The 72089-nt window shown below is 37.2% G+C and overlaps 1 protein-coding gene and 1 pseudogene across 6 annotated transcripts; one reads left to right on the top strand and one right to left on the bottom strand.

Moving 5' to 3' along the window:
• The first annotated feature begins 27779 nt into the window (after nucleotides 1-27779).
• Nucleotides 27780-29354, top strand: LOC149211160 (toMV resistance protein Tm-2(GCR236)-like; annotated as a pseudogene).
• Nucleotides 29355-45452: 16098 nt separating this feature from the next.
• LOC149211161 (putative serine/threonine-protein kinase PBL9) lies at nucleotides 45453-53877 on the bottom strand. 6 transcript variants are annotated; one of them, XM_089394552.1, is made up of 8 exons: nucleotides 53638-53877; nucleotides 53262-53327; nucleotides 52795-52895; nucleotides 52432-52610; nucleotides 52040-52108; nucleotides 46172-46249; nucleotides 45922-46054; nucleotides 45453-45833 (listed from the first exon to the last, which is right to left on the bottom strand). In XM_089394552.1, exons 6-8 carry the CDS (start codon nucleotides 46240-46242, stop codon nucleotides 45582-45584), a joined length of 456 nt encoding a protein of 151 aa, XP_089250678.1. In that variant the 5' UTR covers nucleotides 46243-46249; nucleotides 52040-52108; nucleotides 52432-52610; nucleotides 52795-52895; nucleotides 53262-53327; nucleotides 53638-53877; the 3' UTR covers nucleotides 45453-45581. The 6 variants fall into 6 exon arrangements, with proteins under 6 accessions (XP_089250678.1, XP_089250679.1, XP_089250676.1 ...); XM_089394553.1 differs by lacking the exon at nucleotides 53262-53327 and having other exon boundaries at nucleotides 52795-52887; XM_089394550.1 differs by lacking the exon at nucleotides 53262-53327.
• Between the last annotated feature and the right edge of the window lie 18212 nt (nucleotides 53878-72089).

Below are 72089 nucleotides of genomic sequence, written 5' to 3' on the forward strand. Positions count from 1 at the left end.
CTCTCGATTTAGCCAAATATATTTTATTTTGTGAAATCCTCAACTCTTTGTTAAAATTTAAACAACTTAATACACATTTAAATTTTATAATTTAACTATTATAAAAACATATAGCATTAGAAAATTACATATCAGTTTCATCTCATATGTCTTTTATTAAGAAACTATGGCTCACCTAAAATTCATACTTACCAGTCAGACTGGTATCGTTCATAACTACTAGTCAGACTGGTATCATTCATAGGTACTGTTAGCACTCCAGGAAGCTCTCTTAGGTTGTAGCTCGGAGATGCCTGGAAACATATAAATCTTCAATATCATTCTCTGAACTATTGGAATGGATTGAGGTTTGGATCAAGTCAGATGACTGTTTCAACTTTATTTTCACTCAAAACATGCATAAACACCCTCAGCTTGACAAGGCTTTCAAACACAAATGCTCAATAGTTTATAGATTCAATGAATAGATGGAGAATCCTAACTGTACTAGTAGATACATACATAAACACATATGAATGGCTAGCTATAGAAAGTAAATGAAGGTTACAAATCTAATTTGTCAATGTAGAGATAAGATGATAGTTATATGGCATTCAACAGAGAAGAAAACATGAATAACCCATTCAAGTGCAAGCTTAGAATAGAGGGAAAGATGGTGATTGAACATATAACAACAAAAGAAGCTTGTATTACTGGAATGAAGATGAGATGCTGAGAGGAGCAGAGTCTCCACAGTCTCTAAAAGTTGAACCCCTGATACTTCTAACTTTTAGCCATTTATAGGCTTTTTACAATGCTCTCGAGCTCTGTGAGGCTTGAGGTGTTTTAATCTATCCCCTCTGGCTTCTAATTGCTTGATTCCATAATTAGACAGACAGAGCTAGAGGTCTCTTTCTAACAACCCAGTAACCAAATTCTGGTAATTTTGCCACGCTATCAGGTAGCTCGCTTGTGCCAGCGATGCTCCATGATCACTTCTGTTGGTTCGGCTGCATCTTGCTGTGTCTTTTTCTCCTTTCGGCCATCTGTCTCGCAGCCTCTGTCTCCCAACCTCTATAATGTAATGGAATGGGCCTTCGGGCCTTTGAAATCCTTTCAAATACCGAAAACGACTGTTTTTTGTTTTACATAGAGAAACGCTGCAACACTGTGAAACTCTGCCAAAACTATGTTCATTTCAGACTTCAAAAGTCCTTAAATATGGTCTATTCCTCTATCAGGTCCGTCCTCATCACTATCGCAAGTCACTTCAGCCTTGCTCCTTTGTATTTCATTAAATATTGAAATATGTGAAAATACATTAAAAAATGCCTTTCAACGGATCTCAAAATCTATGCAGTAATGTTTATATAGCTATCGGGTCCAGCTAATCGCATTGCATACATGTATGTGTATAGGCCCCGCTCCATAATGTTTCTACGATTTTGATATCGCGATGCAATTAGTCACAATCGCATATCGCGATAGCCCGGGCCATTGTAAGCACTCTGTTGTGGTTGCCGATTGTGATTTTCCGATCAGATCTGGACTCTTGATTGGCTAGATCTGATGTCTACTAGGCCTTCACTTGTTTATGCCTCTGATACTTTGTTTTTCACTGTTTTTATGTGTTTTGGGCCTCCCGATAGTGTTTCTTTCTCATTCTAAGGGCTCTTCTCATGCGATTGTTTTGATCTTTGGCATGATTTTACTAGCTTTTGAAGACTTAGAGATCATATTTGGATCCATTTAGATCAGGACCCAATGCAATTATAGATGCGAGAGTAATATTTTAAAGTCCGGCTTATGGCCAGAGCAGAGCAAGAGGAGATGTGGCCATCGGAGCTAAAACAGGGGACATTTCTGCTAAAAATATTAGCACTACACCTTAGGGGCTAACAGTTACCTGTCATTTTAGTGTTTGTATACTGGTATCATTCATAGGTACCAATCATTTCAGTGATGGTTGATTTTTCTGATAAGTCACTTATGTAAGGCTTGATTCCCGAAGACATGTGGAAATTTGAATACATCAATCTCGTCGAGCATTGACCTTGATTTGACGTGAGCATTTGTGTTTTGGGTGGAGAAAGCTAAGTGATGATGTAACTATTGGCCAACTAATTCATAATATAGTAATATTAATTATTTATTAAATAAATGTATTTTTCAAGTGATTAATTTTTATGATTGAAATATTTTACTGATGATGATGATAGTGATGATTCACTAAGATCAATATGGTCTATCGTACCTTAATAAAGTACCATCCTAGATACATCGAACTCCATATCTATCATGCGTTAAGAAGGATTAAATCCCTCGAGGTGCAAACCTTCTTTTTGGAAGGTAGAATTTGATGAAAAGTTTGTACCTAAAGGAATTTGATCCCTCTCGGTGCATGATAGATCTAGAGTTAGATTGATGTAGGTTGCTTCTAGTTGAGGGAAACATTGTCACATTTTTAGATTACCATTATTATGTATATGTTTGAGATAAACTTCATACTTTGAAATTTCCACTATGTTTCCTTTGCTTGACATGACCATATCATTCGCTTCCTTAATTTAGTCTATATTGCATGCCTTGAATGATTTGTGTTTGGATGCTTTGAGTGTTTTGTGCATTTATGCGTTTGGATTTGGATGGTATAATGTTTGTGAATGTATTGTGTTATATTTCTATATGTGTATGTAATTTTGTATTGGTAATTAGTTGGTGATGAAGGAAGGAGACAATTTTGTCAATAGTTTGCAGGAAGATTGATACTGCACATCTATTTCATTTAATTTTAGGTATCACAACTTTCGAAAACTAATTAATTCTTAATAGTGGCCCTCCAGGTATTACTAAATATATCTTGAAGAGTAGTTTAATTTTAAATTTTCTTAGTTACCTCAATTTGTTGAGATGATAGATATTGTTAATAATTTTAATAATGAAATAAAAAATTTGAATACAAAATGAAAGTGTAATAATGTTGAATGACATAAAATGTGAATAATAAGAATGTAGTCAAATACTAATAGTCTTAATTGTGATTAATCTCAAACTATTTTCTTCTACTATTCTTATTGTCACCCCTGTTAGTTTTGCCATATTTTCATATCGATTATATGAAAAGAAGAGTTGAAATCGTAAATCATTCAAATCTTTAACTCGAGTTATTGTAGTAAACATCATACATTCACTCTCTTACTGTCCAATATTAATAGGTTGAATTACTAAAACACAAAAATCAATACTTATTATCAATACTTTTTTTGTGCTTACACTAAAATCAATACACATTGTTAATCCAGTCACTTTAAAATTAATGTACCATCATACATCTAGTTAGATCAAATACTAAATCAACGTCTACACTGAAATCAATGCATATAACACAAGCCATAAATAGGATTAGAAATGAACATCTACACTGAAATAAATGCATACATTGCAAGAAATAAAAAAGGATTAGAAAACAACATCTACACTAAAATAAATGCATATAATGCAAGCAATAAAATAGGATTAGAAATCAACATCAACACTAAAATCAATGCATCTAGTGCAAGCAATCAAATATAATTAGAAATCAACTTCTACACTGAAATCAATGCATCTAGTCCAAGCAATTAAATAGAATTAGAAAACATCTACACTAAAATCAATGCATTTAGTGCAAGCAATCAAATAGGATTAGAAATCACTACATTGAAATTAATGCATCTAGTTCAATCAATCAAATATTATTAGAAATCAACATCTAAACTAAAATCAATGCATCTAGTGCAAGCAATAAAATAGGATTAGAAATCACCATCTACATTGAAATCAATGCATCTAGTGTAGGAAATATTATTCTCTCTCTCTTTCTCTTCCCCATATATCTATATCTCCCTCCACATCTCCTTCTGTGTCCCTCTATCTCACCCTCAAACATACACAGTCTCTCTGCATCTCTCCCTTTTCACTCCCTCTCTCTCTCCACTTTTCTCTTTCCATGTATTTCTTCTTCCCTCCCTCTCTCCCCTTTCAACTCCATCTATTTTTCCCTCCCTCTCTCCTCTTCTCTCTCCCTCCTTCTCTCTCATCCTTCATCTCTCTCTCTCTCTCTCTCTCTCTCTCTCTCTCTCTCTCTTCATTCCTCCTCTCCCCTCTCCTTCAGTTTATATTGTTCAGGGCAAGCAATCAAATATGATTAAAAATCACCATCTACAATAAAATAAAATCTTCTAGTTCAAGAAATCAAATATATTAGATATTTTTGGGATTCAACTGCGTTAAGTAAGTCATTCACGTATGACCATTTCCATGAGAGGTAGTCATAACTGACTAATTTCTCATGATTTTTGAACAGTCCACTTAGCACTCATTGCATCGGGTGATGCTCACAGGGGTGAAGAAATGGGATTGAAACTAGAGAAATGAATCACATAGCGTCAATCATCACTTCTGGGGCTTGCACCTATTAACCAGGATTTCCTGGGAGGTCACCCATCCCAGATCGCCTCTGGCTCAAGCGCGCTTAACTGTGGAGGTTTCCCCAAAATCAAGCCCACTTAGCTTGCTACCCCATTTGCAAACCCTTAGCAAGTATTGTGCCTCATGAACCATTCAAGTAGAGATCCCTACTTGAATGGTTCATGAGGCACAATACTTGCTAAGGTTTTGCAAATGGGGTAGCAAGCTAAGTGGGCTTGATTGTGGGGAAAACTCCACAGTTAAGCGCGCTTGAGCCAGAGGCGATCTGGGATGGGTGACCTCCCGGGAAATCCTGGTTACCGGGTGCAAGCCCCGGAAGTGATGATTGACGCTATGTGATTCATTTCACTAGTTTCAATCCCATTTCTTCACCCCTATGAGCATCACCCGATGCAATGAGTGCTAAGTGAACTGTTCAAAAATCATGAGAAATTAGTCAGTTATGACTACCTCTCATGGAAATGGTCATACGTGAATGACTTACTTAACGCAGTTGAATCCCAAAAATATCTAATATAATGCACTGCGTAAAACCCCCATACTTAAAATCAAATATAATTAGAAATCAACATCTACACTGAAATCAATGTATCTATTGAAAGCAATCAAATAGACTTAGAAAACTTATACACTAAAATCAATGCATCTAGTGCAAGAAATCAAATAGGATTAGAAATCAACATCTACATTGAAATCAATGCATCTAGTGCAAGCAATCAAATATAATTAGAAATCAACATCCACACTTAAATGCATGCATCTAATGAAAGCAATCAAATAGGATTAAAAATCACCATCTACATTGAAATAAATGCATCTAGTGCAAGAAATATTCTTCCTTCTCCCACCCTTCCATATATATCTATATCTCCCTTTGTCTCTCTATCTCACCCCAACATGCACACACTCTCTCTAGCTCTCCCTTGTCACTCCCTCTCTCTCTCCACTTTTCTCTCTCTATGTATTTCTTCTTCACTTCATATCTCCCCTTCCAACTCCATCTCTTTGACCCTCCATCTCTCCTCCTATCTATCCCTCCATCTCTCCTCCTCTCTCTCAAGTCCTCTCTCATCCTTCCTATCTCTCCCTTTCTCTCCCCCCATCTCTCTCACTCTCTCACTCTCTCTCTCTCTCCTTTTCCTATAACCATTTCACTATCTCCCTCACTCTCTCCACCTCTCTAACCCCCATCTTTGTGTTCCCCCTCTCTCTCTTTCCCTTCTCTCCCTCTCTCACTCCTTTCTTTCTCTCTCTTTATTCCTCCTCTCCCCTCTCCTTCAATTTATCTCCTTTATTGAAAGCAATCAAATAGGATTAGAAATCACTATCTATGCTAAAATCAATACATCTAATGCAAGATATATTCTTCCCTCCCCCCCCGCACCATCTATATCTATTCTCCCTCCATCTCTCCTTCCTTGTCTCCCTATCTCACCCACCAAAACACACACACTCTCTCTCTCCATATCTATTTATCTATCCCTATCTCTATATCTTTCTTCTTCCCTCTCTTCACCTTCTATCTATATTCTCCCTTTGTCTCTCTTTTGTCTCTAATTCTCACCCCCAAAACATATACACTCTCTCTCAATCCCTATTTATCTCTCCCTCCCTCCTCCTCTCCTTCTCTCTCTCTCTTCCCCTTCTCTCCCTCTCCCCCCCTTCTATCTCGCTTCCATCCTACTCTCCTATCTCCCTCTCTCTCCATCTCCCTTATCATTCCCTTTCTCTCCACCTTTCTCTCTTTGTGTCTTTCTCCTTTCCTCCCTCGTTCTCTCCCTCCCCCCTCTTTCTCTCTCTCACGTCATCGCTCTCTTCCTTCCTCTCTCTCCCTTTTTCTCCCACCTCCCTCTCTTTCTCTCTCTCTTTCCACCCTCCAACTTTGTCACTATCTCCCTCCCTCTCTCCTTCTTCCCCCCTTCTCTCCATCTCTCCTTGTTTGTCTCTCTATCTCTCCCCCAAACATACACACTCTCTCTCCATCTATCCCTTGTCACTTCCTCTATGTCTCTCTCCACTTTTCTCTCCCAATTTCTTTCTTCTTCCTTCCCTCTCTCCCCTTCCAACTCCTCTCCCTCCTTCGCTCTCTCCTCCTCTCTCTCAATCCCCCTCTCTCGTCCTTACTCTCTCTCCCTTTCTCTTCTACCTCCCTCTCTCCCCCTTTCTCTCCCTTTCTCTCACTCTCTCTATCTCTCCACCTCTACCACTCTATGTATTTGTTCTTCCCTCCCATATATATATAGAGTTAATATATATCATGATATATTAATATATATTATAAGATAACAAATTTAATATTGTATTAATTCAAAGTTATTAAGTTTCATAATATTAATATTATAATATTATAATATTAATATTAGATTTAATGATGTGTTTTACATGGCATTATGACAAAATTTATAATAAAACTATATCAAATTAATATTTTCAAATATTACAACTTTGACGTGGAAATATTATGTCTCTAAAGATTTTAATGTATCCATAGGATATGGTTTTCCTTTTAAAGATTCATTTTACAAATATTTAATTAAAAGAAAAATTTTGGAGCACGATTTCTTTGTGTTGAATTAACTTTTTTACTTTGGTTTAATAAATGGTATTGCCTTTAGTAAAGAGTAAAGATGTTTAAAATTTTACCTAATTTGGAATTTTAATGTAGTAAAAAAATTTATTTCGAAGGTAAATTTATGATCCATTTGAATTCAAAGTATATGATAAAAGAACTATTAAAGGAATGAGATAATTGTATTATAGTTTTTCTTATCTATATGGTTATTTTCATTTTGTCTAGGGAAGACATTTATTTTTTTATTGTTTTATTGGACAAATATAATTACACATTGCCCTCGGATTAATTGAGATTTTTTAACATATTATTTACATGCTTGAAAAGAGTGGAGAGAATTGTTCCTAGATCATCCTAGTGTTGCTAGCTTAACAAGTCAAGAAGGTCGGTAGTGTGGCAAAGACTTTGAAAATAAGAATGGATGTGACTAATATCTAGAAAATTGAATAGAAAGTTTTTTTCATCTTCAACCCTGTTAGTATCCCAAATATGACTCTTTAGTTACAAGGATTTTTGGGACTTGACCAATGGCCAGTTTCACTTTGAAGATGGCACAAATTAGTTTGTATTTTAACAATGTTCATTTTCTTCTTAGCACTATTCAAGACACAAAACAATATGATCTCCTCCTTATTGAGCATCCTTGTATCATCCTAGCTTGAACCAGAGGTGAAATATTTGGTTAAAATTAAAAGTCATTTTAGAAAACCTCTTGGCTTCCCATATAAATATATATTAACTATCTTTAATAATAATATTTAATTTAATAATAATATTTGGTTCATGTTTTTGTATGAATTGTGAGCCACCCTTGAACAAGGAAGTTGAAATAGTTGTCAAAAACTAATGAAAGAGGTAGCCAAGAATAAAGAAAATCCAAAGTAATAAATGTAGCTCATCGAATAACCCATGTTAGAGATGCAAAGGAGACTGCTATGTAAATCTAGATGTGAAGTATCTCAAAATAATAGACCAGATGATTACGTTGTTAATATCAAAAGCTAGAGAACAACTAAAGATTAAATAGTGAGTTAGAAATGTAAGAGATCCAAAGGAGAGTCCTATGTAAACCTGGATGCTAAGTAAGTAAAAATAATAGACGAGGTGATTATGTTGATTAACTGGAAAGCCAGAGAACAACCAAAGATTGTAAATCGAGTTAGAACAAGTAAAGGTTAAATGGCCTTTTTACATCACTAAGCTTGTAAAGTAAATTACATGTTGTTTTTTTCACTATATTGAATTTTGGTTGAGGTTAGTTGTAATGTTGAATAGAAGAATTAATCATCTATTTATGTTCTCATTAATATTATGCAACTTTCGATTTAGGTAAATATCTTTTAAAACAATTTTTATTTATGCAACTTTAGATTTAGCCAAATATCTTTATTATGCAACTTTCGATTTAGCTAAAGAACTTAAAAAAAAAAAATTATTTATACAATTTTAGATTTAGCCAAATATCTTTAGAACAATTTTTATTTCGTGAAATTCTCAACTCTTCGATTAAAATTTAAACCACCTAATACACATTTAAATTTTATAATTTAACTATTAGAAAAGCACATACCATTAGAAAATTACATATCATTCTCATCTCATATGTTTTCGGTTAAGAAACTATGACTGCACCTAAAATTCATACCTACTATTCAGACTGGTATCGTTCATAGCTACCAGTTATTTCAGTGATGGTGTAACTATTTCCCAGCTGATTCATATTTGCCCCACACATTTTCGTGGTTAATTAGACTATATTAATGTCTAGCTTTAGGCAAGATCACGACATCAAAATCATCGAGAGAAAGTAGAAAGTATGGGAGATCCTCGATTTCTATCTGGATCAATAGCCATTCTTATTGATAGGGCAGTTCAAGTAATAGAGGGGCACATCAAGATTGCTCTTTGTTGCAAAAAAGAGTTGGGGATTTTGGAAAATTTAGTGAAGGAGATTCCGCCTATAAACATGGAAATTCAACAATATGGAATAGCTATTCGGCAGTCTCAGAGTGATTTAGTTAACAAGATTGAACTTGTTACAGTTAACAACTGGCTTCAAACATTGAACAGAATTATGGAAGTTGCAATCAAAATAGTGCATAAATTTCAAGTTCCAGCATATAATATGGTATCTCGATTCTTGTTGAGTAAGAAGATCAGGCAGAGTATTGATAGTCTGCAGAGTCATATGGCAAGGCTGCCTTTGATTGGATTCACTCAACAACTCCTTTTTGAACTGCAAAACATATAGTTACAGAGCCATGAAGCTGCTCAGAGCTAATCTTCAACTGCTCCAACAAGGTAGCCAAGCCTTGCAAGTTACAGGCAGTAGCCAATTCAAGAGGCGTGCATCATGGGACAAGATGAGGTATTCGAAACCCTTAAAAGTCTAGTAACAGATGATAACGAAATCGCAGCCTCTGCGACATCCATAATAGGCGTTGTTGGCATGGGTCGATCTGGAGAAACTCTGCTCCTCAAGAGAGCCTTGAATGACAAGCAAGTGCAACAACACTTTGAGAAAGATTTGATTTTGTGGTTGACAGTTTCCCAAAATTTGTCAATCATAAATCTCTGCAATAACCTTGGGAGACAAATAGACCTCCATTTAAGTGAGGGCTTTGACATGAGATGAAGCCAAGAAGATGTCAAGAGATGGATTTATCAAAAAACTAGTAGCAGGAGGTTCTTGCTATTTTTAGATGATATTTGGGACGATAGTGAAAATCTATTGGAGATATTGGGCGTACTGGATGATTAGATGAATGATAGCTCCAAGATCATTGTATCGACAAGAGATTGAAGATTCCTTTAAAAAATGAGAGTGGGTACCCAAATTTCCATGGATAGTCTGTTTGCAGATGAGAGTTGGAGCCTCTTATGCTTTCATGCGTTTGTAGGTATTCAGCGCACTCCACATATTGGAATCGAAAAGATTCCTGGGATGTCTGTGGGGAGTGTGATCGGCTACCGCTTGCTCTCAAAGTAATAGGAGCAGCCATGGTAGGCATCGCTGCGCCATTAGATTGGAGGTTGACTCTGGAGAAGTTGCAAAATGCAGATAAAGTGGACCCTCACGTAGAGAAGAAACTCTACAATCGGTTTAGATTGTTGGAACTACTACACACTTACATGCGGACTCTTAGTTATAGCATGGGACTACATGAAAGATTCCTTCTGCATGATTTACTCATTGATTTGCTCCTTCTTCAACTTTGCAACTGGTTAGTTCTTCTGCATGATTTACTCCCTAATTTGCTCCTTCTTTAACTCCACAATTGGTTAGTTCCTCTACATGATTTACTCCCTGATTTGCTCCTTCTTTCACTCCGCAACTGGCTAGTTCTCTCTTCAGAACTTGTTGTAGGTGTTGAGTCTTTTCATTGATCACCACTATGGTGCATTACCTTGGGATATTCACCCAGTAATGCTATATCATGAGCATTTTAACCTATTTTCTAATGAATCATTCTTTTGTTCTTTCGATTTTCTTTTAGTGCTTTTTCTCTGCAAAGCTGTGTGTTCAACCTTTACTAGCTAGATTCATCTGTGCAAGTTTTCTAACACATTTACATGGTATCAGAGCCCACAAGTTGCTAAATAAAAGGCGCACCAATACTTTATTTTGCAGGTATTACAGCTTGGAGATCGAAGATCGACAGAAAATTGGAGTTTACCAAAGCATCGATCCTAACACCGTACAACTATCGCGAATGGAAGGACCAAATGGCTCGATACATTCGTCAAAAAGGGTTGTACAGGATTACCATGGCTACAGAAGTGGAACCAACACTACAACAAAACAGGCAATTTACACCAGATTTAGCACCAGATTTTAGTGTATTTTTCTCTCCATTGGGATGATCAACCTGGCGCTAAATCTAGCTCTATTGTACAATTTTTAAAGCATCCTTTTTTGCGCCAAATTTTGCATCTTTTTTTATGCCAAATTTTGCATCATATTTTGCACCAAGATTTGCATTTGGTTTTACAACAGGTTTTGCTTCTAGTTTTGTGCCATTTTTTTCATCTATTTTTGCATCATTTTTTTCTTCCTATTTTGTGCCATTCTTTGCTTCTATTTTTGTCTAGTAATTTGCATAGAGTTTTACACCATATTTTGCATTTGATTTAGTGCATCTTTTTGCATCAAGTTTGTGCCAGTTTTTGCATCTAGTCTTATGCCATTTTTTGCTTCTAATTTTGTACTTATTTTTACATCTATTTTTTCATCAATTTTTCTGCCTTTTTTTACACCATTTTTTGCATCTAATTTTGCACCACATGTTGAATCTGATTTAGTGCCAAAATTTTCATCCATTTTTGCACCATTTTTTTCATCCACTTTTTCGTTTCATTTGTCTCCCTTTTTTGCATCCTATTTTGCACCTAATTTTACATCATTTGTTGCATCCAATTTAACATCATTTTTAACAACATTTCTTGCATCCAATTTTGCATCCTTTTGAGCATATAAATTTTCACCCTATGTTGGACCATGTGTTGTGTCCACCTTTGAATCCCATTTTGTGTCTAATGTTGCGTTCAATTTTGAGCCATTTTTTCGTCTACGTTTGCATTTGTTTTTGCACCAAGTTTTGAATCATTTGTTGCACCTCATTTTGCATCCAATGTTTCATGCAAATTTGAGCCATTTTTATGCCCATTTTCACACCATTTTTTTCTACTTTTATGTCCAAATTTTCACCTTTTTTTATGTCCAATTTTGCATCCTTTTTGGTGTCGAACTTTGCATCCTTTTTGGCATCCAAATTTGCATCCTTTTTTCTGCCACATTTTGTGTCCACATTTGCATCTCATTTTGCACCTAGATTTTAGTCTAAATTTTCATCTAGTTATGCATCATTTTTGGCATCCTTAGCTTCACCCTTTTTTAGTCCCATTTTGCTTTTTGTTTTGTGTCTTTTCTTACATCTTTTTTGCACCCAAATTTTCATCCTAATTTTACACCATTATTTGCATCCTCATTTTGGTGTCCATTTTTACATCCTTGTTTGCGCCCAATTTGGTATCTTTTTGTATGCCCTATTTTTTTCCCTTCTTTGTGTCTAGTTTTACACCCTTTTTTAATTCTACTTTAAAACCCTTTTTGTCTCATTGTTTGCATCTTGTTTTGATGGCTAGTTTAACATCCAATTCTACTCCCAATTTTGCATCGATGGTTACATCCACTTTTGGCTTCTTGTTTAGAGTTTTAATTTTACATCCATTTTACTAATTTTATTACATAGTGAAATATATTACAGTTTCTAAATATCATTTTTCTGTAGGATTTAATGCACAGTTAGATGAACATAAAACCCTCTCAGTTTATCCTAGAAACCTAAGATAGACTGATTAAGAGAAAGGTTATCTTAGCTCAGGATTCTTAGTAGATCAAGATGTAGAGTATAGATTAAGAAAAGAAGAATGAATTCATGTGAGTCCTCCCATGTAGGTATTGTTGGATCTTTTAGTGTGGTAGGGAAGTGCTCTTAGATAGCTCCAAATCTCGGTCCTACACACAAGAGAGAGAACAAAGAAAACTTCAAAACATAATATCTTGATAATTGAAACTATCACAAACATATAAATGTTACCGAATAAATAAATATAAACCAAAATCCCATACATTCATTAGTTAAATAGGATAATTAAAGAATGAATAGTAGCATATGGAAGGAAGAACGGCTAATCTATATTAATAAAGGAGTTGGAGGAAAGTTACAACCATCAGATACAGTTGCAACAACACCTCCCCCAACTCCTAGCTCCAAAACCCTCCCTCTCAAGATAGATCTCAGTAGCATTACAATACATGAATTCCCATCATTTCTTCAATGGCCAAGCCTCCAATATATAGGAAAGTGAAGGCTATGAAGATTTCCCAAATTCCTCATTAGTTCAATTTTGGCAAAACGTTTTGGGTGAATAATGTTTCCTCATATGAAAATGGCATTTTCCACTTTTTGGATGCTTTTGTGCTTAGGAAAAATCTTCCCCATGCTTTATGGCTCTTTCCCACTTTTGTATGCTTTTATTTTTGAGGAAAAATCTAAATATGAGGATAAAGAGATCACATTCCACCATATGAGTTTCCGAAAGTGAACAAGAGTGTCAAACTCTAGCTAACTCGAGCTTTTTTCCTTGCATTAGAGGAATTTTCATCTTAAAATGTTAACATTGAATTTCCATGTCATAATGTGTAAGCCAATCAAAATCCTTTAAAATTTAAAAGACATATAAGTGTGACTAGGCAGTGGATTTTTTTTTAATAATATAATTTACCTAATTTAACTGTGAACGCTGCCCAAGTGACCCAAAACTATATTAAATATTAAAAATAAATATAATATCTTAATCTATAAAAGTTAGAATATCTAGAATATTTTTAATGAAGGGTAAATCATGGTGTGTTAAATAAAGAAATTTAAATATAAAATCCTAAATCCTAAATTTAATTTAAATTTTAAATTTACTTTCTTAATTTAAATTTGATTAAATCTTGTATTGATAAATTAATTTAAATATAAAATATAAGTATATGGTTATTTTGATAAAAGTGCATTTATTTGAGTAACTTAAATTTAAGTTTAACTTAAATGTATATTTTAAATTTTCCTTTTAAATTTAAATTTTCTTAAATTTTGTGTTAATAAATTAATTTCAATATAAAATACATGTAGACGGTTATTTTTTATAAAAGTGACGTTTATTTGGGTAATTTAAATTTAAATTTAAATTTCCTTTAAATTTTGAATTTTCTTTTTTAATTTAAATTTGTTTTTTTAATTTAAATTTTATTAAATCTTGTGCTAATATATTAATTTAAATATAAAATACATATACAATTATTTTGATAAATGTGACATTTATTTGGGTAATTTTGGTAAAAGAATAATAAAAATTATATATTAAAAAATTGTCTACATGGCATTATTTTATTAGTTTCTTAATTTTTTCTTAGGTGGTTATTATTTTGGTAACAAAAGTTAGATGAAGGGGACAACTTGTTATAGACTAGGATATCGTGGTCCTCATGGTACATAAATTGTATTATAGGCTTATATAGTTTAGGAGAAAGGGGTTTTTCAACCAACAACATAGTATTCTCTTCCAAGATGATGGGGAGGTATTTTCATGTATAACACATTTAAGAATATATCACAATTCAAATTCATAACTTAGTATTTGTAAACAAATTTAAGGGTAATTGACAACATTCATAAAAAATATAGTAGTATCCTCATATATAACAATTCTCCATCAAAAAATCATTGACAATTTTCAATATACATATATTACTACTAAATCAACATTTATCACAGATATCATTATTCCAAGGTAAATTCACAACATTACATCCAAAAATAGTAATGTCATCATACATAATAATTCTCCATAAAAAAGCATTGACCGATTTCAACACATATATAAAGTGACAAGATAATACTAATAATATCCTCATCATCCTTAATCAATCAACTAAGATTCAAATGTGTGATTATAATATCAAAATATTTCATGAACACCATTATTCTAAGGTAAATTCACAACATCCATGAAAAGATAGTAATATCATCATACGTAATGATTCTCCATCAAAAGAATGTTGATAATTTCCAATATATACATAAAAGAACAAGATAAAAATGATAATATCATCATCATATTTAATCGAATCAACTAAAAGTCAATGTAAGATTGCCAAATAGAAATGTTTCATAGATATCATTATGCTAAGGTAAATTCACAACATCCATAAAAAAATGGGAATCTCATCATACACAATAATTCTTCATAAAAAAATTGTAAACAATTTTCAACATATTCACAAGGTAACATGATAGTACCGATAGTATCATCATCATTATTCAAATAAACTAAAATTCAAATGTACGATTACCATATTAAGACATCCAACTAAATATAAAAAATAACACATGGCTAGCTAGCACCACGAAAATCATAGCCAAGCTCATCCTCATGATCATTTCCATGATCATCATCCTGACCATCCTGATAATATCATCCACATAATCATCACGAATGCCATCGCCATCCTCATCATCATCATCTTTGATATATGATGTAATCTAAACATAGTCTATATCATCATCTTTGTGGTCATTACCTATAGCGTTCTGGAAAAAAAAAACAATATTACATGTTAGTACTAATTCTATAGAAAAATGCATATTTTTATTACAATGCTAACAATAAAATGAGGTAGGACATAATAACATTTAATAGTACTAAAAATAAAATGAAAATATGGCTTAAGATATATTTGAGATCCAACTAAGTTTACACTTGTAATTCACATTAAGTAGTAGATTCATTTTTTAATCCATATGAAGTAGGTACCCATTTGTTCTTCATATTATATTGTGAATGTTTCTTATGATTTCCATGCAGAATTGGTAAATTAATATTTACTGGAAGCTTTATTTCAAATTACAATTGTAATTCAAATTAGAAATAAAAGAAATTTTAACAAAAAAAGAATGTCACATGAAAAAGTAAATTGTTTTTAATGAAAAATAAGTCGCATACAATATGAATGTCACATGAAATATTGAGTTGTTTTTAATGCATGTACTTTTCTCTATAATAAGATGGATCATGCATGTACTTTTCTCTATAATAAGATGGATCCTAATGTTCTTTCAAGAACAAATGCTCACAAATAATTACTTCATTTTATCCATTATCACACTTAATCCATTATACCTAGTGACGACAATGATTCCATTCAAATTGCTTTGAACTCTCTAAATATAATGTAAAATAGAAAACTCCACGACCACGACCATGACCGCAACCCCCTCCCTTGCCTCGTCCACCATCAGAGACAATGAACTTGGAGTTATGACCATGATAGCAACCCCTCCCTTGCCTTGTGTCCACCATTAGAGGCATTGAACTAGGAATTAAGAGTACTCATGTTTTCTTTGCTCTAATTAATCTCCAAGGAATCAAAACTTGATCAATATATCAAGGACTCCATCAAGGAATAGATATATCATAAGAGAATCTCAATAGGCTTTGCCAAAAGAGTGTGAAATAACACTTATCTCTGTTTTATGAAATAACTCGAGTGAGTGGAATGAATGGTGGGAAACACTTACTAAGGAAAGGAATATTTTTGGTCCGTCCTTATTTCTATTATTATTTTTGCTTCTTAGAATGGAGGGAAGTGTTAAAAAAATTCAAAAAAATATTTTAAATTAATATCTATATATATATATATATATATATATATATATATATATATATATATATATATATATATATATATATATATATATATATATATATATATTTTTTTTTTTTTTTTTTTTTTTTCTTAAGTTTAGTTTTTTTTTTTAATATATATTCAGTTTAGTGTTTTTTTATTTTCTAAAAAAATATATTTAGTTTCTCGTTTTTTTTATAACAAAAATTATATTTTCTTTTTATAAAAACGGATTTTAAACATCCATTCATGCTAAATTTGTGATTTTATGTTATAAGTTTAAATTATATATAAAAAAGCAACTTAACACCATGCATTGTGTCGCTGAGATGGGTATTATACATCTCTTCCTTGCTAAGTTATAGAATGTGCTTGGGTTTTCTTAATGCAATAAAATTAATTCTTCTCTTCATTATATCTTGAGATGTTCAACTTGCACCTAATGAAAAAATAAGGTTAAAATAGGTTTTCCTTTGTCCTTTGTAGATTCCTTTCCCCATTAATCCTTGTCTTAATAGATTAATTGTCTTATGGTGGCCTTGAGTGGCCACTCCCATTAGTTGCATGATTTTTAGTTTCATGTTAGTGACATTTCCTAGGATTGATAACATGTTATTTAATTTATGAAAATGTGTTATTTTCCATATTATTGTTAAATATTAATATTAAATATGTTGGTTTTGAACATGGTTTAGCAAAAAGTTCCCAAAAGGTTTATAGATTGTAATTTATAATGTAATGCTTCACTGCTTGATGAAATTGTTTTGGATATTTTTTTAAAGATTCATTGATTGATGAAATTTTTATGGATGTTTTTTTTAGTATATTAACTTGTATGTGATAAAGTCAAAAGTCACCTCTTTTTGAGATTTTCATTGGTTAATTTCCCTTAAGGCTATCAAGTTCACCATTCAGTCCCAGGTTAAGGAAATATAGGAGTCATGAAGTGGCATTGTCCAATAACTTAAATCTTGGAACATGTTTTTTTAAGTCACATTATACTTCCTTTCTGTGTAAATTCTCCATGAAAATAGTCTCATGGAACATGAGGGACCTCAATAGCAAAGGAAAACAAATACTCCTAAAACAAAAATGTTACGCAAAGTGCCCATCAATAATGTTGATATAATCCCAGATGCGGGTGATCGACAAGTACAATGAGGTGGCAATTGACTGGGCTGGCGTGTGGCTAGACCACATGGCCTTTCGTAGATTGGCACAGTGGTCCAAAATTGGCATTCACAACAGCCATAAATGCACTTTACGCGGGCGTCGTCTCCAACCTGTTAACCGTCACCCACCTCGGCTCTGTGCAAACATGAATCCTCGGGATTATTTCACTTCTGCATCTGTCCATCAACCTCTGCCTCTACAATGCCTCTTCCCTCAAGCCACGGTAGCACCCAGCTCCCGCACAACCATCGGGAGATGCTACCACCTCCTTTGCTGCATTGATTTCAGCTTCGGCATTCACTTCACCCAGAGCCTGGATTGCCATTTTATTTTCCATTTGGCCCTTGTTGTTAATCCCTCCGCTGAGTAGCCCACAAATTCAATAGTGTCTCTGCACCACACTGTGCCCAATTCCAGAAGGAATTCTCATACTCCTGCAGACAACATGCCAAGATTACGACACCGTATGCACAGCTGTAGGGGAGGGAGCTGAGGGAGCCTGAGTCGCCCCCAGCACTCTCCTTCGGACACCACTTCCTCCCTGGCAGAGCAAGCCCCCAGGCATTACCCAAATACTCATAGTGGAAGAGGACGCCTCCATTCGGTGCCCCCTGCCTCGCCTCCCAATAGCTTTCCCTCCATTTCAGCTTCGTCTCCTAGAGGCACTCCACCCCATCCTCAGCTGCAATCCCAGAATGCCCAATTCACCTTCTGCTCTACCCTGAATAGGCTCATCATCACGGCTAGAATATCCATTCTCTTTCACAAGGTGGATAAGATCATAGAGGAATAGGCCACAGAGGTTGTCGGACGCACTAGAGCAATTGTGGAGTAGGGCACTATGGGTGGCGGTAGCACCAGATTCATTAGGGTACAGGACATTGCGGGTGGTGGATGCACCACAGACGGATGCAGCCACACCAAAGTTGAACCAGCTATGGCTTAGACGAGCATCCAAGAGGCAGGGGAGCGGAACAATGAGCAGAAGACGAGATGTGCAGGGAAGGAGGTACTGGACGAAGTAATGGACCCTTACTGTTGTTTCGTCGAGGAAGAACACCCGGCAATGCAGGCAGGCAACATGGAGATCTCGCAACAGGCAGGTGGCAACATGGAGGAGTACAGGGGTTTCATCGTGGAGGAACACTCGCCGTCTCTGCCTTGCTCCTATTCAACCACTTTTCTTGTCCTGTGTCCACCACACAGTATGCCACGTATTTGCCACTCAAATTGCCACACGTCCACCACACGGTCTGCCACACAGCATGCTATGTGTCTCTTCTCTCAGGTTTTTAGAACTCTGATTCCTAGTTTTTTGTTTCAATAGTTTTGTGGTTCCGGGGAAAAAACTACAGGTTTTAGGTTCTTCAGTTAGTTTTTTGTCTCATTATAAACACTGATAACAAACTGGGTGCTTTGCTGGTTTCCCCTGAGTGGGCAGCAAGCTAATTTTTTGAACTCTTTTTTGCTAAGGATTGGTTTCCCTTCTTGAGCAGTTCGGATCTAGACTTTGATGGTTTTTTCCATTCCTTAGGCAAGGTTAAGTACAGGCTAAGGCCTCAGTGTACGATATCTTTTTTCAGTAACAGAATTAGCATAACTTAGAAAAAAAAATGTTGATATAAGAAATAAAAATATTAAGTGACGTTCTACCTCATATAATTAGAAAATGGGGGAGGAATTTCCAAGTAGTAGTGATTGATGATTAGATAAACTTGGGTGTAATGGCTATTATTTTGAATTTTAAAGACATCAAGATTAACAATATGTTTACCTTTTTTTATGATAGATTTTTCGGCAAAAATCACATGAGAAACCATTTGTAGACGCGTTTCGAACCAACCAATGTGGTTCATCGTCAGGACAAGTTGGTTCATGTTTACCTCTTTTCACATTATGACAATATAATTTTAGTTAATTGACATCGAGGACTACTAACATGTATCCAATGTCTATGACTCCAATATCGCAAATGGAAAATCTCTATTTCTCAATTCTATTTCGAGCACAAGTAATTTATACTCCCCATCTCCATGGATTATTGGGAGTGACTTCAACATTAACAAGTGTCTTGAGGAACAGAAAGGATGAATCACAATGTTTACCAAGAGATTTTGTAAGATATACCATCAAGGCCCTAAAGTAGTATCCATTAAAGTTCTCAAGCAATGAATCTCCAACCCACACATATGGATCAATGACATGTAATACATGTGTGTGTGGTGACTAACTTAATACACTGTTCTAATAACTCCACAAACTTAAGCAGTTCACTCCGTCACATGATTGACTATAGTGTGACATAAGTAAACCAAGAGTAGACATGAAACCCTTAGGCAAGAAAAATTCCCTAGATCCTCAATTAGGTGCTTAAAGGATGAAGTGAAAATGAAAGGGAAAAAGAGGACTTCATGATTTAACTATCACAAACATGTGATCAAGTGTGACTAGGAGTGTATATATTCATATGTTTTCCAAAGAGGGTGTGAATACATGAGTTTCCATTCATTGGGCCTTATTTTTCTTTCTTTTGATTTTTCTTATATATAGGACTTAGGGAATAAGGTTTTCATAAGTTTTGAACAACTCATAGATATAATATTTACATAAACTTTCACTTTAACCTTAGAGTTTAGACTTAGATAAATCATTATAGTGTATATTTAATGATTTTGGCTTTCACTTTTTGATTTTCTTTCATCACAAATGACAAAAAGGGGAAATATTTTGCCACAAATATATGAATTCTTAATCATAAAGGCGTCATGTGATGAAAAAAAAATTAATGATGTTATTCCCTATGAAAATGATGGGTATTCTTGAGAAACGCTTATGCTTGTGGATGTCTCCTCCTTGGTTGAGAGGGAGTGAGAATTGACACCATATTATCCATTTGTCATGTACTATGGCCGAGACTAACAGTTGTAAGCCTACTAAAGACACCAATAGGGAGGATGGTGGATTAGATAAACATATGGGACCAATATTCTTTGAGAATTTGTGCTTTGACTAAGACTAACCACCATAAGTCAAGTACATTAATCCAAGATAAGAATAGTCATGATGATCAACTTTTCCTGGTGTCAAATATTATGACAATGGATTAGGAAATGATCATGTGAGGACATGCCTGATGAACATCCTAGTGTAGTAAGTGCCTAAAGAGGCAGTGCTGTCCAAATTTATTCCTCCCAACATTGTGCTATGATCTAATGGAGATATATAACTTGTTAGTCAAGGCCTTTCTATTTTCACAATGTTGGCTATGATGATTTAAATCATTGTTAATGCTTATCAATCCAAATCCCTTCTTATATGAATATTTCAACTTGATAGTACTTTTTTGTATCATTATGAGTATCTCCCTAGTTTAGAGGGAGTGTCATCATCTTCATTATCATGATCATCACCACCATCAATCTCATCATTGCATTATCGTCATAATCACCATTCATGTCGTCATCATCATCATCATTATTATGGACATTATTGTCAATTGTTCATAATTATAGGTGTCGTAAGAAATATAATCAACCCAAAAAATATTACAAATGCTCAAAAAGGATTGTTATGACACATGATATATGCAAGAGAAATGACAACTTTATTTTTTAGAGATGATCGATGATCATCATCACCACTACCATTATCATCATCATTATAATTTTCATCATCCCCATCATCATAATTAATGTAATTTCTATCATCATTGTTGTCAACTTCGTCATGAACATCATAATCATCATTCATGCCATTATTGTTGTTGATGATGACCAAGATGAAAATAATGATAATGATGATCAAATGATGATGACTTGGAAGATGAATCTAAAGATAATGATTATGATTATGACCATGACAACATTTAAAAATTGGCAAGATTAGGTCATTAGCATCGCCATCATCATTGTCATCATCATCATTTTCATTATAACCCCCATCACCTTTATCATCATTTTAATTATCATAATAATCTCAATTCATGTCATCATCATCATCATCATAATTGTTGACATTGTCATCAGTTGTTCATAATTGTTAATGTCATAAGAAATATCATCAATGCAAAAATTATATGAGTGTTGGGAAATGGATGCAAAAGTGAAAAAGAAATGGGGGCGACAATAGATGTAAAATTGGATGAAGAGTGGACACAACATAAGTAGATGCAAAACAAGACAGAAAAATTGACACAAAAGTGGATGAAAAAGTAGATGCAATAGTTGATGCAAACTTGGACACAAAATAGGGTGCAAACATAGATGAAAAAATGGAAGAAAAGATGGGTGTAATAGTAGGCATAAAACTTAGCATGAATTGTTGTGAAATAAATGTGGATACAAAAATGAAAAAAAAAAATACACAAACTTGGATGCAAAAAAGAGGCAAAATTGGATTTAAAAATGGATGTAAACATGGAACAAACATGGGTGTAGTGGACACAAAATTAGATTCAAAATTGGACACATCAGAAGTGGATGTAAAAGTAGATGCAAAATGGGATGTAAAAAATAGAAAAATTATTTGATGCAAACCTGGACACAAAAGAGGATGCAAATGTGGATACAAAATTGGAAGAAAATGTGGGTTTCAATGATAGGCACAAGATATGGCACAACAAAGGTGGATGAGAAAGTGGATGTAATAAAAAACACAAAAAAATATGCAAACTTGGATGCAAGACAAGATGCAATAAGGGATGAAAAAGTGGATGCAAACATGGGTGCAACAACAAAAACAAAATTGGATGAAAAATATGGATGGAATGGAAGTAGATGCAAAATATGATACAAAATGAGATGCAAAACCCAACATAGTGGATGCAAAAATAGATGCAATATTTTGATTCAAAAGTGGATGCAAAGATGGATGCACAATTGGAAGCAAACGTGGGTACAACAGTAAGTACAAAACATGGTACAAATAGTGTCACAACAAAAGTGGATGTAATGATAGATGCAAAAAAGAAGCAAATGAAGATGAAAAATAAGATGCAAAAAGGGATGCAAAAGTGGACATAAACATGGGTGGAACAATGGATGAAAAATATGATGCAAACGTTGATGCAACAAAATTAGCTGCAAAAGTAGAAGCAATATGAGACACAAAACCTGATGCAAATATTGATGCAAAGGGGATGAAAAAAATGATGTAAAAATGGATGCAAAAAGTAATTTAAAAAATGATGCAAAAGAGGATGCAAGAGATGATGAAAAAGTTGATGCAAGTGTAGGCGCAAAAAGTGGATGCAATAAATGATACAAAAGTTGGTGAAACAAAATTAGGTGCCAAACTTGATGCAAAACATGGTGCAAAGGATGGCACAAAACTTGGCATAAAACTTGGCGTAAAACCTGGTGTAAAACCTGATGCAAAACCTATTGCAATACCTGGTGCTAAACTTGGTGTAAGACTTGGTGAAAAACTCGGTGCAAACTTTGCATCAATTTTTGCACCATATTTTATAAATGGACACAAATAGCACCAAAAATGGGCTCTAGATGCAAAAAAGGAAGAAAAAAGGGACGCTAATCACATGGTTTTGTTGTAGTGCAAATTCAGCCATAGAGAAATCCACGTACCTCAACCGTATGGATGAGGCCCATGGATCCATATGCATGTGCATCTCTCCAGAGTTGCAGTTTCATCTATCTGCCTGCAATACTCCCAATGAGATTTGGAAAAAGGTTGAAGAACTCTACGGAAAATAGGATGAGATGAAAGGACATCTACTCGAAGTGGAGCTGTTGTCATTGGATCCACGGAACTATGATAGAATTCAAGACTTCTTCACCAAATATAATGATCTATTGCTGCAACTCAAGGGTTGTGGAATTGACAAATCCAAGGAGGAGAGTCGCCAAGTTCTCTCTATTATGTCAAAGCTCGAACCAGAATACTCTGTCTTTGTGTCTACATTTCATTCAGTAAAGCTCACAACAGGTAAATCCTACACTATGCCTTCTCTCAAAGAGTTCATGGAGTCCCTTCATTTTGAGCAAGATAAACTCATTGGCATGGGGAAAATCAAACCTCCAAAATCGCATGCACTTGTTGTGCATGATGGCAGCCATAATAAAAATCACAGATTTGATTCAAATCTGAAAAGTCAGAAGCAAAAAGACAAGGGAAAAGTGCATTCCCATCCAAAGAAGGAAGGGTACACCAAGCCCTTCAATGACTCCTCCGGCTCGAGAAATGAGAAAGGGAAGAAAGGAAACAGATGGACCTACTGTCAAAGAGGATTCCATCCAGAATCCTCTTGCATGAAGAAACAAATTGACCAAATGGCAAAAATCCTTCAGAAGCACAATCTTGGGGACCACATCCCTCAAGGCGCCAAGAAGAAAATTGAGGGTCCGCCACATGGGAAAGGTAACAATTTTCATGCTTTAGTTGCAATTAATTCTTCCCCTGATGCATGGATTATCGATTCTGGTGCATCACATCATATGACTATTGCAAAGGAAGTCTATTCCTCTTTGAATGCATGAAAAGGACCTCCCATCCTCATGGGAGATGACTCACCTATTGAGGTCACAGGAAAAGGTAGAGTGGAGCTTTTACACAGAAGCTTTGAAGATGTGCTTCATGTTCCAAAAATTTCGGTAAACCTACTTTCAGTTTATCAGATCACTCATTCCGGCACCAGAAAGAGAGTGGAATTCACTCCAGATGTAGTGAACATATATGACCTACATAGCAGCTCCAAAATTGCAACCGGTGAGGTAAACAATGGAGCCAGACTGTATACAATTTCTTAATTTATTAAATCTGAATCCTCCTTATTGCTTACACATGCTGATGATAGTAGTAGGATTTGGCATGAGAGGTTTGGTCACTTAAATTATAGGTATATGCAGTAGCTAAGCAAGCATGAGATGGTGGAAGGCTTGCCAAATATCAGTTTCTCCAAAGGAGTTTGTGAAAGGTGTGTCCTTGGCAAACATCCTAGAGAAACGTTTGACACTAGCAAGACTCACATAGCATCCTCTCCTCTAGATCTGATCCATAGTGATCTCATGGGGCCTTTTCCTCATCCTCCCATCAACAAAGCAAGGTATGTGCTTACATTTATTGATGATTTCTCATGGTATACTTGGGTGTATCTTCTCAGGAACAAACCTAAAGTTTTTGCGCACTTTGAAGATTTCAAAGCACTAGTTGAGACACAGTCAAAGAGAAAAATCAAAGCCCTCCATACAAACAATGGGGGGGAATATGTTAACACAACACTTCAGAACCTTTGCCTTGAGTTTGGCATACAGTTGCAGTACACAGTTCCATACACTCTGTAGCAGAACGAAGTTGTTGAGAGAAAGAACCGATCTCTCAAAGAGATGGCTTCCTGCATGTTGCATGCTAAGTCACTGCCTCATAAGCTATGGGCTGAAGCACTTAATTATGCTAACTACATCCAGAACAGATCTCCGCATAGGTTTGTCAAGGATCAGACCCCCTTTGAGTCCTGAAGCAACACTAAACCAGAGGTCACCCACTTCCGTCTTTTCGGCTCCCGAGCATGGGCCAGGATCCCCTCTGAAAAGAGGAAAGCTCTTGATCCATAGAGAATTAAGTGCATCTTTGTTGGATGCCCTGATGGTGTGAAGGGATACCTATTCCTGATTTCCTCTATGGACAAGCTCATCATTGAGCGAATTGTCAAATTTGAGGAAAGTCTCTCGCATGCACCTCAATTTCCACATGCAGACACCTTTTATCTACCTCATGTCCAAGATGATGACTCAATACACTCAAATGCAGATACAGAGCATGCAGATGCCGCGGTAGAGCATGCAGATGCAGAGACAGAGTCTTCAGATACAAATCTAATGCATGCATATGATGATCCACATCCAAGCCCAGATCGGGCTTCTAGCAGTGAATCAAATTCCCCTGTCATAAATCAGAGAACACGGAGCTTACGTGAGATATATGCACAAGACCACCCGGCTGCTAGAAATGGTCTTGTGGGGGATAATTATGATCTACAGAGGACTAGCTTAGAGTTTATTGAGCCTCCTCTTGTCCTCACTACCACTGAACCATCGCCATCCTAGCATTGTCATTTGGTTCAGTCTTCTTATCCACAGTCTTATGCTGAGGCTGCTGGGCATCCATCTTGGGAGTCCGGCATGGAGGAGGAGTATAACTCCCTCCTCGAGAACTAGACCTGGGATCTGGTTCCCCTTCCTTTAGGAAGGAAACTTTTCCAATGAAAATGGGTCTACAGGACCAACAGTGCTGCAGATGGGAAAATCACCAAATGGAAAGCAAGTCTAGTAGCCAAAGGATTCCAACAAGTGCATGGCATTGATTATGATGAGACCTTTGCTCCAGTAGCAAAGATGGATTCCATACGCCTTACACTTTCCATTGCGGCTACCCAGGGATGGGAAGTACATCAGATGGATGTGAAGAATGCCTTTCTTCATGGAGACCTATCTGAGGAGATCTACATGGACCATCCACATGGTTTCATTTAGGATTCATCTTTCATCTGTAGACTGAAGAAATCTCTCTACGGCCTTAAGTAGGCCCTGAGAGCTTGGTATGTGAAGATGGATTCTTTTCTCTTATCACAAAACTTTGAAAGATGTAAATATGATCCGAATGTTTACATGCTTAGGACACATGATTCTCTTCTTATCTTAGTTTTGTATCTAGATGATCTCCTAATCACCGGTAGCTCGGCTTCAGCCATTGCTACAATCAAGAGGGCCTTGCATGATAGGTTCTTGATGACGGACATGGGTCCATTACACTTCTTTCTTGGTCTTGAGATCAGCCAGGATGCCACAGGCATCAAACTCTCTCAGGCTAAGTATGCACGGGATCTCCTTGAGAGATTTCACATGACTGACTGCAAGCCAGCACCGACTCCTTTTCTGTCTGGGGTCTGCCTTGAGGATGGATGTGACACTCCATTAGTTGACAGCACTCACTACCGACAGCTAGTGGGGAGCTTATTTTACCTCACCCACTCTAGACCAGATCTCTCATATGCAGTAGGGTCAGTTTCCAGATACATGTAGGAGTCGCATGAGCTACACTGGAATGCTGCCAAGAACTTCCTCCAATATGTGCATGGCACCATCACCTTCGGGATTCACTATGCAGTAGGCATTGCATTGAATCTCCTTGGATTCACAGATTCTAATTGGGTGGGAGACAACATTGATCGCAAGTCCACCTCCGGATATTCACTCAGTCTAGGATCTGGCCCTATCTGTTGGTCAAGCAAGAAGCAGGTTGCTATTGCTCTCTCTTCGACTGAGGCCGAGTACAGAGGAGTAGTCAAAATCACCATTCAGGCTCTGTGGCTATAGCACTTTCTCAATGAGTTGGGCGACCAGTTCCACCAGCCCATTGTCATCTGTGTGACAACCAAAGCACTCTCAAATTTTGCAGGGATCTAGTACAACGGCAGTGGACAAAGCACATAGAGATCCATATGCACTACATCAGAGACTTAGTACATCATCAGGTCATTGATTTGCAGTTCTATCCTTCAGCAGAATAGACTACAGACATCTTCACCAAGACATTCACTGAGCAGAAGTTTCGCTCTCTGCACGATCGTCTTGGAGTGAAGGACATAGTTGCTTAGCAATTGTCTTTTCTTCCTCTTTTCTTTTGATTACATTGTATTTTGAGGGGGGGTTTTCCCATGAGGTTTTCCCTCTTTCCTCAATTTTAGTACAAGTTGCACTGTATTTTGGGTGACCTTTGGCCTTAGTTGCCAGGGCCCATTTTCTATTTTTCCCCATAGTGGTGTTTGGGGGGGGGGGGGTGTTGGAACTACTACACACCTACATGCAGACTCTTAGTTAGAGCATGGGACTACATGCAAGATTCCTTCTGCATGATTTACTCCTTGATTTTCTCCTTCTTCAACTCCGCAACTAGTTAGATCTTCTGCATGATTTACTCCCTGATTTTCTCCTCCTTTAACTCCACAACTGGTTAATTCCTCTACATGATTTACTCCCATATTTTCTCCATCTTTCACTCCAAAACTGGCTAGTTCTCTCCGGAACTTGTTGTAGGTTTTGGGTCTTCTCATTGATCACCAATATGGTGCATTACCTTGGGATCTTCACCTAGTAATGCTATATCATGAGCATTGTAACCTATTTTCTAATGAATCAGTCTTTTGTTTTTTCGATTTTCTTTTAGTGTTTTTGCGCTGCAAAGCTGTGTGTTCAACCTTTACTAGCTAGATTCATCTGTGCAAGTTTTCTAACACATTTACAGAGATTGAGTTATGACGCGCTGTGAACCTCACAATATTTACCTTTGTAGCTTTGCTTTCTCTACTTGAGCACCTTCAAAGAGGACGAGGAAATGTATGTGCAGGATGTGATAAACTTGTGGATAGGAGAGGGCCTTCTTCCCACGGAAGATGGTAAAGATCCATTAGAAGTTGGAAGGGCTTACACTAACCTTTTAGTGGATCGATGTCTGATCAAAGATAGTATTAAGGATGCTAATGGACAGGTGGTGATCTTCTCTGTGCATGATGTTTTACATCATCTAGCACTGCAAATTGCCGAGAATGAAGAGAATTGTTGTTTCAGAGTGGGGAAAGGTTTGGTGGAATTCCCATTGAAACATTGCACCCGTAAAACCAGGATTTCTCTGAGGGCCAATAATTTTAGGTCAATACCTAATGGATACCGAGGTCAGGGTCTGCGGGAGATGTTACTCTCGGAGAACATATCTCTGGAATATGTTCCATCAAGAGTGGTCATGACTCTCACCTCTCTTAGACTTATTGATTTGGGAGGGACATCCATCAAAAGTTTTCCTGATAACTTTGGAGCATTGAAGTGTCTGGTCTTCCTTCGTTTAGAAAAATCGACAAAAGTGAAGCTGCCAGATTCAGTAACATGTTTGAAGAAGCTTGATATACTGGATCTGTCTGAATGCTACCAGCTGAGTGAGTTGCCTTATGAGTTAGGTAAGATGACAAGTTTGATATATCTAGATCTGAGTTTCTATCAACAATTGAAGTGCATGCCTTGTGGGATCTCTGCATTGACGTCGCTACAGTATTTGAAAATGGAAAGATGCTGGAAAACCTGGCCGCAAGCAACACCACCATAGAGAAAACTTCTGCGTGATTCGATGGGAGGTTGTGCTCGTGCTCACTTCTGGGATCTGCACCCTCTGAAGCACCTTAAATGGCTGGTGCTAGAGTGCTTGAAGGAGCCAATTATAGATGGCGTAGTGGGTGACATGACAGAGATGAGGACTCTCATCCAGAGGATGTCACATATGAAGGAATTACCAGAGGACATGAGAGGTATCGTAAAGCTAAGCAGTCTCTTTGTGGAGTCCAACGTTTTGGGTAAGATCCCATCGTGGGTATGTGGTTTCCAACTGCTAAATTGTCTAATACTAAGAGATTTTCCGCAACTGGAGGAGATCCGTACAGGGTTAGAGAATCTTGAATGGCTTAGGAGGCTAGATATAGTTAAATCCTCGTATTTAAAAGAGTTACCCGATGCCTTTGGAGAGGCAGGTGCCTTTCCACACCTAGAAAGTTTCTAGTTGGAGGAAATTGATGTGGTTGACAGTTTTCCTCTGATAAGGGATGGGGCTCTGCCTCTCTTGAAGAAGTTGGGCTTAGTCTTTTTCTCCAACGTCAAGGCCATTCCTCCAAGACTCGAAAATTTACAGAATCTGAGGGCACTGTATGTGTATGGCAGTCCCTTAATACTCGAGTCTATTGAAGAAGAAGGTGGCGAAGCATGGTCTGCAATTCGAGCAATGGAAGGAGAAAAGCACGTAGAGATACTGAGGAAGTTGATTGATGAGCACCGCCATAAAGATGGGATGGGTTGCTCAAGAATATGCAAACGGATTTTTCCACCGAAACCATGGTCATGGTGTTGTCCCTCATGGTACTGCCCATAATGCTTTTTTATGTGAGATGCCTTTTGGTCGTTTTCACTCAATGCCTTATCTTTAGTAGTTTCTATTTGTCACTCATTCCACTTTCACACAGCTAGAATCACTTGAGTTTCGAGACCATGACTGACTCTTCAAATTTGCTTTTACGCAAATTATCTCTTCTTTCAAGGAATCAAGATCAAGATCATGATCTTTCAAGGAAATTGTTCTCTCTTCCTTTAGGGAAACAAGATCATGTATAAGTATAGTGAAGATTGAAATCTCCATGTCATATTATGAAAAAAAATGTGACATTATCACTTTGCATTGATTTTTTAAATGTTTTTGAAATGGGAACTAGAAAATTTAAATTACAAGTTAGAACTTAGTAAATTCAATATTTTAATGTTATTTTCATATTAGAGCCAGATGTAGTTGAAAGGTTTACACCACTAAGTACATGGAGGTCGCTACACTGTTGGATGGGAGGAAAAATCAGATTCGTAACCAAGGAGGTGTTGGAAATAATAATTCCAATCACCGCAATAAACAGCTTGACAGTAGCCATATTTGTCAGAGGTATTTTTGCAGGTTGCATCTCTGTTTGAAGATGGAAGGACTGAAGCGAGGCATGAACCATTTTGAAATGCAACAAGGAATTTAAAGCAATCAATGTACTTTGGTAAATAGATATGGGCAAGCATTCATTCAGAGAATATTGCCCACACTCCATAAACATGTGCGCGATTTTGATTACACTGAAGAACAACATCATATTAATTACTTTGCTTTGTCATAAATTAAATGTAAAATCATATGTTGAGTTATATATGATTGTAAAAGTCATTTTGTAATAGGTTAGAGAGTAGGAGCTTAGAGAAAAAGAGAGTGCAAGTCTTTGGGGAGAAAATGGTGGAGCAAATTTTCGTGGGCGCATGAAAACAACAATTACAATATTTTACTGTGTGTTATTGCGCGTGAAATTTTAGTTTTTACTTGATGAATGAGCCGCAACCTCATGTGAATGTATTTTCATGTTTTAGAATTTAATACTAAGTTTTTATTGTGTTGCTCCAAACCTACTTTGTTATTTTTGCTGTCAGTGAATATTCTTCATTAAGTCTCTGCTCTGCAGTGTGTGAGTGAATATTATTTATTAAGTCTCTAAAATAGCTCTGCGGTCCACGGTGCGCAAAGCTAGCTGCCTGAAAGTAGCTTCGTGAAAGTCATAACTCTCTGCCTCTCGACTACGCTCAGCAATGGAAACATCAAGCACAAGCTTGACTAATCCTCAAATACTTCAGTTTAATGGAAAAAATTATGATTATTGGGCTACTACAATGAAGACCCTGTTTTCTTCTCAAGACATTTGGGATTTGGTGGAGAATGGTTTTCAAGAACCAGCAGATGCAACAGCGTACAATGCCTTATCTAAAAAAGAAAGAGATTTATTAAGGGAAAACATGAAGAAAGATTCAAAATCCCTGTTTTATATTTTCCAAGTAGTTCATGAAAGTATTTTCCCAAGGGTTGCAGCAGCAATGAAGTCCAAGAAATCATGGGACACCCTCCAGAGAGCTTACCAAGGCATGGCAAAAATCAAGACAACAAAGCTGTAAATGTTGAGGTGAGATTTTGAAACACTTAATATGAAAGAGTTTGAGAATATAGACTCGTTTTTTACACATGTAAGTGGATTGGTTACTCAAATCAGGTCTCATGGTGAGACACTTGAGGAAAGAAGAATAGTTGAGAAATTTTTGAGAAGTTTTCCAGCAAGGTTTGAGGCCATTGTTGTGGCCATAGAAGAGACAAAGGATCTCTCACAGTTCTCAATGGATGAGCTTAATGCATCATTGATTTCTCATGAACATAGACTGAATAGAGAAGTAAGCTCCTCATTGGAGCATGCCTTCAAGACACAAGTATCATTTGGTCAAGTTCGAGGCAAAGGAAGATCATATGCTAGCGGAAGAGGAAGAAGCAACCCTTCAAGCTCAAATGGAAGAGGCAGCAATCAAAATCCAAGTCAAGGCCCAAGCCAAAATCAAGCACAAGGTCAGAGGTATGATAAATCTCAAGTTCAATGTCATTACTGTAAGAAGTATGGTCATTATGCAAAAGAATGTAGAAAGAAGCAATATGATATTAGTAACAAGCCAAGTGTAAATTTCACAAGAGAAAATTAGAACCATGATAGCATGTTTTTAGCTTGTAATGTAGCACAAGAAAAACAGAGTGATATATGGTATCTAGATTCAAGTCATAGCAACCACATGTCAGGAAACATAGAAATGTTTTCTGATCTAGATGAAAGTGTGAAATTTGAAGTGACATTAGGGACTGACAGAAAAGTCTTTGTCATGGGAAAAGGAAGAGTTAATATCCTAACAAAGAAGGGGGAGAAGAAATACATCTCAGATGTTTACTTTGTCCCCGGTTTGAAACATAATCTCATGAGCATTGGATAGCTCATGCAGAAAGGCTACAATGTCTTATTCAAAAATGATGTGTTCACAATTTTGGATAGGCCTCCAAGAAGACAACTAATTGCAAAGGTTCAGATGAAAAACAATAGAATGTTTCCCCTAAAAATAATATCAGATTTGCAGAAAGAAGGTGCACAGGCACAACTATTTATGAAGTCACAAGAAGATGGAAGAAAAGATGCAGCTGTCACACAAGTAAAATTTTAAGCAGAGGTAAAAGATGAAAACTAGTTATGGAACTTGAGATTTGGACATCTCAATTTTGGAGGTTTGAATTTGCTGCATAGGAAAGACATGGTGAATGGTTTACCACTCATAGAAAAACCGGACAGCGTATGTGAAGGATGTATCTTGAGCAAGCAACATAGAGAGACATTTCCAATAGGAAAGTCAGTAAGGGAAAAGGCACCTTTGGAGATTGTCCACTCAGATTTATGTGGACCAATGCAGACACCATCAATTGGTGGTAGTCGCTATGTGTTGACCTTAATAGATGACTACACAAGGAAGACATGGGTCTTTCTCCTAAAACAGAAAAGTGAAGTGTTTGAGCACTTTCGTCATTACAAGGCTCTTGTTGAAAAGCAAAATGGATACTACATCAAATTCCTCAAGACTGACAGAGGTGGTGAAAATATCTCAAATGATTTCCTTAGATTTTGTCAGAAGCATGGAATTCACAAGCAATTTACAACAAGGTATACACCTCAGCAAAATGGTGTGGTAGAAAGGAAGAATATGACCATTATGGAGATGGCAAGGAGTATGTTAAAGGAAAAGAATTTTCCAAATGACTATTGGGTTGAAGTTGTCACTTGTGCAACATATATCTTGAATAGATTTCCAACCAAAAGTGTCCAAAACATTGTTCCTGAAGAGGCATGGAGTGGAAAATAAAAAAATGTCACACACATGAGAGTTTTTGGATGTGTGGCGTATGCACATGTCCCAGATGAGTGAAGGAAGAAGTTGGACAACAAGGGGGAGAAATGTATATTTGTTGGATACAGTGATGAATCCAAGGCATACAAACTCTACAATCCATCAACCAAGAAGGTCATAATCCGCAGAGATGTGCAGTTCATAAAAGAGGAAGCATGGGATGGAAGTTTAGAGAAGACAGTCAATGTCAAAGCATGTATACGACATGAGGACGGAGAGGAATTAACAGCATCAAGTAATTCCTCAACAGGACTCCCTCTACTCCTATTCAAGCGCAGCCAATCAAGTGCTTCTCCAAGCACACTGCAAAGCGCAACTGTTCAAAATAGCAACAAGAAATGCTAAATATAGAAGTGCTAAAAATAGCATTGCTATAAATAGCATTTCGAGATACATTCCAATTTTAGTTATTCCCTGAACTAAAATTGAGCATTAAAATTCGAATTTGATCTAAGCAGTTGTTTGTAAAATAATTAATTCATTCATCTTGAGTTAATTAGTTGGAGAAAATCAAACATGAAGTCTATGTGAAGACATGCAACGGTTATCCCTTTGATTGAGGAAGTTATCCTTTACTTAAGGAGATCAGGATGAGTTGTACTTTGAGTTGTAATTAGTTAGCTCAGTTAACTGAGTTAAGTCCAGTTAGATTAGTTCCAACAGTTTGTGGAACTGATTACGAGTTCAGTTAGTTAATGCATGCATGCATGTAACTAGTTTACTTCAAATAATTGAATATTATCTCATAAATAACTCATGCATCTCAGTTCAGTCAGAGACCCAGTTGAGATCAGAGGATGGGACAATATACTATCAGTTGTAGGAATATTCCATTGAAGATATCACTTGCATGCAGAAGGAATTCATTCCTTGAGGATTGCACAGTTTTTTCTGAGTTTGGGAGTTGTGTGAGAGGTAAATTCACACAGGTGGTAGCTAGAGGACCCAGGAGAAACTACGCAAGGAAATAGGAGGCTCGAAGGACTGAAGGAAGGCATATGTTGTGTCCATTATGTCTATGAGCAACATTGAGGGATTCTACTGAGAGCTTGATAGCTTGTGAGCTAAAGCTTTGTGTAATCCAGAGATATTTCCACTTGTATGATAATACAGATAGCGGGGTTTTCAGTTGTGGCTTTCCCAAAAGTATTCTTCTGTGTTCATGTGTGATTGATTTCTCATTCTCTGTTATGTGTTCTATTTGATCTTGCTCAAAATCGATTAAGCTTTTGCAAGTTTGTTTGTAGAAGTAGATCAAGTATTTTTCTTTAGTATATTGCATTATTAGGTGATCTACAATGAGAGTTTCTACATGGTATTAGAGCAAAGGTGATCAAAGCAGAGAACAATATACCAAGAAGGGAGAGGTTCGAACTTTGAAGTTTTTGATTATAGAAATCAAATTCTTATCACATTTCAAATTTCACCAATGGCGTTCAACGGTTTGAAACTCGAGTATGCCCTGGATGGCAGCTCAAATTATATAGCCTAGAAGGATCGCATGGAAACAATATTAGAGGAAAATGGTTTGAAGGACTTCATTGATTAAGAATTCCCCAAGCCAGCAGCAGCTAATGCCAAAGAATTGGCGGAATGGAAGAAATGTGCGGCTAGAGAGAGGAGGATCCTTCTGGAGGGAGTTTGAGGCCATATTGTCTCGAGTTTCTATGGGAAGGAGACACCGTTTTCAATGTGGAAAACATTGAAGGATCTATATCAGAACAACAGCGATCAGAGGAAGTTGGTGCTGAAAGACAAGCTTCGGAAAATCAAGTGTGAAAAGGGCAACACGGTCTCTACATATCTGAACAAGCTCACAACTTGCAGGGATGAGCTTGGAAGTGTAGGAATCATGACAGATGATGATGACATGGTGAGTCTTGCTCTCCTTGGTCTTCCTAAGAGCTGGCATAGCTATCAAGACTTAGTAAATGGAAGAGAGAAACTGCGAAATTGGGAACGACTGTGGTTGGATTTGATGTAGGAAGAGATAAGGAGAAGTACCAAAGATGGTTCTTCATCAAAGCATGATGATGAAGAAAATCTAGCCATAGCGAGTAAGGTGAGGAAAGGGAAGGGGAAGGCTTCCCATTCCAAATTGAGTTCTTCCCATGGTGGGAAGAAGATTGACAAATCAAAAGTGTGATGCTTTCATTGTCATGAGGTGGGCCATTATGTGACGAATTGTCCACAGAAGAAATCTAAGAAGGGATCCTCGAAAGGATCAGATGGTGAGGCACTGGCCTCACAGTTTGAATTAGATTTCACCTCATCGCATGCATGGTTTCATTGATCGTGGGTCATGTTTGGTACTTGGACAGTGGAGCCTCATTCCACATGACCGGCGACAAGAGTTTATTCAATACCTTGGAGGAGAAGGACCTCCAAATGCTCATAGAGATGGGCGATGATGAAAAGTACTATGTTTCAAGTGAAGGTATGGTTGTGATTCAGAGGGAGCATGGAGCTCCTCTCACCCTGACTAATGTAAAGTATGTGCTTGGACTGAAGAAAAACCTGGTGTCCATCGCTATGTTGGAAGACAAAGGCTATTATGTAGTATTTAGTAAAGGAAAGGCATTCTTGAGGCACATTGTCATAGGACAGACCAAGAGGATTGGGATTTGAGTAAAGAATCTCTACAAGCTAGAGGTAGATGACCGTGCTGCATTGAGTTCCAAAGTAGAGTTGGTGCAAAGCCAAGATGTTGGCAAGCTATGGCATAGAAGATTGGGCCACTTGCACCATGGGGCCCTCAAGATCATGCAGTAGATTCTTACCAAACTTTCTGAGGGTAAACTGGAGCAAGTGGATACATGCAAAGGTTGTACCTTAGGTAAGTATGCAAAATCTTCCTTTCAGGATCGAGACAGTCGAGTTGGAGCAATCTTGGAGCGAGTTCATACAGATGTGTGTGGACTATTCTCGATAGCCTCCATCACTAAACAAAGGTACTATGTTATTTTTGTTGATGATTTTCTCGTAGATGTTGGATCTACTTCATGCAGAAGAAGGATCAAACCTTCTTAAGGTTTTGTGAGTTCAAAGCCTTGGTTGAGAAAGAATCTGGAAAGAAAATAAGGGCGTTGCGAAGCGAAAATGGTGGAGAGTATGTCTCTCAATAGTTTAAAGACTTCTGTGCAGTAGAGGGAGTTAAACGGGAGTTGACGACACCTAATAATCCACAGCATAATGGGGTGGCCGAAAGGAAGAACAAAACAATTGTGGGAGCAGCTCGGGTGGTGCTGCATGACCAAGGCCTACCACTTCAATTATGGGCTGAGGCATGCAATACGACAGTATACTTGTAGAATAGAAGCCTACATCGTATATTGGGAATGAAGACACTAGAGGAGGCTCTTTCCAGGAAGAGACCAGACGTGAGTCACTTCAGGATTTTTGGCTCATCAGTATTTTTCCATGTGACCAAAGATGTCTAGAAGGAGCTAGAGCCAACAACTGAGTTGGAGATACTTGTGGGGTACACTGATACACCACAAAACTATCAGGTGTTCTTGCCTACCAGTGAGAGGATAGTGGTATGCAGAGATCTGAAGTTCAATGAGCAGAATGCCATGCGATTTTACCTTCATAGGGAGCTCAAGTTGCATGCAAAGGAGTAAGTTTTGGTTCCTTAAGAAGAGGAACCTCAAACTAATGTGGAGCAACCACATGCAGAGAATCCATGAGTGGAGACATCCATTCATGCATAGTTTTCCAGAGATGGGTAGAAATGCTCAAGGGAAGTTGACAGATTGATGATGGATGTGAGAGAGAATGTGGGATAGCCATTTTCTCAGTGCAGACAGAGGAGGTCACCTGAGCGGTACACTGGTTACATGGCCCTGGTTGGGGAATGTATAGAGAACGAACCATATTCCTTTGAGGAAGAAGTGCAGCAACCTATCTGGGTTGATGCTATGGTGGAGGAGTATGACTCCATAGTTCGTAACAGTGTTTGGGATGTTGATCCAAGACCGGAGGACAAGTCAATGGTGAGTTCTTGATGGCTTTACAAGGTAAAGCAAGTAGCTGATGGTAGTGTTGAGAAACATAAGGCAAGGTTTGTTGCCTGTGATTTCTCACAGATCGAGGGGATCGACCATGATGAGACTTTTACTCCTATAGCAAGGTACTCATCTATCAGATCGATGTTGGCACTATCAGCACATGTGGGTTGGAAGATCCATCAGATGGATGTGAAGATTGTGTTCCTTAATGGAAAGATTGACGAAGAGGTGTACATAGAGCAGCCGGAATGATTTGAGGTAGTTCGATCATGAGTCACATGTGTGCTGACTCAAGAGAGCTTTGTACGGGCTGAAACAAGAACCTCGTGCATGGTACACCAGGATTGATAGCTATTTCACCGGGTTGGGCTTCACAAAGAGTGAAGCGGATGTGAACCTTTACCACATCATGGTAGAAGGTAAGCCATTGATCATTGTTCTTTATGTTGATGATCTGATATTGACAGGTGATGATCAGTTGATCAAGTCTTGTAAGGAGGACCTTGCAAGAGAGTTCGAGATGAAATACATGGGTCTCATGCACTACTTTCTAGGCATGGAAGTGTGGCAGAAGGATGGGGAAGTGTTTGTGTCTCAAGGAAAGTATGCTAATGAGATACTCAGGAGATTCCACATGAAGAAGTGCAAGCCCATGCAGACTTCTCTAGCAGGTAACTGAAGGAAGGAGGATGCTACTTCAGGTGAGGTAGTAGCTACTACTGTTTATCGATAGCTTGTGGGTTCATTGATGTATTTAGTGAACACACGACCAGATTTTTGCTTTGCGGTGAACCAAGTCAAGCTATGGTTCAGCCTACCAAGTTGTTTTGGAAGGCAGCAAAGCATGTGCTGAGATACCTCAGAGGCACATCTCAGTATGGATTATGGTACAGATGGATAGAGGGAGTGAAGCTTCAAGGCTTCACAGATGCATATTGGGCAGGGAGTCCATCAGATTGGAATAACACTTCAGGAAGAATTTTCAACCTTGGTTCAACTATAGTTTCTTGGTACAGTAAGAAACAGAGGTCAGTTGCACTTAGCTCAGCAGAGGCTGAATACATGGGTTCTATTCAGTCAGCATGAAAGGCCATTTGGATGTGGAAAATTCTAGTTGGATCCAACTGTGATCTATTGCGATAATCAGAGTTGTATCAAACTCTCTGAGAATCCAGTATTTCAAGATATGTCCAAGAACATCAATATTCGGTATTATCATCTTCAAGATTGTGTGATGAAGAGGATCATGTTGTTGCAGTATGTTTTGATCGAGGAGAAGGATGCAAATATGTTGACTAAGGCATTGTCAAAATGAAAATTCAAGTTCCACAGAGACAGGATTGAGGTGGCAGATAATCCCTTTCTTGTTGAGACGGAATGTTGAAAATAGCAACAAGAAATGCTAAATATAGAAGTGCTAAAAATAGCATTGCTATAAATAGCATTTCGGGATACATTCCAATTTTAGTTAGTCCCTGAACTAAAATTGGGAATTAAAATTTGAATTTGATCTTAGCAGCTGTTTGTAAAATAATTAATTAATTCATCTTGAGTTAATTAGTTGGAGAAAATCAAACATGAATTCTATGTGAAGACATGCAACAATTATTCATTTGATTGAGGAAGTTATCCCTTAATTAAGGAGATCAAGATGAGTTGTACTTTGAGTTGTAATTAGGTACTTCAATTAATTGAGTTAAGTCCAGTTAGATTAGTTCCAACAGTTTGTGGAACTGATTGTGAGTTCAGTTAGTTAATGCAGGCATGCATGTAACTAGTGTACTTCATATAACTGAATATTCTCTCATAAATAACTCATGCATGTCAGTTCAGTCAGAGACCCAGTTGAGATCAAAGGATGGGACAGTATACTATTAGTTGCAGGAATATTCCATTGAGGATATCTCTTGCATGCAGAAGGAATTCATTCCTTGAGGATTGTGCAGTTATTTCTGAGTTTGGTGAGTTGTGTGAGAGGTGAATTCACATAGGTGGCAGCCAGAGGACCCAGGAGAAACTGCGCAAGGAAATAGGAGGCTTGGAGGACTGAAGGAAGGCATATGTTGTGTCTATTCTATCTATGAGAAACATTGAGGGATTGCACTGAGAGCTGGATAGCTTGTGAGCTAAAGCTTTGTGTAATCCGGAGATATTTCCACTTGTATGATAATACAGATAGCAGGGTTTTTAGCTGTGGCTTTCCTCAGAGTATTCTTCTGTGTTCATGTGTGATCGATTTCTCATTCTCTGTTATATGTGTTCTATTTGATCTTGCTCAAAATTGATTAAGCTTCCACAAGTTTGTTTGTAGAAGTAAATCAAGTATTTTGCTTTAGTATATTGCATTATTAGGTGATCTACAGTGAGAATTTCTATAACACCAGCAAGTGACATGTCAAGGTCAAAACTCCAAGTAATTATTTACTTTAACATTTAAAATATTTTCTTGCCTTCAATCTGATAAGTTCAGATAAGCACAAATACAAAACGATTTTTGGTTTATGTCTCTTCTAGATTTGTTTCTTCAATCAGTCACAAGCACAAGCACATCTTAGTATGTTACATGTATCATATTTATGTTAACTGTCCACATTTGTTTCTTCAATTGACCATAGAACTTAGCCCTGCAGCCAGGTCTTCGACATGCTCTCTTCACATACAGAATTGAGCATTTCTCACTTGAAAATATTGAATGACGATATTCCCACATAGCCAAAGTTGAGGAAGGATATTTGTTTGACGTTATGAAAATATTCCCACGGAACCAAAGTCGAGGGGAAATAGTTATTTTACCTTACATATACTTCTAATTCTAGATTTCATCTAACTCCATTCCCTTAAAAAGTATAATATTGTTATTTAAACATAAGATTAATCTTTCTTCTCTTCATTAGAGGACCCTTAATTATTCCCATTGTTCTCTATGATTTAATTCTAGGGTGGAGCATTGAAGAGAATGATACCCATGATGACATGGCAGATGTGTCCAAAGGGAAGGAATTGTACATCTACAACATAGAAGAAAATAAGTAGGGCATAAAAATGTTTTTCTTTTTTGGTTTAGCCTAGAGAAACTCTGGGTTAAAAACTACCTCCATGCTTGTTAGGAACCTACATAGGCACCTACATTCTCCCTGTGGATTGGAAGGTCAAAAACCAATCCCTTATAAATATTTTAGCTATAATGGTATAATGACTAATGATTTCTTTAATAAAAATTTTGGTGCTTCAGGGAAATCTGAGTTAAGATGCTCCTGAAAGGATGCAACCAAACAACTCTAAGAAAAAGGTAGTAATCAAGTGATGAGGCTAAATTGGAGGTAGGGTCGATTTGTTGTTGAAAGAATATTTAGCTGAAAGGTAATTGTTAGAAAAATTTTACGAGGCAAAGGAGAGGAGTCTCACTGAGAATTTGGTTGCGGCAAGGAAATCACAACTAATCTTAGGTTGTGTTTTGGAAATCGCAACTACACATAGGCTTAATAAAACACATAATTAATAAAACAAAGTAAAACATAAAAGGTTGCGGTAAATCTATTTGTCAAATATTAATACCATAATGTGACAAGCCACACTTTATATTATATGCCAAAACATAAGGAAATACATTAAAGTGACAAATGGAGGTTGCAGCTCCAAGTGAAAAACACAACAAACTTAGTGCGATTTAGGCATCACTAGGCTGCGGAGTAAAAATGTCTGTAAAACTGGTTTTCATGTGCCCACCAATATTTCCTCCACGATTTTCTCCTCGCTACCTCAAATACTCTCTCACTCTCTAACTTGCCCAACAATACAAATGACTTTTACTTCCATATTTATCTCAACATACAAATTTGACATTAATACATGATAGTGCAAATAATTAATACGTAGCATAAGTGATTTTACATAGTAATTGGTTTTGTGAACTTACAGGTGTTGTGGAGTGTGAGCAATAGTCAAGGAGTAAATGTTTGTCTATGTCTATTTACCAAAATTTATTGAATGTCTTAACTTCTGTGCCGTGATTGACTAGGCAAAACATGGTGTTTGTCAATGTGTTTAAGGCAATGGTTGGAATTAATATTTCCAACAATAACGACGTAAACATCTTACTAAGCATATTTTCCGTGAGGGTAACAAAGACCATAAAGGTTGTTGTTGATATTACCTCCATATCCGGGTGTCAGAAGTTATAGGGGATGCAATTTTGCGACTCCCGCCAAAGGTTATAGCAAGGAGAGGCCACTGATGCCTTACTCAGGTGTAAAATTTCAAACCTTCATTCAAATTTGAGTGCTAAAGAGTAATAACTGTGCTTAATGATTGAAGAGAAGGAACATGTTTAATAGCCATGCTTATAGCATTTCTAAATATTCTATTAACAACACATTGACCTAGATTTTAAATATGTTTAGCAATTTATAATATTGCAAATAATCATTAAAAATGGGAAAAGTATTCATTACAAATTGATGAATTCATTGCAAATTGATGGATGTAGCTGATTAAGATATTAAATGCATCTTTCTTTTCTATCAAATTCAGTTGGATTAATGCTAATTTTTTCTATATTAATGTATTTGGTTGTTTGTTGTTGTACTTTAGGATTGAACTCTTCTATTTAGGTGCAAGATCCTATTATTTAGATAGTGGTTCAAACCACTAGACAATATATGATTTTATATATACGAAACTTTGATTGAATGAAATGTGTTGAGGGCTTAAACATTCATTCTCTAGGTAAAAATTGACTCACTTGAAAAACCTCTTCATTTTATCTCATACTTTGTCCCCTTAAATTCCGTTGTCCAAGCGAAAGATATTCTGCCACTGCTTGGCAAGTAGATACACTATGAACTCATCTACAATGGTTCAACCATATGTGTTGGATCCATCCTACATCAGGCTGTTGGAATGTAAGAAAGGCATTGGAACTAGACTTGCCTTGCCTGGCCTTTTTCCGTGCCACTGTACCACTTTCTTCCATATTTCCACTTTGTTGTCTATTATGATTTTTTTTAAGTCCCTACTGAGGACCCTGGTAGTTTTCTTTTCATTCCGGGCTCTCTCCAACAGTTTCTCTATGATATCAAGTTATGGAATTTCTCTTTCAAAAGCTACAGTAACCTGCAAATTGAGTTATAATTTATATATAACTATCACAATCTATAACTATTAACATTTAATATGAGTACATATCATTTTGATTTTTTATTTATATGAATCTATCACCTGCCATTTGTATTTTTCTCTTCTAGTCGCTAGCTTAGGGCTTAGAATATTTTTTTCTAAAACATTCCTGGTTTTCTCCATGTTGGAATTTCTCTTTCAAAATCTAACACAGAGTCGGCGTCACTGCTTTTAATTTTTGAAATGTTAAAAGGCGTGACTTTACCTTGGGACCTAGAACCTTCAGCAACTATAGAAAACAAAGTTATTTTGATAATGTAACAAGGGCGGGAGCCTTTCCTTTCTACTCAACATACACTCTTCTTGGAATTTTACCCTTGGAAAGCAAATATTCGACTCCAAGTTACAAAATCTTAATTATTTTGACAATGTAATAAGGGCGGAAAGTTGAAAATAATTAATATTATTTTGTATTAATGGAGAAATGGTTACATAAGTTGTAACGTATCTCCTTAGTTTAGGATTTGTTCCTAGAGTTTAGGAGTTTGTTTGCAACTACCTGATTTCTAGTGATGTACTTAATAATGTAATCATTCATTTGATGAATAGTAGAGTGTACGGAGAGAGTTCTCTTTGTATGAGTGCAGTCTCTAGGTGCAGTACTCACCTGTGAGTTGTAACTCCTCCTTTTTAATTCAAATCTGATTTTTATCTTGGTATCAGAGCACAGAGTAGGGATAGCCTTAATTTTTTTTTTTTTTACGATGCATCATTGATTACAGAACTGTAGTGGCGCATTTGTAGAATCAGGTGGACTACAGTAATGCCTGAAGGCAGGTCTCAGATGACTGATCATCTCTGAGTGCAAGAAAGTGTTGGCACGGTTTTGACACGAATAGTCGTGCCATTTTTGCGTGCAAAGAAGAGCTGGCGCGGGTTTTTAAGGAACAGTCGCACCACTTGGCGTGGTTCTAAGGGTGATAAGCATGCCAGCACGCTAGAAAGTCCTATTGGCGTGGAAAATCCAGGATTAATCGCGCCAATTTCGTGACTCACATCGATTTTGTTTCTGGCGCGTGTATTTCGCTGTTGAAGAGCGCCAACCTCTTTCTCTTTGAAAAATCTACAATTTTTGCAGATCAGAGTTGCCCGATGGTGGCACTTCGAATTTCCGGATCTGTTCGGTGGCAACAGATCGGAGTAGCCCGGTGGTGGCGTATTGGAGTTCCTGATCTACTCGGTGGTAGCAGATCGGAATTGCCCGGTGGTGGCGTGTTGAAGTTCCTGATCTACTCGGTGGCAGCAGATCGGACTTGCCCGGTGGTGGCGCATTGGAGTTCCAGATCTGTTTGGTGGCAGCAGATCGGATTTGCCCGGTGGTGGCGCATTGGAGTTCCGGATCTGTTCGGTGGCAGCAGATCGGACTTGCCCGGTGGTGGCGCATTGAAGGTACAATTTTTTTTCAGCAAAACAGAGGTTCGGATCTGGTATAAGTCAATATGAATAACAGTTTAGAATCGTATCTCCACGAGTCTGGCAAACTCGATGGATCAAATTTCAACAACTGGAAATTCAAGATGCAGACTTTACTTGAAAGTGAAAATGCGTGGTCGATCGTGATAGGAAATGAGCATATATCGAGATCAGCCACACAAGAACAATATTGGGATAAAAAGGAGACAAAAGCAAAAGTTATATTGAAGATGTTCATTAAGGACAATGTTATCCCACATATTAGAGACTATAAATCGGGCGCTGACATTTGGACGACCATTAAAAACCTATGCCAGATGCATAACTCAAATCGTGTCCTATCACTTAAAGGCGAGCTGTTTGCTATCACTTAAAGGCGAGCTGTTTGCATTGAAGATGGAGGAGAATGAATCTGCTGCTGGATTCATTGCAAGAGTCAAAGACCTGAAGGACAGATTGGGAGATATCAGAGAGAAAGTTTTTGATTCGGATCTAGTCACGATCACGTTGAACGGAATGACTGATGATGATCATACATTCATCACAGGGCTGTCAGCAAGAGAGAAATCCCCTTCATTTGAAGAGCTGACAGGGATTCTGATACAGGAAGAAGAGCGACGAAAAAATTTGAAATCACAGAGAAATGACCTTGCTCTGATGGCAAAAAGGAGACAGTTTAAAGGGAAGTATGCTAGAAGCTTGTTGGAGAGGTTCAGAATGGAGCAGTGCAGATTAGCAACAACACCATTACAACAAAACTTAAAGTTGAGCAGTGACGATGGTACTAAACAGGTGGATGCTACCATGTACAGACAACTAGTTGGCAGTTTGATATATCTAACTACAACTAAACCAGAGCTGGCATATTCTATTAGTATGTTGAGCCAGTTCATGTCAAAACCACTCGAAAGTCACTGGGTTGCAGCAAAAAGTGTGTTGAGGTATCTTAGTGGTACTAGTAATTATGGAATTTTGTACACTGACACTTCTGATGTTATTCTAGCAGGTTTTTTAGATTCCAATTGGGCAGGTAACTTGGATGATCGAAGATCTATCACAGGTTACGCATTCAGCATTGGATCCGGGGTCATAGCATGGAGCAGCAAAAAGCAGAGCATTGTAGCTCTATCTTCATGTGAAGCTGAGTACCAAGCATTGTGTGCAGCCACATGTGAAGCTATCTGGTTGAGAAGACTTCTCAACGATGCAGGAGAAGAATAGAAAGAATCAACTAGTATCAACACTGACAACCAGAGTACCATCAAACTTGCATACAATCCAGTCTTTAATAAAAATACCAATCATATCGATACTCAGTTTCATTATGTTCGAGAGAAGCAACAGTCAAAAGAGATATGTGTTGAATATTGTAAAACTTGTGATAACATGGCTGATATTTTTACTAAGCCTCTTGGGCGTGTAAAGTTTGAATTGTTTAGAGAGATGCTAGGAGTACAGGATAATCCTTTCTCCATTAAGGGGGGGAGTTGAAAATAATTAATATTATTTTGTATTAATGGAGAAATGGTTACATAAGTTGTAACGTATCTCCTTAGTTTAGGATTTGTTCCTAGAGTTTAGGAGTTTGTTTGCAACTACCTGATTTCTAGTGATATACTTAATAATGTAATCATTCATTTGATGAATAGTAGAGTGTACGGAGAGTGTTCTCTTTTGTATGAGTGCAGTCTCTAGGTGCAGTACTCACCTGTGAGCTGTAACTCCTTTTTAATTCAAATCTAATTTTTATCTGGGAAGCCTTTCATTTTCCATTCAACATACACTTTTCTTGGAATTTTACTCGTGGAAACCAAATATTTCACTCCAAATTACAAAATCTTCAGTTAATTGTTGAAGTTGAGTGGAAGTTCCAACAGACAAAAATAAATAAAATATAGTAGTGCAACGTCACTTGGCAGGTATACCTTCTGGTTGCATACTTGTCTTCGATTTGATTCAAATTCCATGTGTGGTTTTGATTTGCCGCTCATTCCACTTTGACACATTTGGCCTTACTTGAGTTATAATACATGAATGACTATTCAAATTTGCTTGGGTAAATTACAATTACTTCCCTCTTTCATGAAATCAAGATCACATCATCAAGATTCAAATCTTCATGTGATATTATTAAAAAAAATGTGTCATGTTAACAAAGGGGAACAAGAAACATATGTCATCTGAATTATAAGTTAGAACTTTGTAAATTCAATGCTTTAAAGTTACTCTTGAATCTTTACATGTTTGGCAACGACAACCTCCTTTAGCTTTACTTTCTCATACATGAAAGCCTCCTTCAGCTCTCCTACTACCTCACTCATGCTGGGCCTCCAAGATGATGTATGCTCAACACATCTGAGCGCTATTTTGGCAACAATAGTGATTGATTTCATTTCATATTTTCCATCCATCTCCTTGTCTATGATTTTCACCATTTTTTCAGGGGTTTCATCGATCTCCACGTAGTCTTTCAGCTGTGATGACGTGCAAATATAATTATTCTTACACGCACTTAAAATGAAAGCCTATGTATGGATGATTAATTACAGATAAATTCCTTACCCATCTCAAGAGATCCCTTTCTTCCTCAGCGAGAGTCACATCGATGGGATTTCTCCCACATATAATTTCTAATAAAACCACACCAAAACTGTATACATCGCTCTTTTGAGTGAAGTGCTCAGTCATAAAATACCTGTAAGAATATCCAACAATAAAAATGAAATTGTCGTTTCTCTTAATAATTAATCGAATTCCTGGGGCATCAAAAATAATATTTCGAAGAGAAATGCAAGGTATATGTGTCATTTACTCTGGATCCAGGTATCCCAAAGTTCCTTTCACTGTATCCTCGATAGGAGCCTTCCGATCCATTGTCATCATCGACAAACTGAAATTGCTTAATTTTCCATTCAAATAGATGTTGGGTATTTTTGCTGGGAAAATACCAAAACCAATCACAATATTCACCACAGAGACAATGCTCTATTTTTTTTTTTTGTCCAGAATCTTTACACAGGGAAGCTTTTAAAAGCAAATTAACTCAGAAGACAGGATTACACAGTTGCAAAACATTTCTATTAATTTAAAACTGAAAGACTGATACATATTTCATCCTCTGTGCAAAGAGGGATTTACAAAACAAACTCTGTTGTAGTCACAGATTTTCCACTGCTGTGGATATTACAAAAACAGTTTCATACTATTCCTGTGTTTTACAATGGCCAAAAATTACATGCCTCCCCTATTTCATATCTCGCACTGTTGTGCGTTCAATACATGTCCATGAACAACCTCTGCATTTTCAATGGCGGACAGACATTATATCCCTGTTCTTGTTAAGCCCTTGCACTGTTGTGCATTCTCTATCTATCAAAACAAATATAACACACGTTCACCGTGCGTAGGCACCATTACACAAAACTACAAAAAGAACTCCTCACACAGACTCCGTGCGCATGCACAAAAAAAATATACATACAAAAAAAACACGCACACATGCATCGTGCGCAGCCACCATACGTATATATAAAACATCTATAAAAAAACATGTATATAGAAAACGTATGCCCCATAACCTTATTAAAGGCTTCCACCAAAAACTACGTCAAGCATTAAAATCCATTGAATTCCCTTCTCGGCGGTCAACAAGAAATCTTTCACTCCACGCAATTTTTGATTTGACGCGGGCGGGGTTGGCTGACGTCACTTCGGTGCCACGTGTCACCACCTCATTCGTCGGGCCCGGTCGTTAAACTCCGCGCAGCTTCGCGTCGATCCGAGCCTCCAAAACCGATCCGACGGAATTCGCACGCCAAGCTCCCGCAAATAGAACGACCTTTAGCGTCCGGGGAAAGCGGTTTCAGTGCTCGTACATGGGACGCGTGGCGGAGTGTGATTGCGGCGGCACCCCCGCTACGGAAACCGCCTTCGCCGAATGGTGGTGCGGGGAGACCGCGGTGGTTTTCCTGAAGCGCTGTGCAGTTGGAATTAATATTCCAACACTCCCCTTTAATTTCAACTGCTGGGCATTAAGACATACCCAAACACTTCCTCTCGTAGAGGGATTCCTCAGTACTGCTGTTACAAAGATATCATCCTCACATAGAGGGATTCACCAACTGCTTCTGATGTAGTTCACAAACAAACAAAGTTGTCTTCCTCTTGATAGAGGGATTAACCGGAAACTGTGCTTGAGAGCACCTTCCTCATGACAGAGGGATTCACCATAACAATGTGCTGAAGAGCAACTTCCTCATGACAGAGGGATTCACCTGTGACTATGCTGAAAAGCATCATCCTCTTGATAGAGGGATTTACCATGTGTATTCTAAAAAGCATCTTCCTCTTGACAGAGGGATTCACTAATGACAATGTGCTGAAAAGCACCTTCCTCTTTAACAGAGGGTTTCACCAAATGACTGCTTCAAATGCAGTTCCAAAACAAAACATTCATTGCACTGTTGTGTATACTCCACACTGATGTGTGTTCACTTGCACTGCTTGTGCACTTTTCAAAGACAAAATACTCTGTCTTTTCTGGAACAATTACACTGTCCCAACTTACAAATTTACACTGCTGTGTGTAAACATTTCTTACACTCACTGCTGTTGCATATATTGAATTTCAATTCAATGAACAACAAATTCATTACATTTACCTTTACTGCTGTAAGGAAAATTTATTTTGCATGTGCTGTTGTCCATTACATCTCATTTCTTCAACAAAACTTTAATGCTGCTACATCTTTCTTGTTTGCATTGCTGTGTGCTTCTCCTTCTTCACGATGGGAAAAATTTTCTTCAAGCTGCTGCTGTCCATACACTTGCTGTTGTGTTGCTGCTGCAATTTGCACTGCTGTGTGCACATACACTTGGCACTTCATTCTCCACGAAAAAAAAATTAACACGGGCTGCTCCTGTTCCTTTTTACACCCTTGCTTCACATAATCTTCATCTTCATTTTTTTTTATTTTCATAATGCACTGCTGTGCAATTCCTTTCGATTTTCTGCTGCCACACACATTCTCATTCACCCATGTGCATTAAAAATCTGTTGTCCCTGTTTTTCTTTATGCATTTCTTTGCATGCTGCATTGCATATGAAGAAAAACATTACATTTTTCACTGCTGTGTAAAAAAAATTTCATTGCATTCTCAGCGACTGGGCATTTACGCTCTGCTGCGTTTTGCCTTCTTCTCATGTTCTTCTCACTGCTTTGCATTTTCATTCCCAATACAAAAAATTTCCATCTGCTGTGTATTATACTCACTCTGCTGTGAGTATATTCTCTCACATTACATAGAAGGAAGCTACCTTCCATTGCTATGCATTTCAATGCATGTGCTCCATAACAAAAAAAATTTCCAAGCTGCTGTTTTACGTTTTGTCCTCCCACTGCTGTGAGGGTCTCCATGCTCTACATACTTTTCTTCTTGCGCTGCTGCTCTTTACATTTGAGCGTTGCCCCCATTTCTTTTCTGCTCTTATGGCAGATTTAACTTCATATTTTTCCTTTATAAAAGGTCTTCATCAAAGAGTGGCTGTTAAGACAGTTCAGCAACAAAAATTACAAGCTCCCCTTTAATGTGTGCTTGTCTTCTTTTGGCAGACTCTTCTCAAAACAAATTTAGATCCACTGGGGAGTTCAAGGGGTTTCAGGTTGCCTTTCCTTCCTTCTCCATACTTGTGTAACTTTCTTCTTTTGCATGGATCTAGCTTGTGTAAGAGCCCATGTCAAGTTACAATCTCGTGCCATATGCCCAATGTTATGACACTTAAAACATTCAACATTGTTCATGAATAACATTTCATGATTTCTTCTTGTGAAATTATTTCTTGGAGATTTTCGGAGACTACAACATCTATCTCTATGAAATGCTCTACAGTCTTTTGCCATATGACCAAAGTTTGAACAAGCATAACAATAACCATAAAATGAACTTTGGTACCTGTGAGATGGAGGTTTCATTGATGTACTTCTGAATTCTTGCTGCCTTGAGATCCTTTGATGATCACCATTGCATCTTGCCTTTTTGCCATCAGCTACATTTCTTCTTGGAGCTGGTTTTCTACTTGGAGGAGGATTTCTTTCATTGCAGCCTTCATTTTTCTCCTTGCCTTTGCTGGAACTAGGAGCATCACACCTTCTTTGTGGCTTCTTCACATCTCCTTTGCTTAAAACATCCTCATCCTTGTTTGAGGGTTCACCTACATACCCAAGTCCTGATTTATCAGATGGAGATCTATGATAGCTAAGCATGTCATCCAAAGCTTGAGAGCTCGTCATGATCTTGTTCATCCCTTCAACCTTCTTCCTGAGGAGGACAATCTCTTCTTCTAACTTTTCACATACATCATTTCTCTTTGCTAGTTGTCCCTCAATTTCTTCCTTGCTATGAGTAGCTTCAGCTGCTACTATTTTGAAGGAGATAATCTCTGTCTTCATTTTGGAGATTTCTTCATCTTTTGCTTGACTGCTCTCCATTTTCTTTTCAGCTCCTTGTGGCTGCTTCTTGGCTTCTTGTAGTTCGGACTTAAGGGAGGAGACCTCTACCTTGTACTGTCCAATCTCTTCCATAAGCTTATTCACTCTCTTGTGTCTTTGTTCAAGTTGACTTGTCAAGACATCTGCCTGCTTCTTTGCACTATTCAGCTGATTGGTCATGGATATGACTTCTTCATGATGTTTCTTCTTGCATTGGTCAAGCTCCTTCTTAAGCTTGGCAAGCTCTTCATCCCTTTCTTTTACCTGAAGCTTGATGAGGTCAAGCTTTTCATTCTCAGCTTCTATGATGGGATCTTCTTGACTCATTGTCATGGTCAGTGCTCCCTTTGCATGAAGGTCATGCAGTCTGTCCCATATATCCTTTGCTGATGTATATTTTCCTAGATTCCTCTTCACAGAATCTGGGAGTCCATTCAAGATAGTCTTTGTTGCTTGTGCATCATACTCCATGGATTCTTTATCCATCTTGCTATCATCAATCACTGACTCCCAGACTTCACTCCCTTGAAACTGTAAGACAGCCCTCATTTTTATTTCCCACATATCAAAATTTCCATTAAACCTTGAAGCCTCTAATAGAATGCTTTCAAATAGATTTTCTTCTATTTTAATAGAAGAGGGAGACACAACCTTAGAAGGTTTGGAGGCTTTCTTCTTTGACCTTGCCATTCTTAACTAGGCTTCAAGACCTTGACTGTGTTTTTTTTAATCACTGACTATTTCTATAACAATAACAGAAAGGAAATCTTGAGGAATACCTTAATCCTTTTGACTGAGCCTTCACACTGCTAGAGAAGTTTGACTGCTGCAACCACACCTTGCTTCAGCTTCTTTAACTTCTTTAAAGAGCCTGGACCTGCTCTGATACCACTGTTGGGTATTTTTGCTGGGAAAATACCAAAACCAATCACAATATTCACCACGGAGACAATGCTCTGTTTTTTTTTTTTTGTCCAGAATCTTTACACAGGGAAGCTTTTAAAAGAAAATTAACTCAGAAGATAGGATTACATAGTTGCAAAACATTTCTATTAATTTAAAACTGAAAGACTGATACATATTTCATCCTCTGTGCAAAGAGGGATTTACAAAACAAACTCTGTTGCAGTCACAGATTTTCCACTGCTATGGATATTACAAAAACAGTTTCATACTATTCCTGTGTTTTACAATGGCCAAAAATTACATGCCTCCCCTGTTTCATATCTCGCACTGCTGTGCGTTAAATACATGTCCATGAACAACCTCTGCATTTTCAATGGCGGACAGACATTATATCCCTGTTCTTGTTAAGCCCTTGCACTGTTGTGCATTCTCTATATATCAAAACAAATATAACACACGTTCACCGTGCGCAGGCACCATTACACAAAACTAAAAAAAGAACTCCACACACAGACTCCGTGCGCAGGCACAAAAAAATATACATACAAAAAAAAACACGCACACATGCATCGTGCGCAGCCACCATACGTATATATAAAACATCTATAAAAAAACATGTATATAGAAAACGTATGCCCCATAGCCTTATTAAAGGCCTCCACCAAAAACTACGTCAAGCATTAAAATCCATTGAATTCCCTTCTCGGCGGTCAACAAGAAATCTTTCACTCCACGCAATTTTTGATTTGACGCGGGCGGGGTCGGCTGACGTCACTTCGGTGCCACATGTCGCCACCTCATTCGTCGGGCCCGGTCATTAAACTCCGCGCAGATTCGCGCCAATCCGAGCCTCCAAAACCGATCCGACGGAATTCGCACGCCAAGCTCCCGCAAATAGAACGACCTTTAGCGTCCGGGGAAAGCGGTTTCAGCACTCGTACATGGGACGCGTGGCGGAGTGTGATTGCGGTGGCACCCCCGCTACGGAAACCGCCTTCGCCGAATGGTGGTGCGGGGAGACCGCGGTGGTTTTCCTGAAGCGCTGTGCAGTTGGAGTTAATATTCCAACAAAATCGCTGTCGAGGAGGATGTTTGAAGTTTTCACATCCCTGTGAATTATCATTGGAATACAACATACGTGCAGGTATTGCAGTGCTTCAATCAGAAACAGACGAGGAATATGGTTAATCATGATTTCTCTTATTTAGTTGTATTCAAATATATAAAATTAAATAGCGTTTACACTACAAAAATGTAGTGTGAAAAACATTATTTATTTAAATTACCCTCAGCCACATCGATTGCTATTTTGAGCCTGCTTTTCCAATTTAGTTTGGAAAGCCGTGCCTTCTGACCTGAAAGACAAAGTTATAATTAAATGTATATTGTTTTTGTTGCAATATCAAACCAACCAAACAATATCCCTCCTTTAAAGACGTATTTACCATAAAGACGGTCCTTTAAAGGCCCTTGAGACGTGTACTCGTAGATAAGCATAGGTTGTTCGGGTTTAGCAAAACAGTAACCCAGTAGAGACACCAAGTTCTTATGATGGACTCTAGAAAGCAGATCCACCTGTTAACAAAGTGAAAGCAGATACATCAATTTTACTATGTTCACATATGTTTTCTTCTTAATTGCGAGATCAGAAGCGAAATGATTCGGAAATTGGAATTACCTCAGTCAAGAACTCCTGAAAGCTGTCTCTTGTATTCAGTGAAAACATTTTTATTGCTATCTCTTTTGCGTCCGGCAGTTTACCAAGGAACAGCGTTCCAAAGACACCAGACCCAATCTGGTGACTAAAGTTTTGTGTGGCTTCCACAATCTGGTGTAGGGTAAAAACCATCGAGTCATCTGTAAAATTGGCAAAGTATGAAAGCACCGTCTTACTTAGCTTCATATGGGGAATTCCCACTATATGTTCATAAAAAAATAAGTTCTTGACCTTCATTGTATAGTTTTTCCCCGTTTTTATTTTTTTCTTCTCCTCGTGCTTTTCCCCACATGGAACATTGAACATCTGAATTTAAATTCTAACCTTTATTGAGAAGCAGCTTTTCGCTGAATTTTTCCCGGGTACGCTGCTTTGCCCTGAATTTCTTCCAATATACGGTAATACCCGCCATCATCACTAAAGTCCTGAAAAACTACTTAAGTTAAACCCTTAACAACCCAAACGATGGATTCTTTAATTCTTAGCCCTCTCAGGTTTTGCTCACGATCTTCTATTTACTTTCCTATAGTTTTGATACCAATGGGTTGAAAAGAAATAAAGGAAAACACAAAAATTGACACACACAAATAATATGAGCTTGATCAACCAAAACTTGATTCTAACAATGAATTCGGTGAGGAATATTTATACTTAACTAACTCTCTTAAATTTAACCAACTTTAACATGCTGGAGTCATTACAATTTCTAACCATTCCCAAAATAACACCCACTTTGTTCTTCCCTAAATTATTTGTGGTTTCCTGAATACAATCCCCGCCCTTATACATACAGATAAGGATTTCCAGAGTATCTGCAACACACCAAATGAGGGATTTTCACTGTAATCGTGAACCTCCTGCAGTAAGATTTTATAAACTTTCAACCGTTTAGGTATTACTGTTGTACCGGGCATTCCTTGCTTTGCTGGTAACAAAAATATTAAATAGAAAACATAACTTGAACATTTGATAATGGAAATTGTTGTGAATACAAATAAATGCTATATTGCTCAATTCAATCAAAGCTCGTCGAAAACGTGTGCACGAATTATAAACCTGCGATAATAGTAAAGATATTGTAATATTATATTTAGTGATTAAAATTCCCTTCAGAGAATATAAATAGGATATAAACATGGAATTCTTTAGGGTTTCTGAGATCAATACCCAGTCTGGAAAATTAGCACTCAAGTTGTTGTTTTGAAGATGTATGCACAACAAGCGAACCGATCCGCAGCAGTTTTCTTTGAAAATGACTATCAAGACAAAATTTATGTAAAGAATAAACACTTGCAAAGAGAGAGCTTATCTCCGGAAGAAATTTACTAATTGCCACTAATCGATGCAAACCCTATGGAAAATAAGACTACAATCAGGTATCACTAATCGCTGAAGCAAATCGACTAATTTTATGTCTTAGATGTTGGATATTTTCACTGGGAAAATACCAAAAAGCCAAACAAAATAAACATCACAGAGCCAATGCTCTGTTTCATTTGTTCCAGGATCTTTGCACAGGGAACCTCTTAAAAGCAAATATACTCATAACAGAGTATTACACAGCCATAAAAACATTTTTATTGCTTAAAAACAAAACTCAGATACACATTTCATCCTCTGCACAGAGAGGGATTCACTGGAGAAACTCTGTCTCCTCATTTCTGGTCTTCCACTGCTGTGGGTATTACAACAACAATTTCTTGCTGCTCCTATGTTTTACAATGGCGAATAAAACCATTACATCCCTGTTTTTTTGATATCTCGCACTGCTGTGCGTTCAACATATGGCACACAAATTGCATACACCACTGCACGCGGCATAAACCATTACAACACTCATACAAAAAAAACACACACATACATCGTGCGCGAACACATATCACAATACATTTCCATGTTCTATTTCACTTCTCGCACTGTTGTGCGTTCAATGCCCTGTTCTACATTAAAAAAAAACTCCAGCGCGCAGGCTCACATTCGCTCACATTCTGTTCTTCATGAACAACATACTTTCCCTGTTCTCTATGAACCTCCCGCGCGCAAGCTCTTCACCATTCTTTTCCCTTGCTTTCTGTTCAACCTCAGCGTGCAGGCTCAATACATATTTTCCTTGTTTTCTCTTGCGTATTCCGCGCGCAGCCTCAATGCACACCAAAAAAAATACCACACACGCAGCCACTACTATGCACAAAAAAAAAACTACATAACCATTGCCGCACACGGGCTTACATAGCCATATATAAAAACATATAAAAAAGAATATGGCCCATAACCATATTAAATGGCCTCACCAAATTCTACGTAACAACATTAAAACCATGTCGTTTCCTCCACGGCGGTCAACCAAGCTTTTAATTTACTCCACGCAACATTTAATTTGATGCAGGCCCGTGCACCTTCAGGCGATCAACGACGGAGAGCGCGGCAGCAAATCTGACGGTGGAGGAAAATATCGGAAGGTCGTTTGTCACAGAACTTTAGCTTCCGATATGTCAGAGTTGATGACGTATGGTGAGAGCCACGCGTCTGCACCATATCGTATCGGAGGCAAATATACGGAAACAACTTTTCGCTGGAAGGCGGTGCGATATGCTCTGGGCGGTTTTGTGGTTTCAATCTGGCGGTTTTGGGTGCAGCCGTATTGTCCACGTCCGCCTGCACGGTGCTGCGACCTGCAGTTGGAATTAACATTCCAACATTAGAGAAAAACTACATTCATTATATTATTGCACCTCACATGCTTAAGTATTCCTCATAATTGTTATTCATAATTATTGATAAATTCGGAATATCTTTTATAATTTATAATTATATTTATACATTATAATAATTTCAAAATAATATAGCTTATTACTATATTTAATATTTATATCATTGAGGAACAATTATGAATCATATTTACAAATTTGAAATGCACAACATATTTATGTTAATTAGCATTCAAATAATTGTATAAAAAAATTACATCTTTTATATTATTGCACTTCACATTTATAGTTGTTATTCACCATTATTATTTATAATTATTTATTATATTTATAATTTTGAAATATTTATTATATATGAATTGCAGATGGGTAATTAATTGAGGGGAGAAGCTCATTTTACAGCCAGTATGGTGTGTAACTTTGTTAGTCTATCATCAAAATTGAAATTTTACTATGTCTGCTCAATTTAAACTAAACTGTGAAAAATACTAACTATAAGACGTTATTAAATTTATAATTTATTTTCTCAATTAACAAAAACAAATCATTTTGAAAAAATTAAAAATTAAAAAATCAATAATCAAATCCCGACGATTAATTAACAAAAACAAATCATTTGAAAAAATTAAAAATTAAAAAATCAATAATCAAATCACCGACGATTTCCCGTCAAATTTTATTCCTTTGTGCCAACTAACATTCAAGTGGTGAAATATGGAGCCATCGTTCCTTGTTCTTCTTGTCGTGCCAACTAACATTCAACCAATGAAATATAATATTAAGGATCATTAAAAAAAATCCAACAAATGCGGGGCATTGTTCCTTCTTCTTTTCCTGTCGTGCCAACTAAGATTGAACCGATGAAATATAATATTAGGGGTAATTTAAAAAAATCCCACAAATATGGGGCCATCGTTCCTTGTTCTTCCTGTAAACCAAAAGTTTGTCTCGGATGAAGAAACCGTTCACTTTGATGTGATTTGCCTATGAAATCGATCACCGCATGCTGGTGAGCTCGCTTTTATCCTAAAATATGGCTTAGTATAGTGTTGTTAAATTATTTTAATTGAATTATTTTGTTGCTTATTTGTACGACGATAGACTTTAAGTATTTCACTTTTATTAAATGTTATTAAGAGACTTAGTAGACTTATTACATGTCACCAAAGGAGGTATGGGCACTACAACATAATGAAGCATGACCCGAGTTAAACCCGCAAGTACTTGCGGGTCTTGGCGAGTTCTATATTGAGCCGGGTCACTCTCATGTTGAAATTTCTGATAATTCTAAACAAAACTGAAAAACAGAACAATACTCTCTTTTAACACAGCGGAAATAAAAATCGTTTGCGGAATACGATGTAACAGCAACGCGGTTTCATCAGTTGCTATTTGTAGTGTAACAGCATCGGTGTTTCATCAACACTGAAACTGGTGTAACAGCAACACTCTATTTTGACGTCAAGACTATTTTCTGCTTACAGTGTAATAGCAACGCGCAACTATTTTCCTCTTACGGTGTAACATCAACGCACAAATAAAACTTCTATTTATAAATAGTAAACCAACTGATACAAATTCGTCTTCCTCACATAGAGGGATTTTCACAAAAGATTATGCTGAAGAGCATCTTTCTCTTGACAGAGGGATTCACTAATGACTATGCTGAAAAACATCTTCCTTTTGACAGAGGGATTCACCAATTTATGCTGAAGAGCATCTTCCTCTTGACAGAGGGGTTCACTAGTCTATGCTGAAAAGCATCTTCCTCTTGACAGAGGGATTCACCAGTCTATGCGGAAAAGCATCTTTCTCTTGAGAGAGGGATTCATGAGTCTATGCTTCATTCCACAAACCAATTTTCACTATCTCAGAAAATTACAGTTTCAGCACTGTTGTGCGTTACAAAGAAGGAACTCCCTATCATTCTTCTAACATGAAACAGAACTGCTGTTCATTACATTTATATGTTAAAATATATCTGATTTTAAACAATAAAATAATACAAATATCTTCTAAAGCTTATCTGCATATTGAATGCAGCAAGTGGTGATGCCTTTTGAAGAAATGAAGTCGGCTGTTGTAGGGGAATTTAATGCTGAAAATTTAATGCATATTAATGTGCAAAATATCAAGCACAAATTTGAGGCATCCAACAGTCTGGAATATCTATAGCAAATCAGATTTCTGTCCAGTTGTTTATGTTGCAGTTGGAATTAAATTCCAACACTCCCCCTTAATTTCAACTGCTGGGTTTTTCTGCATACCCAGGAATTTCCTGAAATGATCAAAACTTTTCTTTCCCAATGGTTTTGTCAAGATGTCAGCGAACTGATCCTCTCTTCTGCAGTGCTGCAAAACAATCTCACCATTGTTAACCAATTCAAGTATGAAGTGAAATTTGGTGTCTATGTGCTTTGTCCTTTTATGAAAAACAGAGTTTTTAGACAATGCTATTGCAGAGCTATTGTCACAGTAAATGGTTGTGCTCTTTTCTTTTTCATGACACAAATCTCTGAGAACTCTTCTCAGCCACACTGCTTGGCATGCTCCTGCTGTTGCTACCACATACTCTGCCTCTGTTGTTGACAAAGACACAACTGGTTGCTTCTTGGAAGCCCATGAGATGGCTCCTGATCCCATATGAAACACATATCCCGATGTGCTTTTCCTATCATCAACACTTCCAGCCTAATCACTGACAGTGTAACCTGTCAACATGAAACTTTTAGAAGGGGAGTATAAAATACCAAACCCCTTCGTTCCATTCACATACCTTAGAATCCTCTTGGCTGCCTGCCAATGAGTCTCTTTCGGTCTTTCCATAAATCTGGAGATTAAACTCACAGCGTGCATAATGTCCGGCCTAGTTGCAGTCAAGTACATAAGGCTGCCAACTATGCTCTTGTACAGTTTTGGATCAAAATCCTTGCTGCTATCTTCTTTGGTCAATTTCAACCCCATTACAGTTGGAGTCATAGCTGCCTTGTTGTTCTGCATGTTAAATCTCTTCAACACTGCTTCTACATATTTAACTTGAGAAATGAAAACACCATTTTCACTTTGGTCTACTTCAATTCCAAGAAAATATCTTAAGAAGCCCAAGTCAGTCATTTCAAATTCACTTTTCATGACTGCTTTAAAATCAACAATGAGAGAAGCATCATTGCTAGTAAAAATCAAATCATCTACATATAAAACAACAATAAGAATCTTATCGTCATTCTCCTTTATGTAGAGTGTGGGTTCACCATCACACTTATCAAACCCATTCTCAATCAGATAAGCATCTATTCTGCTGTACCATGCTCTTGGAGCTTGCTTCAGCCCATAAAGAGGCTTCTTCAGTTTGCAGACTTTATGCTCTTGGCCTTCAACTTCATAACCTGGAGGTTGTTCAACATAGACCTCTTCTTTTAACACTCCATTCAGGAACGCAGATTTAACATCCATCTGATAAGTCTTCCATTTGTGTTGTGCCGTAATAGACAACACTGTTCTGACTGTTTCCATCCTTGCTACTGGTGCAAAGGTTTCATCATAGTCTTTGCCTTGTTGTTGTTTGTAGCCTTTCACAACAAGTCTTGCTTTGTGTCTGTCAATCTTGCCTTCAGCATTTCTTTTGGTCTTATAGACCCACTTAACTCCAATGGCATCTTTGCCTTCAGGGAGGTCCACTAACTCCCATGTTTTACTCTTCTCAATTGCACCAATTTCTTCATTCACTGCTTCAATCCATTTATCTTCATTTACAGCATCTCTCCTTGTTCATAAATCTCATTCAGATTTCTAAAACTTGGTCTTCTTGGTGTGCTTGGAGTTCCATCCAAACTTGAGGGTATTTCTGATCCCTGTGGTGTGCTTTTAGAAGCACTTCCTTGACTTCTCAAGGCTGTTCGAATTCTAGCTTGTGGTGTAGTTTGTTGTACTTGTTGTGGTGGAGGAGGAGCCTCCAAGGAATGATTATTTGCTATTGTCCCTTCCTCTTTTTCTTCGTGAGACACAATTGTCTTCACATTCACTGTCTTCTCTAAGCTTTTATCACAAGCTTCCTCCTCAATGAACTAAGGTAAACTGTCTTCACTTTCTCCATGCCTTGATAGGCTGTCTTGAGAGTTTTCCATGCTTCTTTGGATGTCTTGGCTACTGCTATCCTTGGAAACACACTCTCGTCCACTGCTCGATACAAGAAGTAGAGGGCCTTAGCATCCTCCTTCTTATAATTCTTCAACCGCTCTTTCTCTGCCTGAGTTGAGCTATTAAACTCATCTTCATTTGCTGGTTCTTCAAAACCATCTTCAACAAATTCCCATAAATCTTCTGAGAAAAGCAAAGCTCTCATAACTATTGCCCAGTACTCATAATTTTTCCCATTAAGTAGTGGGAGCTGAGTATTAAAAATACCCATGCTAGTGATGGTGCTGACCATTCTTGCACTCTTCAGAAATACTTGACTGTGTATTAAAATAACTGACTGTCTTCAATAGTAACACAGAAAACTAGCTTGAAAAATACCTTGGATCTTTCTTGACTGAGTCTTCACTCTACTGGAGAAGCTGCTGCAGCAAGAAACCTTCCTTCAGCTTCTTTGATGTCTTCAAAGAGCATGGACTAGCTCTGATACCATGTTGGAATTTCTGATAATTCTAAACAAAACTGAAAAAACAGAACAATATTCTGTTTTAACACAGTGGAAATAAAAATCGTTTGCGGAATACGGTGTAACAGCAACGCGGTTTCATTAGTTGTTGTTTGCAGTGTAACAGCATCGGTGTTTCAGCATCGGTGTTTCAGCAACGCTGAAACTAGTGTAACAATAATGCTGAAACTGGTGTAACAGCAACACTCTGTTTTGACGTCAAGACTATTTTATGCTTACGGTGTAACAACAATGCGCAACTATTTTCTTCTTACGATGTAACAGCAACGCGCAAATAAAACTTCTATTTATAAATAGTAAACCAACTGATACAAATTCGTCTTCCTCACATAGAGGGATTTTCACAAAAGATTATGCTGAAGAGCATCTTCCTCTTGACAGAGGGATTCACCAATGACTATGCTGAAAAACATCTTCCTCTTGACAGAGGGATTCACCAATTTATGTTGAAGAGCATCTTCCTCTTGACAAAGGGGTTCACCAGTCTATGCTAAAAAGCATCTTCCTCTTGACAAAGGGATTCACTAGTCTATGCTGAAAAGCATCTTTCTCTTGAGAGAGGGATTCATCAGTCTATGCTTCATTCCACAAACCAATTTTCATTATCTCAGAAAATTATAGTTTCAGCACTGCTGTGCATTACAAAGAAGGAACTCTCTATCATTCTTCTAACATGAAACATAACTGTTGTTCATTACATTTATATGTTAAAACATATCTGACTTTAAACAATAAGATAATACAAATACCTTCTAAAGCTTATCTGCGTATTGAATGCAGCAAGCGGTGATGCCTTTTGAAGAAATGAAGTCGACTGTTGCAAGGGAATTTAATGCTGAAAATTTAATGCATATTAATGTGCAAAATATCAAGCACGACTTTGAGGCATCCAACAGTCTGGAATATCTACATCAAATCAGATTTATGTCCAACTGTTTATGTTGCAGTTGGAATTAAATTCGAACATCTCATAGAACCCGCATTTAAGATCCAAATTTTGCGGGTATTTTATAGAACTCATTTACTCCTATAAGACCCGTGGGTATTCTATAGGACCCGAATTGAACCTGTTGAGCCTCAACAGGCACAAAATGTTCAATTCTTTTATTTTTGTTTTTGTTTTTTAATTTTTAATTTTTTTGGAAATGAGGTGATGTATCTGTGGCATTCCAATTAGACTTATACCATCTAGCTCTTTCAAATACTTACTTCCTTGAGGTAAACATCCCGCCACTACCAATGGCTTCTTTGCAACTCTACCCTTGTGAATCAAGGTCTCCATGGCTTATTGACTGGGTGACTTTACTGTGCATTTGTTCTAAAAGCATATAGTTATTCACCTTGTGTGTACCATCCGTGTCCATAGTCCTTGAAAACCTCCTGAATTCTAACAAAAGAATTTCAATTTCTTTTCGTTATAATTCTTTTAATATTTGTATAGTAATGCACTTGTATCTACCAGCCAATGGGATTTATTTCTTTGCACCACCACCTTCCTAGAAAGGAAATTACCTCTTTGGAAGAAAGTTACATGCTTGCTAAATGTCAGTTATGCTCCAAAATAAAGTGACGGATCAGGAATGATCCTTTGACTCAAATTAGTTTCAGAGGTGGGTGTACATGCTTTTCTATTATGGTGCAATTTTGACCATACCCATCACTCAATTGAATGACCTTTAAGCTTGCATTATTGGGGTCACATGTCCTCTTTGCTAGCAAACTTTTACACGAGTTTGATTTAGATTTAGAGTAGAGTTTTCTTTTATTGTGCTCTTTGTTGGTAGATGCACTATGCATTCCTCCATTCCTTTTATAGTTTTTGATGCATGTTAACTTATTTTGGTCATTTGTGGATTTTAATCAAATTTCAATTTTTGTACAACTTGCATACATTTTTCTCAAGGTTCCTCCTAAATTTTGTAGAAAAGTGTCAATCTAACCTTCCTCCTTTGAACTAGGTTTAACGTCCCCTATCTAGTATCAACATCTTCTCTCTAAACTTCATCACTGCTTTATCTTTCTCCTGATTGGTGAAGTTTGACAGTTTATGAACTTTATTCATTTCTTGTTGTGGTGGTTTTGGTGGCAGCCCCTCATCTTATTTTTGCTTTTACAGGCCCCCTTGTATGTGCTTATTTTGAAGAATGTAATCTCTAGTCCCTTCGACCAAGTTTCATCACTCTGAATGTAATATCTAGTCCCCTTTGTGCTTAAAATTTACCATATTTTCACATTTTTTTTGTATTTTGATGAGCCTTATAAGGGTCATTCCTGAGTCTTATATGAGTTTATGAGTCAATGACGTGATGAGTCTTATACGAGTACGAGTTGTCCAACATTGCTAGAACACATAGGGTATTTTACGACAATATTTGAGACAATTTTTGGATAAATTGTCTTAATTTGAGACAAAAATAAAAACTTCTATATTGTCTTAAATGTTGTCTTTAAGCGAGCATCTTAAATTATTGTCTTTATAGAGACAATAAAGAATTATATTTGAAGACAATATAATACCACTTTTGCTTCTTTAGAGACAATATAAAAAAATGAATCCACAAAAATATCACACCATTGAAATAAATCAATATAAAAAAGTTTAATTAAAAATAAACTACAATATCATTGATTAATTCATGTTAGGGCACAGTAGAATCGAACCACCAACCTCCTTCTTATAAGGCAAGTGTTCTGCCATTGAACTAACACCCTTTAAAGAATTATGTGATGATATAGGCATTGATTTTAAAAAAATTCTTGATACATAATGACATAATATTTATAAAATCTATAATCGCACAACCCCTATTTTTAACTTAATAAAAAATAATTCAATAGAGTTACATCAACATCACACCCATGTGGCATGACCCACACAACAATAATTACAAACAAATTAATCTAGTAATACAAAAAAACAATAACTAGAATTAGCACAAGCTGTTAAAATATTGCCACAACTATTGAATGGTTTCTATTTAGTGTGTTTCCACTGTTGATCTCTTTCTCTATTTCCTGTTTGTCCACACCATTGGTTAAAATATTATATTGAAAAAATATAAGAAAGGAAATTTTCTGCAACTTCGTAAAGCAAGGAAAATCTTTAAATTGATTATCTTTGAAATCTGGTTAACAAAAGAAATCAACAACGACATGTTTACACAATCTAGATTGCATATTTCATATAAAAAAAATTCACCTCAAACTCGAAATACCATTTTTAAGGGACATCCCCAGATGAAGCATTAGCATGTCAATTTGTAGGAAATTTGGAGAAGGTTTTAGCCATTTTAAATCATGTTCTATTGTTCATCTGCTTATATATAAATGAGGCAAATGTCCAAAGAGAAGAGAAGAACATCTTATGATTCTATTGCATGCTTAAAGAAGCTCTTAGATCAGCCCAAAAAAAACCAAAATAGAAGAAGGATCAATGGGGGAAAAGGGGGAACCAAATGAGAAGTGGACAGGTGGGTTGTTGGCACAAAAATGACAATAGGGAAGGGACCTTGGGGTTCAGGCTCAAGGGGCAAAAAAGGCTATGTTGTAGTCTAGCACAACGCCAGCATTTTCACCTTACCCGGAGGGCAAGGAGTCTTAGCCGAGTCATGCCACGACTGAAGTTAGATGTAGCAGGAGGGGTATCGAGGAAATGTAAATAACATACAACAATAGCTCATCACACTCAATTTTTTGTACTATCTAAGGTTTTCATTCTGCTCACACCATCGCAGTAAACTACCTAGTTATTGATCATTCATTTAAGATTTTAAATAGCCCATCAAGAACACAATAATACAATATGGAACCCAAAATGATTCTTTCATTAACGGGAATATAAGAGAGTACATGACAGAATATAAAAGGGTCAAGGCCCGTTCATCAAATACTGAAAGAGTACTTTTCATAGAACGCAACTGACAAGAATGGACATAAGTAGAGTCGAAGACAGTCCTAGCTCTTCCGTAACCAATCCGACTCTCAGGATCCTACCCTTGCTCACACACTTCATCACCAACCCCTTCCTCATGATCTCTTTTGCTTTTTATCCTTTGTTCTACATTCCCACTGCCAATTTCCTTTGGTTGAAGCTGCCCTCGTCTGCCTTCTATTCCCTTGCTCAGCTGCTTCTGTACTCTTCCGCCACATTGTCACAACTTCTCGTTCACTCCCAATTCCCATCCCTTTCCTTTGGTTGTTAGCTCTGCAACCCAAAAAGTTGTCCCCCCCCCCATGCTCTTGACCTTTCTTCCCACCAAAATCCAAAACGAAGGCCCTAACAGGCGCTGACTACATTTATTTGACTCATCCCCAAGTTAATCTATCTTCAATGTTTTCAGCTCTATTGTTGCTCCTGGCGGGGTCTGTCGTTATTATTTGTTGTTATGTTGGTTCCTCCTCTTGCGGCACTATTGCTTCTTCCCTTGGGTGTGTTGGTCCTACTTCGTGTGGGGCTACTTCTACTACATTTTGGCCCTTCTTTCCCAAACGAAGGCCCCAACTCAGTTACTGCAACAATCGTTTCTTGGTGGAAGCAGTTATAATCTTTCGATGTCGTATGCTAGACGCTTGTGAGGGTTTATGTCTGTTGGAGATATTTGGCCGCCGATGTGTAGTTTGGTTGCTCGAGCTGGGCATTTTGCAAGGTGCTCCACTTTTCTTCAACATTATCACATACCTCCCGCAGTGCTCTTACATGTTTACAGACCGGTGGCCTCAAATCACGAATTTTATCTTTTGTTTTGGCCAATTCCTCCTCAATTTGTTGTACCCTGTCCTCGAGAGAGACAATCTCATCATTGATTTGCTACAGCTGGCCTTTGTCCCTATAGGTCTTTCTATCAGCGATGCATTGTTGGAGTTGTTGGAAAAGTGGATAGATTGGCTGGTTTTTCATGGAAAAGCTGCCTGACCAATCATTAACTTGCTCCAATAGCACATAACCATCTGTCAGGGCATCAGTTAGCAAGCTTTTAGTGCAGTAGAAGTGTTGAGTTTATGCTCCATCTCCATGATGTAGCTTGTAGTTGGATCGGGAAACGCTGCTCTGGCCATATCTAAACTCTTCTTCAACTCCTTGTTGGTGGCCACAAGTTCTGTGCATGATTTCTAATTATGGTCACAATAGTTGGCCAAAATGATCACCAAAAAATCATCAGGTGCTTCAATTACTAAATCAACCATAATTGACCAAAGTGCTCTTAGCTTTGATGTCACCTGCTCGACTTGCGATTGTGTTGTTGATTGTTATGTCAGAGATGACCTCGCTCAATCGTGATAGCGACAATTTTTTCTTCTCCTATTCATGCTCGGCAGCCATGTCATTGTTTCTCTGTTTATCCCTCTGAGCTTCCCGTTGGATAAATCAGAACAGTTATGTAGATGACCAATTCTGAAGGTTCTTAGGTTTCATTGTTGATGGGTCCAGGAAGTTTCTTTACAGGGGTTGGCCGCTAGCAATGGATTTTTTTGAGTGGCCTTGTGGGAAAGTTGCAGGCTGTGTGGTTTCAAGAAATTTGGAAGCAGGAGGGATAATTACTCACTCTGGAACCACCGGGAGATTTATAGGAAATGAGGCTTCAAATAGTTCGATCACAATGGAGTGTGGTTTTGATGTGATTGGTTGTTCACTCGGGAGTTGGCCCATTCCTAGCAATAAGGATAGTAGGGATGTTTGAACAACAGTATGGCCTTCACCTGGAGGGACTATGTTAGATAGGGTCATGAAGGTGGAAGTTGTATGTGGGGATGGATCCTGCAACCTAGGTGAGACAATAGAGGTAGATTGTGGGTTTTCTTCAACAATTGGGGAGGTCGATGCTGACTGGAGTCCATCTCTGGTGAGGTGCACAATAGTCACAACAGGCATTGTCTTTTGCTTCTTGGCCGTTGGTACCTTAGTACCTTTGGGCTGCCTGGGTTTGGGGACGGTTGGATTTGTCTGAGAGTGAGGTCTATGATGGGGGATAGCCACAACGAGGGGAGTAGTTATAATCAGATTGAACAAAGTAAACCCTTGAAAAGCACTGGACTGGGGAGTCGTACATGTTGAACCGTGGAAGATGGAAATTGTCTACTAAATGGAGCTCATCTGTTGCTCCATTTGACAAACCATTGACTGTAATTCCTGCTCTGACCCCCTCTTCTTGTTGGTCCCAACGATGTCTCTTGTCAACCATTGTGGTTGCATGCCCCTGAACAAATATTTGAACTGGCCATATGTAATCTTGATCACGATCCTTGGCCATGATCCGACCTCCGTGTGGAATTCCCCTTCTTTCAATGTGAACCACTAGGGCCTCATTTGAAAAGTCTCTGGATGGATGCATTATGGCTTGATATAAGTCTGGCCATGTGTTACCCCAAACCAGATTTAGTGCAAGTAGTTATCGAGCAATCCTTTGGGGATTCTTTGTGTCACCCTTATTGTGGCAACAATCTTCTGGTACCATTCCTTAAATCATACTTCATTGATCTCTTTGCTACTAAGGTCCTTGGATGTCCTCCATGGTGTGTATATGGGCGTCAGTGGTTGCTCATCTGTGATTTCCACTAGGTTCCTCCCTGCTGGCACGCACCATTTCCACATCACCAAAGTCATAATCAAATTATACCTGAAAATGAAATTTTTGGTTCATCTGTATAGATCCTCGCAAGCTTCAAATAACTCATTCAGTAGAAATGTTGATCGTTTGAGCGAAATTCCTTCGCAACAGTGCTCGACAACTGATATGGTGTCCAATGTGCACTCATTTCTAGAGAAATGTCTCATTACTTTCCCTGCAATGATGTAGCAAGTGAATTTGATGTGGTCCTTATTGATCAAATCTATTTTAGTGCCCTTGCCACCGTGCTTGGTGTTATACTCACTGTAATAATCAATGTCCCCCTCCTTCCTGGATCACTTCGACTTGGTCTTGAACGCGGTCGAGATTTCATCTCTTGTTGCTGAGAGCCTAGTGAGTCGTTGAATTTCCTCCACTTGAATTGGACATTATTTGTCTAACCAGACTGAGCTACCATGCATCTTTCTCACCAAAATGTTAATGCATTTCATTGCAGTGAAATACATTCTGAAAATCGACAAACTCCTCAAATTTATCAAAGTCAAACGCTGAAGTGACTGAGATGTTCCTTTGATATTTGTTGCCATTATATCATCACCCTTCGGAACTTCTCCTGTATATAACTCTCACTTGAGCACTAGAAACTAGAAATAATTTGAAAGATCGTTCTCTACCATTGTTGCCTTATCATATTTCCCATACAATGATTCTATAACAATATTCTGTCATTTAGCTTGTCTTCAGGAACTGAGATTATCTTCATCATACTTTTGCATTGCTGATATATGACAGTTACAGGGCGCTGATAGCGAGTGCCTGAGTAACTTTTTTGAGTTTTGAGCCGAGACTCGAAGAATTTTGTCACCTAAATTGGAACTTCTGAAAATTCCTGTATAACCATGCAAATTAAGCAGACCAAATTCGACACGACATTTTTGACTAGACTCACTAACTAATTACTATGACAACTTTACCTATGCATACTTGATCATGTTAACTGGTCGCTGGCTGTGTTGTACCTAACTTGGATGATGCATGATGGGAAAATTACAAAGTGGAGTAGATGGGTAATAATGTTACCGTAATGGCGTATTTATTGGTTAACTCTTTCCATAAGAGGAAAAGATTCTATGGAAATTTACTGAACAGGGGTATTATTACCTAATTATTATGGAAAACACTCTGAATATGATGGATAAGACTTGTGAAATGTGTGACTAACCTCCATGATGACTGTCAGTTGTGATGAGGTGGCATAGGTGTCGCAACTGAGCTAACACACAAGAATTATTATATGGAAAATAAAATAAAATAAAACTTAAACAAACTGACTGCTTGATTGTCTTATTCCTACTAACTCTAAGCCTACCTATAGGCCCTTTTCAGAGATCTTATCAATTAGAATATTGGGTGTTGTATTGATGGAAAGGCTTCAAGCATGCGCTATTCGCCCATTCTGGTATCAATATTCCATCCAATTGCAAAAGTTTCAATTCTCCGGACTCCCTGATTTCCTCGACTATGAATGGACCAAGACAATGCATCTGCAACTTACCTGGGAACTTCTGAAACTTGATGTCTTATAATAAAAATTTTCCTCCAACTGTGAACAATTTTCTCTTATTGTGCCTGTCCTGCCATGCTTTTAGCCTTGTTTTCTCAATAGACTGGTGGAATTTAGCTAGAAATTTGGCTTCATCTAATTCCATCAATTCCTCCAACCACTTCTGTAGCGATGCATCGTCTTTCATCTTTGTATCTTAAGCAATGAATATGCTCAGTGTTGCAAATTCAGCAGGTACCGTGGCTTCTCGTCCATATACCAACTGGAATGGTGTTTGCTTGTGTGATCGCTTGATTGTCGTTCGCTACACCCATAACGTAGCTAGTACACACTCATCCCAATTGTCTCAACTTGTCGAACATATCTTCGTTAGTCCCTTCTCCAGTATCTTGTTGAATGCTTCAACCATCCCATTAGCCTAAGGGTGGTATGGGTTTCTCTTATGATGTTGGACTAGGAAATTCTACAGGAGGGATGCAACTATTTCATTTATAAAATGTGTCCCTTGTTCACTTGTTAGGATTTTTGGGCATCCAAACCTGGATATGATATTTTCAAAGATAAACCTTGTCATTGTGTCTGTTGTACAATATTTAATCGTTGCCACCTCTGCCCATCGCATGAGATATTCGGCAGTTGTGATGATATATCGTGCATGATAATGACATGTTGGTGGGTAGATCGACCCAATGAAATCAAATTCCCACTTTTCAAAGATCTACACTGTACATATTGGTTGTAGTGGTAATTCATCACGATGCAAAAGTTTCCCAACTCTTCGACACACATTGTTGAGCTCCAAAATTTCCCTTTCCTTAGCAACTTTTCTCATCCATTTTTCTTTGAAAAATGCATCCTCATCATCAATTACCATTATACATTGCCTCAAGGAGACTATTTTGGTGATTTACATGTTATACTTTTATGTTTGCTGTTTGAATAAGATTTTGTCTTTTAGCTATGGAACGCAGCCACATTCTACAGCTAATTGACTGTTTCGCAGCTACCTCCATGCTTTTGCAGGTTCCAGGCGTCAAGAGCGGAAAATGACTACATGGGAAGCTTGGAAAACATTAGGGCATGGATCGTGTCCTATTCACCTGGCCCAGGTTGACAAGGAAGACTTCTGTCAAAGGGAAGTCAAACATAGAAACCTAAGGCAAACAAGACTCTGTTTTGTACGTGTTTCTCAGTGATGGGATCCAAAGCAGTTTCCTGAGGCCACAGACTTCATCAGCCACTTTTGCAAATTGAATCCAACAGCCATTACCTTAGAATTATGTCTTCAACAAGGAAGAGAATTTCGTGGGCCTGTCTACCTACGTGTTCTGCTATAGCTCATTTTTCTCCATAAAACAGTTGTATAATTTGTCTATAAATACCTATGTGAAGAACGCAGAACCAGTTCATATTTGCTCATGTGTTAAGTTCAAAGTACCGCTCTGTAGTTTTGAGAACTCATTCTCTGTTTTCAGTATAAAGACTTTGTGTTTCTTGGATACCTGAAAGCGTTTTTTGGAGTGTTGACTAAGTGCATATAACCTGAGCAGTTGCAGAGGGCCCCTACGCTGGTTAAGGTTACATTTTATTTTGTTTTGTCTTTTATAATTGAGTTGTAAATTCACTATATTTTTCCATGATGTTTATAACCATTTTCTAACCTTGTTCATAATGCAATTTTTACTATTTTCTTACTAATGCAAAACAACTTATTTCAGTACAGAATAGTCTTTTCGTTTAATTTCTTTTCAGTTTCTTATCAGTAGCTTGAAGTTGAGTTCAGTAGTGTAGAGTAATTTATTTCATTTTCTGTTCATTAGTCTTTAGATTTTTAATTAAACTGATCAATGTCATTTTATTATTAGTTTAGTGACTCATGTTGTAGGTGAATGTTTCTAAAAGCCCTTCTAGTTGATGGTTCATCTTAAACTAAGTGGTGGAATATTTCACTTATGTAATGAGTCTTTTTCTGCATTTTTGTATTTATTTTCTCTTAGAACAATGAAGTATGGAATTCCTCAAAATGTTATCACAAGGAGGTTGTTCTCCCAAAATTGTGTAGCAGAGTGACAAAGCACTTCATTTAGTTTTTATAGTAGACTAGTTGCAATTTCATTTTCAATCTTAGTTTTTCATTTAGTTTTGTTGCAATTTCATTTTCAGTTTTTCATTAAGTTTTGATTCTACAATAGACTAAACAGTAGTTGTAATCTCATTTTCAGTATTTCATTTTAGTTTTGTTTTCATCATAGATAGCTACAATTTCACTTTTAATATTTCATTAAACTGATTAGACAGTATTTGCAACTTCACTCTTAAGTTCCTTTGGTTCATGTTTTGGAAAGAATAATAAGAGCATAAATAGGAATTCTATTTTCTCATAGAAACTTTTAGGGGCGAATTTTCGCCCTTTGGCGAAATTAAGGGGTTTTAAATTTTTAGTGGGCAAATCTTTTGTATCATAGTACATTTTTACAAATCGCCTCAACTAGCCTACCTTATTTTAAGGGAGAGTGTAAAAAGGGTAAATTTAGCCCCTGAAATTAGGAGTTACAACCTTCCATTCACCCTAATTTTCAAGAATAGGTTTTATTTAAGTGAATCCTATGGGCCAAATACCATATTTATAAAAGAGGTATGGTAAATTAATAAAAATATAAATAAATGAGAGGTATGGTAAATAAATAAAACCTCTTTTTATACCTACTCAAAAGGTATAGTAAATAATTAAAAATATAAATAAATTACACGTATGGTAAATAAATAAAACCTCTTTTTATATTTAGTCTATAACTTCTTTCTATTTATGGAGGCTCAAAAAATAGGTTTTATTTAAGTGAATCCTATGAGTCAAATACCATATTTGTAAAAGAGGTGTGTAAATTAATAAAAATATAAATAAACTAGAGGTATGGTAAACAAATAAAACATTTTTTTTTATATTTACTCCATAAGTCACCTTATATTTACGAACACTCAAAAAATGAATTATATTTAGGGGAAACCTATGGGAAAAATAATATGGGCCAAATACCATGGGCTAGATTATTATTAATACCATGCAAAAAAACATTATTAACCCTAATATTAGTATTAATACAAATAAAAATGGCACATGGTATTGACCCATGGTATTCACGTGGAATGTAGCCTATTTAAATGGGGGAATTAAACCAGCATAGATCCGTCTTTACTTGGGATCTACTAAGCCCTGAGAGGGATCAAATATCGTGATATGCAAACTAGCATAGAGTGAAAAAATATTTGATCCCTCTTTGGTGGATCAAGAGTAAAAATGGATGTTGTAATTTAATGTATGTTAAACATTTTAACTTGGTTAAAATAGAAAATAAAATAAAAATCAATTATTAATTTTATTAATTTTTATAAATTACTAATAGTAATTTTTATGCTCCAGGTTTATGATAACCCATGGTATTGACCCATGGTAATACCATGGTATTCATGTGAGCATAGACTATTTAAAGGGAAAATTCTATCATCTTAGATCCATCTTAATTCTGGGTCTACCAAGTACTGAGAGGGATAAATAGATTTCATCCCCCTAGAGTGGTAGATGTGGAGTTAAGATGGATATAGGTTGGTTTTTATGATAATGAAGATATTAAATAAACTTAGGAAATTATATTGTAAAAATACCGTAAGGTGAATGGTTAAAGCTACATTTAGTCACTTCACAAAATTTAGTAAAAAATACCAATATCTCCATTAATATTGATTTTTAACTTTTTCTAATTTAACAAAAAAATTCAAAACAATGAAACCTTATCACTCTTTCCACATCACCCTCGCAGAAGATTTCTCACCCTTTTTCAAACATTCTCAATATGATATCTTCATGAAAAAGTTTAGGTACTGATGTTGGATTAGTTGTTTGAAAAATAATTTGGTTTGTATAACCTTTCATCTTCTGTGGTGTTCTTAGTTTGTCCTAATAATCTGTAGGGTTTGGAGCCACTGCACCATATTTTCCTAAAAGGTGGAGATTGTTCACCAAAAAGGAAATTAATCTACATGTTACAACGCTGTTAAAAAATGCGAGACCTATGAGGGTAGTGAATTATGCTAATAAGCAATTTAGATTGGGAGAGACGTAATTA

Source organism: Pinus tabuliformis, chromosome 1_2 (genome assembly GCF_031772625.1).
Source record: "Pinus tabuliformis cultivar Carrire ecotype Pingquan chromosome 1_2, CPIR1, whole genome shotgun sequence".
Lineage (NCBI taxonomy): Eukaryota > Viridiplantae > Streptophyta > Pinopsida > Pinales > Pinaceae > Pinus > Pinus tabuliformis.

What these genes read in the sequence shown, in the direction of transcription:
- LOC149211161 (XM_089394553.1), bottom strand. Translation starts at nt 46,242, where the DNA reads ATGATGACAATGGATCGGAAGGCTCCTATCGAGGATACAGTGAAAGGA. An exon ending in TTGGGATACCTGGATCCAGA is followed by an intron (nt 46,055 to 46,171) that starts GTAAATGACACA and finishes ATATTCTTACAG; the next exon opens with GTATTTTATGACTGAGCACT. An exon ending in AAAGGGATCTCTTGAGATGG is followed by an intron (nt 45,834 to 45,921) that starts GTAAGGAATTTA and finishes ACGTCATCACAG; the next exon opens with CTGAAAGACTACGTGGAGAT.